Genomic DNA, 72,089 nt, shown 5'->3' on the forward strand with positions numbered 1-72,089 from the left:
ACGATTTTGACATCGGATTTCATTAATTTTGATCCTAAAATGGTGAAGTACTAACCCCGCTCAATTATGTTAAATTCACCAAATCCTACCCGATTCGCACCGGATCTCACCCGTACCGAACGAGAATCCTTGTACACTACAGGTAAGTGGGGAGAGGACGTTTGGCCTTGTTCCAAGGCATTTGTGTGGCATTCATTTAATTATATCTAGTCTAGTCATGCCATCATGAATATGCTATGTAGTTTAGTCATTTCTCACCTTGTTATGCATATGTGCTATGTTTACTTTCTAAATGCCAATTGAATAAGATGTTTATATGTTGAATGTGGACATCATAGTGCATGATGCATTGATAGACTAGATACCGTAGTCGGCTTGGAAACGAATGCATTGGTGGCCCGTGGAATGGGACACGGAGGCATTATGCAATCGTACTATTGTCATATAGGAGCATGCGGTATTAGGATTCTCACCATCCCGTGCTACGACCCTTCCCAACAGGGGTTAAGGTGTTGGGTTACCATTTGGGGGGAAGCAGTGGTCGCAGTCGTCGGGTCACTGTGGCAGTTAGACATAACGCCCGACGGGTCATGTAGGACAGTCGGCAACCCCGGTGGTACATTCAAGAGGGCCAATCGTACTGCTGCTTTAAATTGCTGGAGTCAACACCTTTATTTTCAGTCATTTACATTTCTGTTGAGAGCCGGTGGATGGCATTGTCTTTACTTTTCTGAGTACTCACAGTGGGCCTTCTCCGACAGCCCTATGGGCGTATCGCGTGAGGGAGTTCGCGGCTCGTACCCGGAGTATACGCGCACTGTGGTTGTAGTAGCACTAAAACCAAGGACTTAGTAATGTTGCTTAGGTGGATGTGATTTAAATGTATAGCATGGCATGTAGTGCATATGATGTGTTGTGATGTGTGGACTGTTGTGTGGTCCATCTTTCTACTTACTGAGCTAGTGAGCTCATCCCACGTGTACACCCCTTTTTAGATGATTTTGCAGGTCATACATCTGAGGAGCATGGGGTGGGTCCCACAGTCGAGTTTCCTCAAGAGGACTGGTGGACCCCTGAGGAGTTTGAGCACGGCGTAGACTGCTCGTGCGAGAGCTGTGCTGCGGGGCAGCACATCTGAGGCCGTGCTGAGCTCCACTTCTGAGGCCGAGCTGAGCTCTTCTATATGATGCCGAGCTGGGCACAACCCTGATGCCGAGTTGAGCTCCAGCCTTGAAACCGAGCCGAGCTGTGTACTCTGATGGTTTTTGATGATTTCCTGTATATACTTGGTATTTGAATCATATTCTTTTTGTGTATATATCATGCCTTCGGGCCCAAATGTATATAATTATTGTATCACAATTCGGGTATCAAGTATATGGGATTTATTCACAGGTAAAACTTAGTCTTCCGCTGATTTGATGAACTTATGTTAGTGTGTGTATGCTGTGGTGGAATACAGTATTTGATGATCCTGGCAGGTTTGGGTTAACCGGTGTTAACTCGGTCACCGCTCTGGTTCAGTGTGAACGGGGTGTGACATCCTACCTCTCACATTACATCATCTTCAGACCATCCTGCTTCATATCCCTCATCACCCTCATACCAATCACATTCTCAAGGTTTGGTATATAACCCAAAAGAAGGATGGACTAATGGGTACAATTAGAAGGATATGCTTGCACTACCAAACTCCCCAAAGATAACTTCATCAACAGGGTCAGTGAATGCATTAGGGGAAGACCAGGAGGGTGATCCCACTTTTCTAATTCAACCCACTATATCATCAGAGGACAATCCAAAGGTAATTAAAGAGATTACAGATGATCATTTCAGAGCAGTAACTGCATTGGCCATAGGAGAACAGATCAAAGAGCACACCTCCCTAATCCACATAGGGAGTGACACAGAAGATGATGAATCAGGTCTGATCCAACTTTGAGCCAGTGATGTCAGGTTTAACCCTGTGGAAATCTTTTGGTCCATATGCTCTAAATACTATGAGCATTTGGATGGAGGAGAATTTGATGGTCAAGAGGAATCTGATTGAGAACCAAGTAAGGGAGAAATCAGTGAAGAAGATGATGATGACGACAACGATGAGGATGAGAATGATGGAGATGACTCTGATTCTCAAGAGGATGATGAGTATCCAGACTAGGATGACTACCTGGTACAATGATAATGATGATGAGTCAGAATATTACTCACCACATCACCAGACATGTTTCTCAGTCTATGCTATCGGTGGTGACGATCTAATAGTTGATCTGACAACTGGCATTCACCCTTCCCTCTACATGGGAGGAGATGATTCTATATCAAATTCAGAAAATGATGAAGAATATAGAGAGCCGATACAAGTCTATATAGATAAACATAACTCTGTACTAGAAATGGAGGAAAAGTTGTGTGAAGTGTATTCCAACATACTAAGGATGCAAGAAAGGGTAGAAGAAATTGAGAACATGCTGTGTGAAGTAACTATCGATGATCATTACTACTATGGGCAGCCGAATGATCTGGAGGAAATAGGGCCAGATGACACGTTCACAGAGGCAGTAGATGTTGCATTCCAACATTTTTCTAATGCAGTTAAAAAGTTGAGAGCCATGGCTGTGGATATTTATGGAGGACCTCGACTTCTCATCCCAAGCAGGGAGGGAGAATCAAAAGAAGAGGTTGGTCCCATGGTAGGGATAATCATCATAATAAATAGCGATGATGAAGATTGTTATCCTATAGAGATTATTGTAAAGAAACCTGTCAACGTGATGGAAACTAGAAGTGGAAGAGACTATAAGGGAAAGGCTCGAGCAGTGGAACAGTCAAGGACTGGTGAGGCTGGAACCAGTAGCTTGAAGAAAGAACTAGAGAACCCAGTCTTAGCTCAACTCAAGAAGTCCCAATATTATATCTCAATTTGGGAACTATTGATGGCCTCCCCCACATACCGTGATGCAATTTTGAAGTCCCTCACTAATGTATAGGTGTTGATCGAGATAAATCTGGCACATCTCATGCATATAGTAGGTGCAACATATACAGTGCAATCCTTAACATTCTCAGATTCAGAGCTTTCCAAAAGGGTCCAGCACAATCGAGCTCTCCACATCACGGTAGAATGTCTTGACAAGGTGGTTCCCCAGGTTCTTGTTGACAACGGGTCTGCTTTGAATGTGCTACCCTTGAGGTCAGCAAAGAGTATTGGCATCAATCTGGAAGAAATGAGGCCGACTACCCAAACCATAGGGGCATATGACAATACTAAGAGGAAGAACCTTGGCATCCTTACCCTTGCTATAAAGATTGGCTCGGTGAAGTTTGATATTGACTTCCAAGTCATCGATATACTGGCAGCTTTTAACATGCTCTTGGGAAGGCCTTGGTTGCATCATGCGAAGGCAGTATCCTCTAGTCTCCACAAAAAAAATGAAGTTCATTTATGAAAGAAAGGTGATTATGGTATCCGGAGATCCCAAAGTGGCTAATGCCTTGGCCAATATTGAAAATGGAGAAGAACAAAATCAGGAAGTTCAACTAAGTGGTTTTGAATTAGATGCAACTTATGCAGCTATTGCTAAAGAAGTTCCAAAGGAGGAAATCCCGGTTAACTATGAAGCAATCTGGAGTCCGTCGGTGAATCAGATGATGAAGAATATATAATATTTTCCTGGCATGGTGCTAAGGAAATATCATCAAGGAGTTCCAAAGTAGCCTAGTTTGGTAGTGAACAAAGGAAATAATGGTCTTAGGTACACTCCTCCGACCACCAAGGGATAGAAAGTGCTGAGGATGACTAGGAAGATCTCCGTTTCTTACTACCCTACTCTCAATGGGCATTTTGTAAAAAAAGGAGAGGATTTTCCTTTCTACGGAAATGTGGAGCCATAGTATGATGAAACCATTGCAAAGAGGCAACCAGGATTTGAAGTATTTTTCCAAGACGAGTTCGACTGGGTGACTTATGAAGTGGAACAATAGAAAATGCTAGTCAAAGAAAATGATCAAGACACTTGCATCACCGGGATAGTAGAAATTGCACTGATTGAGATTGGATCTTCCTCTGGTGACCCTACAACATTGATCCGATCAAAGGAAGCACCTAGTCCTTGAGTCCTCTTGAAAAAAGAATGGGAAAAGAAGATAAGGCTCACCTAGATTCTATTGCTTCCCATTGATTTGAAAAGTTACATTTACTCCCTCCTACAAGAACCAAGAGACCAAGAGCTACATGAGCTCAAGCCTCATCCTTTCAGAGGAAGAAGTGCGTATGTGAAGCAAAAAAGAGTACAAAGAATGATGGTTTGCATGTACTGTGCCCAAATCAATTGCAATGGGAAGGTTCGTGAAGGTGGTCAAAGATGTGACTGAGGCACTGGGATGGCATCCCTCAACAGGCTGAAAAAGATGGACTTTATAGAAAAAGGATTAAGCAGTCTCCACTAATCTTCATCCCTCAAAAAGTTTGGCTTTTGAGAGCACAAGGTTGATCAGTTGGTATTTGTGAAGAAGCAGGCATCCATCCAGAAGAACCATTGTGCCACTGAAGAAATAGCAGCAACTTTCTTAGAAGGAGAAGAAGGCCCTTTGCCACACCTCCTCATCCATCAAGCCTCCGAACCACTCCTGAACTAGATAAGCATTAGGGAAAACTTTAAGTTTGCTCATGTTATTGAGTCAACCAGCCTGAATACCCCTGGTGAAAGCATCAAGCCAGTTATCAAGTCTATAGTCGAGTCCGTTGTTTATGATTTCATGTCAGCCTCCCCTCTTAAGGAGAGTCCAAAGTCCTTGTATGTCGAGTCTGTTACTCCTTCTTTCATGAATGATATTTTTTATTCTGAGTATGACTTGCCTCCTTTTTCTAATGATGATATTAATAAATATCAAGAATCAATAAATACAAACCAAAGAAAGCCCAACCCATCCGTGAGGATACTTGGGTTATTAATCTAGGAACCGGCCAATGCCTTCGAGAGGTAAAAATTGGCACTACCCTTGATGATGAAGAAGCAGAATAGATGATTAGTCTTTTGAAGGAATTCACTATGGTCTTTGCTTGGTCATATAAGGATATGCCTGGTATCAACCCCAACATTGTGCAGCATCGATTGCCGACTTACCTTGGGGTAAAATCGATAAAGCAGAAGCTCTAAAGAATGTGTCTGGAATGGAGTGAAAAGATTAGAGAAGAGGTTGTGAAGCAGTGGAATGCAAGGTTTCTATAAGTGGTAAAATACCCCCAATGGTTGGCTAACATTGTACCAGTACCAAATAAGCATGCACCCAGAGGATCATGAGAAGACAACCTTCACCACTCCATGAGGAGCCTATTGTTATAAGGTGATGGCATTTGGATTGAAGAACGCTGAGACAACTTATCAGAGAGCAGCTATAGCCACACTACATGACATGATGAACAAAGACATGGAAGTCTATGTGGATGACATGATAGTGAAGTCAAAAGACCGGCAGGGGCATATTCCCGCACTAAGGTGATTCTTTGAAAGAATAAAGAAGTATCAGCTAAATTTGAATCCTCAGAAGTGTGTGTATTTGGGGTAATAATAGAAAAGTTTCTAGGTTTCTTACTGAGTGAAAGAGCCATTGAAGTCAACCCTATCAAGATCAAGGAAATTCTGGAAATGCCCACACCCCGGATTGAGAAGCAAATAAGAGGATTTTTGTGTCAGATCCAGTATATTAGCAGATTCATAGCTCAGTTAACTACCAATGGAATGACTAATGCCAATAAGCTTTTGAAAAAATCAAAGGATACCTCATGAACCCACCAGTTGACACTATCGGTGGAAGGTGAACCACTTCTCTTGTACTTATCCATGGGAGAATATTCCATGAGCTCTTTGCTAGCATAGAGATGAAAGAAGGGGCAGAGCATGCCATATTCTACCTTTGTAAAAAGTTCTTGGAATATGAAACATGGTACACATCTTTGAAAGGAACTTGTGCTGCATTGATTTGGACAACAAAAAGATTGTGACACTACATGGCTTCCGATCTGGTGCATTTTATCTCAAGGATGGATCCCATCAAATACCTTTTCGAGAAACCAACCCTAACAAGAAGGATGGCATGTTGGTTGCTTTTTCTATCAGAGTTTGACATCACCTAAGTTACTTAAAAATCTATCAAGGGGTAGGCCATAGCTGATCATTTGGCTGGCCACCCACAGAAGATGGAAGATCCTTGGATGATCCCTTTCTTGATGAAGGAATCACAGTAATAGAGGAAGAAGACAATTAATGAATGGCAGTTATTCTTTGATGGAGCAACCAATCAAAAGGGATGTGGTGTGGGAATATTACTTATCACTCTTGACGGTCTTTATTTACCTTCATCATTCCACCTCGATTTCCCCTGTACCAACAATGTTACTTAATATAAAGCTTATGCTTTAGGGCTCGAAACTACTTTTACTATTGGAGTGAATAGGATCAAGGTTTACGGCGATTCATCCATCATCATCTATCAGACGCAAGGAAATTGGAAGACCAAAGATTAAAAGTTGAAGCCATATTAAGAACATCTAGAAAAAGTGGTTGAACACTTTTAGAAGATCTCGTTCAAATACTTCTAGAGAGATAATAATAGGTTTGCTGATGCCCTTGTAACCTTGGCTTCCATGGTAGAATGTAATTCTATGGCTAGGGTTTGACCATTCTTGGTGGAATAAAGAAGCAGGCCTATTTATCAGAATTCGGTGAACTCTCTCACTATGGCTGGTCGGTCTTGGTTCGCTCACAAAGTGGATTTCATCAGGGAAAGGAAGTACCTAGTTGAAGCAACTGACAGAGAGAAGAAATTTCTAAGGAGATATGCCACCCAATTTATCCTTCAGGAAGATTTTTTGTACAAAAGATCCTACAACGGAATACAGTTGTGGTGTGTGGATGAGGAGCAAGCGGCAATTATCATAGAAGAAATTCATCAAGGTCTTTGTGGACTCCATATGGATGCTAAGATGTTATCTAAGAAGATCCTTAGGCTGGGATATTACTGGAGCACAATGGAAGCAGATTGTGTGGTTTTTGTCAAGAAATGCCACAAGTGTCAGATATTTGTTAACATTATACATATCCCACCAATAGAGTTGCATTCACTCAGTTCACCTTGGCCCTTCTCCACTTGGGGCATTGATGTCATTGGAAAGATCAACCCTAAAGCATCTAATGGTCAGGAGTTCATCTTGGTAGCCATTGGGTAGAATCTTAGTCCTATGTGGTCCTCGCGTCTGCTAAGGTAGCCAAATTCATCCAAGAAAATGTCATTTTTTGATATGGAGTACCTCAAGAATTGATATCAGATCAGGGATCCCATTTCTAGGGCAAGATCAACAAAATTTGCAAAAAGTTTGGTATCAGAAGGCATCGCTCTACCACTTACAAGCCATAGACCAATGGGGTAGTACAAGCAACCAAAAAAAACATCAAAGTCATCCTATAAAAAATGGTGGAAACACATAAGGATTGGGCTGATAAGTTACCCCTTACCTTATGGGCATACCAAACTTTTGTATAATCCTCGACAGTGGCAACCCCTTTCCCTTTGGTATACAGGGTTGAGGTGGTTATTCCCGTGGAAATACTGGTACCATCCTTAAGGGTGCTTCTTGATAGTCAGCTACCTAAAGGAGAATGGGTGAAGGCTAGACATGACAAGCTCAATTTTCTCGATGAAAGGCATATAAAAGCCATGGATAATCTGAAGGAAAATGGCCAGGGTCTTCAACAAAAATGTGAAGCCCAGCCACATAGAGGAGGGTGAACTTGTTCTTCGAAAACAAAGAGCCCCAATTCATGACCCAAGATGGAAATTCAGGATCAATTAGAGTGGTCCATTCACTGTCAAGGAGATTCTACTAGGCAAAGCTGTGAAACTCATAGACCACAACAGTGAAGAAATATCTGGACTGGTCAACATGGATCAACTCAAGAAATATTATGTCTGAAAGGGTGAATGGCCTGAACTACGTCAGACTTGATTCCTTTTGAGGGATACGTAGGCAACTTGACATGTGCAAGTGTGGTCTCAACCATCTAAAGGCGATAAATTGGTTCCTCGATTAATAATCAAAGTATCTTAAAAGATCATCATAGTTTGTGTCCCCCAAGAATCGTCATTTGGCATGCAAGGCCATTAGGTATCTGTCATTCCCCTACTGGTTCGTCAACTCGTATCCAGGATTCTATAAGAATCACCATTTGGCATGAAAGGCCATTAGGTATCTGTCATTCACCTATGGTCCGTCATTATCCAGATTCCATTCCCTAAAAGAAAATCGCCACCCGGCACCAATTTATTAAGGCTAGTTTATTCCCTATCCTTGATCAGTAAAACAAAAAAAGAGCTTGATGCAACAGTGGTAAAGGCTTGTTTGAGTCATTAGCTAATGAGTAATGCTTTGATAAATCATCATATCTCTTTTGTTATGGTTTCAGGAAAATTCATGAGCTCATTGGATGAGATGTTGAGGAAATGGACCTTAGATATGAACATGAGGGCACCAGGATTGCTGGAATTCATGAATGTGTCATTTCTTGATCAGATCGCATGTGTGAAATTACATCACCAATTACTCCGACAAGTGCCCCAACACTGGGATGCCAACTTGCATGTATTTCGATTTGGATTAGTAGAAATCTGCCCAACTCTCGAAGAATTTCGGGTTTGTATGCTATCTCCACCCAAAGGCAGGTTGTTCCAACCATCTTTGAAGAAAGATTATTCAAAGAAAATTCAGGACTTCTTCGGATGGAAAGGAGAGAAGTGAAGCAATTCGTCAGGTATGGGAAGATTGACATTCTTAAGGTGGCCTAGATCTTTGTCCAATATCTACCAATAGGAGGAATCCATCAACAGAGATCACCAGATGCTTATTTACTTTGCATGATAGCTCACTACGTTCTCTGAACTCCCAGACGTGGTGCACAGCCCGTTCTGATTGAGGTGGTAAAACAGTTGAAGAAAGGAGGTGACATCATCCCTACTATTCTTGTAGAAACATTCAAGGGATTCGATGACATGAGCCATGGCCATAGATTCAGATTAGATCATTATTAGGGGAGTCCTACTATTTTTTATATTTGGCTCCTTGAGAAACTGAAGTTAACCAAATTAGTAAAAGGAGGCCCACTCAGAGCCCTTTGCTACCAGGATAAGAGGAAAGTTTCAAAATTTAACCTTATCACTGACTGGGAGAAGTACCTGCAAGAAAGGACTGTGTGAGATATTACATGGGGATGCCCAGGGAGGCCACAAGAAGATTTTCTAATGGAGACCCCTGGCTACAATTACGTTAGGTTGATGGGATTGACTCACACATCTTTTTATTTGTCCACGTAAATCGGCCAACAATATGGGCTCCAGGTGATGGACCCAGAAGAGTTAGTGAGCTTTCACCCATCTGAAGAGTTGTCTCCCCACCTTGTTACTTACCTATCTTATCTATGGTAGGAAAATTGTTCTCCTTTCCATGTAATTCACTTGGTAATGGAATGAAGAAGTATTTGGGTTTTCGTGTTATCCCAATTATTCTAATTATGACTGGAGTTGTGGAATTGAATATGCCTAAAACATTGCAAACAACAATAAAAGTTTCTCTTTGTGTCAAAGATAGACTTTCATTCATAAGATGCCACAGTAAAAAAGGGAGAGAAAAAGAAAAAGAAAAAATATTTATGTGTTTACAATTGCAGGAACTACAGGAACAGGTCTCTAAGAACTAAAGTCATCATTTGAACCATACTTTGAATCACCCCCATGGAGTACCGGGGAACTCGTGGATGCTAGTCTAGTCTACTCCAACCTCTGTGTCATATCCTGAATCAGTGCATCCTACTGGGCAATCTCCTACTGGTAAGAGTTGACTTGGCTCTCCAAGGTGACAATCCTTCAATCCTAAGGAATATGGGAGAGTATCAAGAAGAAGAATAATGAAAGAAGATGGGTAAAAAAAAAGAAAGGGTAGAAAATACTTTGGCGACTATCACCTCACATAAGCCATAATGGATCCTCTTGATCTCAGAATAGACCTCCGGAGACACCTGAGAAAGAGCATATCAGCCAAAGGGAGTCAAATTCAATTGAATGATGATCAGATACTCACATAGTCATAAGGAATGGGCAGCCCAAGGGAAGCATCTACATCTGTGCTCTGCTCCAAAAGATGAGGGTGGCTAGGGTTGGCCGCATTGGGATTGCACCAAGAAGGAAAGCCACGGAAGGGGATGTTGACTACTCTGAGAGACCCACTAGCACTAGTAGAGGGTCCAGCTTGTGAAGGATCAACAACATTGACGTGCGACTGAATAGTAGATGGGTCTACACGTCGTGTTCTCCCCTGAAAGAACATCAGTCAAGACCGAAACGAAAAGAAGTTGAAGCATGAAGGTAATACTCAAGAAAGGGCAACATACCACTAGATCGTTAGGACCAAGAGGGGTGCATACTATCTCCACCTCCAGGAAGTCTCTATAGTCTCTATCCCAATCAAGAAATGATTCATCCCATACTCTATCCACCAAACTCTCAATCTCATCCGTAAGGATGATCTCTGGGTAATGTATGGTAGGTGGAGGAAGACAGGGAGAGAGACGTGACTCGATATCAGACCACTAGGGTATGACTCTCTCTCCTACGTACTAGACATGGCCCCATATGCCTCGAAACAGGACCCGATTCTCAGATAAGTATCTAGCCAAGACAACTTAGTCAGAGTCTAGAAATATGAGAGACTAGAATGGCCTCCAAGTGACCTGTAAATCCAAGGAAAATTAAGTACAACATAGGACAAAAGGAATTTTAGTGTCAAATGTGGCATACCTTAGTAAGTCCGTTCAGAAGAGAATGAGCGGTAGTCCCTTGTAAGTGAAAATACCCTTTTTCTCACCTTTCCGCTTATCTCCTCCTTCTCCTCGTCTGCCTCGCCTTGTGGTGAACCGGGTCTCCAAATATGGTCTGGCGACTATAAGGGAATGGGGAAAGCATGATGTTTGGAGTCGCCATCTAGGATTCAAGGCCTAGAACCCTATGGTGGAGCCCAATTTCGATCAAGGGATCGAGCTCGAATAGGGGGTGGATTCCTGTGAAAGGAAGGAACCCCTGAATTTGATTTCATGTTTTGGTCTGTTCCAGAGATAGGGGTCCATGTCAAGTTACGAGTGTGGGAAGGTGTTAGGCACCTAACTCGCCCGGAATTTCCAGTCTTTCTACCAGAAGATTGGTTTTCAAATATTCTCCCCCAAGAATTTTAATAGCCTAAACTAGCATGGAAGTCCTATTATATGAAAGAATGCAAACATATATATATATATAAACTTGCATGAAATAATTGTAGAAAATTATTGAAATATCATATGAAATATAGATCTATATTAAAACCACATGAAAAAATAAAATCTACATAAAATAGTAGAAATACAATTATCCTATCTACATACACATACAATGCTCCATGACATGAAAATTATGATCGTTATTTTATGTGAGAAACATATGCGATAACACATAAAATGATGAAACAGGTTACGTTTAATGGACAGATGCTAAAATTAATACATGAAATAAAAACAATCAATCATTATTTTATGCAATAAACACATAAAACAATATATACAGAGATGAGGTATGTATTATACATGCAAATTAAATTATAATATAATATTTACATTATAATGACCGATGAAAACGATGATTTTTTTGATAATTTTCCTTGACTCAGGGGCAACGATTTAATTTTCTTCTCTCTTTCTTGGAGAAATTAAAAACTTCTGGCACCTGGGAAAGAAAGTTGGCAAGGCTTCTATGCTAGGGTGTGACTATGAGTTTTGGTTTCTGCGAATTTGAGAAGAGCTTCTATACTATATTTCTAGAATCAAAATCAGCTCTAGAAATTTGGGGAAGGCTTCCACGCCGTATTCTTAGGGTTAGAATCAACTCTGAAAATTTGGACAGGGCTTCTGTGCCATATTCCTAAGGTTAGAATCAATTCTGAAAATTTAGGCAGGACTTCTGCGCCATATTCCTAGGGTCGAAATCAGCTTTGTAATTTTGGGCAGGGCTTCCGTGCTATAATGAAAGTATTGAAATAAAAAAAAGAAAACTTACACAAAATTTCCGTACTAACTTGATATGGGAGACGTGGACTTCCTGAAATGGGTCGTAAGCTCGGCTCAGAGTTCCTCCAGACTTTCTTTTTGTTTCTTCTCTCTCTCTCTCTCTCTCTCTCTCTCTCTCTTTTTAAGGCCTCTAGAACAATATTTTTTCTTTAGGGATTCCCCTTTATTTTTGCGAGGGTTTTTATAGTGATTCGGGTCACTATTTATAGAAGGGGAGGAGGGGTAGTGGTGTAAAAACACCTAAGAGCGTGTAAGGGGGGCCAAATCTGTGTAAGCCCCCCACAAATCCGTGTAAGGGCTTACACGGATTTGTAAGTCCTTACACAATCCGTGTAAGGCCTTATATGAATGTGTAGGTCCTTACACAATCCGTGTAAGGTCTTATATGGATGTGTAGGTATCCCTCCCCTCGTGTCACTCCGTGGTGCATTGAAACAGTACATGGCACCCCGTTAGGATTTGAAATACCCTGTGGCACCCTCTTACACCTCCAAATATCCCCATAGACTAGCCTGCTACTCCCTAGCCTGGGTGGCAGTAGCCTTTGGTGGAAATCTTATCATATAGGTTGGTCGGCAAGATAGGGTTTGGTTTAAGGTGGTTTGGTTTTGCTTAAGTTTTGGGTTTAGGTTGGGTTTAGGATTTGATTTAGGGTTTGATTTAGGGTTTAATTTAGGTTAGGAGTTTTGGTTCGGGTTTAGGGTTTGGTTTAGGTTAGGGTTTTGGTTCGGGTTTAGGGTTTGGTTTAGGTTAAGGTTTTGGTTCGGGGTTAGGGTTTGGTTTATGTTAGGTTTAGGATTTTATTTAGCATTTGATTTAGGGTTTAATTCACGTTAGGGGTTTTAGTTTGGGTTTAGGGTTTGGTTTAGGTTACGATTTTGGTTCGGGTTCAGGGTTTGGTTTTGATTAGAGTTTTGGTTCGGGGTTTTGGTTCGGGGTTAAGGTTTGGTTTAGGTTAGGTTTAGGATTTGATTTAAGGTTTAATTTAGGTTAGGGGTTTTGGTTGGGGTTTAGGGTTTGGTTTAGGTTAGGGTTTTGGCTCGGGTTTAGGGTTTGGTTTAGGTTAAGGTTTGGTTTAGGTTAGGTTTAGGATTTGATTTAGGGTTTGATTTAGGGTTTAATTTAGTTAAGGGTTTTGGTTCGGGTTTAGGGTTTGGTTTAGGTTAGGGTTTTGGTTTGGGGTTAGGGTTTAGTTTAGGTTAGGTTTAGGACTTGATTTATGGTTTGATTTAGGGTTTAATTTAGGTTAGGGTTTTGGTTCAGGTTTAGGGTTTGATTTAGGTTAGGGTTTTGGTTTGGGTTTAGGGTTTTGGTTCGGGTTTAGGGTTTGGTTTAGGTTAAGGTTTTGGTTCTGGTTTGGGTTTATGTTGGGTTGGTTTGGTTTAGGTTGGTTTGGTTTGTGTTGGGTTGGTTTGGTTTGGGTTGGTTTGGTTTAGGGTTGGTCTGGTTTGGTTGGTTTGGTTTAGGGTTTGGTTTGGGTTGGGTTGGGTTGGTTTAGCATTTGGTTTTGTTCGGGTTGGTCTAGTTTGGTGGTTGGTTTAGGGTTTGGTTTGGTTTAGGGTTTGGTTTGGTTCAGGGTTTGGTCTAGTTTAGTTTAGGGTTTGATTTGGTTTAGGGTTTGGTTTATTCTGGTTTAACTGGTTCAAAGCTCAGGTAGGCATTATGGCACACCTGAGTATCCATTTTTTTATACAAGATATCAATGAGACCGTATTTCCGAATACTTTCCAATGATACGGGAATCGAGCTCCTGCTAGGCTTGATTGTCGTATTCTAGCAAAAGGCATTAATGACCACTTTCAATCACCCTCTCTGCAACATTAAAATATTGGGTTTGACCGATCACAAGTTCTGAGATAATCTAGACTTGTGCCAAAATTCAACTTCTTTCCGAAAGAGAAAATATATGTCTCCTCATTACTTGTAATTCATCATTGCCGAAGGAGGACATAATTTGGTGTCTACATTCTCGGAGGATGGCACCGGCCCCTGAGCACTTAACTGTCTCCCCACCTTGCAGCTATGGGGAAGGAAAATGCTTGAGGATCCCTCAATCTGGGAGCTGTAATCTCTAGGTGCTCAAAGCACCAAGGTTGTTTTAAAAGATCAAAGTAAGGAAGTGCAATCTAAATGAATAAAAGGAAATAGGTACAAGGATGAAAATTACCTGGAGGATGTAACCTGCTCCCTTGAGACCTCGGTCTCCATATGACAATAGGTCTAAGGTCCACAAGAGGTCTGCATAGGTGACCCCACCCCAGTCCCAAGAATCTACCTCCTGAAGATCCCAGAAGAAGAACACTAGCGAATGTCTACTCCCCCTCGAAGGCCACTAAAAAGACATTGACCCACAACAAACAACAAGAAAGAATGGGTCACCTATGCCATGTTGCCGGGGTTTATCCACAAGCTAGTTCTCCACGATCATGCACTGATATCCCCAAGATGGATATGTGTCTGATCAGCCGCAATGGTAAGACTTGTCAGGTTCGCAAATTCCCTGGTCATGGGTTTACCCCCAAATGGAACACCCATCAAGGCGTAGAGGCACAGAGGCATGATGGCAATCTTACCAGTAGGAAGATGAAATGAGTGAGTACATGGCCACCATTGCTCCATCAGAGCCCCTACCAGTGCCAAATTGAATTTTTGGCTCTCTATAAGGGCTAACCGACACAGGCATGATGAATCAACTATCTCCTTCACTTTATGAGGAAGTATCCTGTACCATGACCGTACCATGTTCGGATGGCCATACAGGGCCAAGATAGGTGGTTCTCTCCCCTCATGCTAATAAAAATAAAGAATATATATATATATATAAATATAAAACAAAACAAAAACAAAAATGACAAAAAGAAAAGATAGTAAAAAAAAAAAAAAAGAACAAAACAATAAAAGATGAGCAAAAATAAAAGAGCAAATGTAAAGACTTACCCAAGAACCCCATTTGGAGTTGCAGATGGTTCCCACTGTTGTGAAGAGTCTGCCTAGAGTACCAATCGGCCAGGCCCTTATCCCTTTGGGAGGAACTACTACAACCCTCTAGCTGGATTTCTCCACAAGTCTTTCTCTTTCTTCTTTCAGTCATATTTTTTAAAATCACAAAAGAGCCCCAAGAAGTTTCCCAATTTGCACAAAAGCCCACAAGAATGTCAAATTCTCCAAATGACTCCTTCCTCAAGAACTATGAAGATCTTTAAGAGAAAGATGAAGAACTTCAAGAAAAACTTGAAGATCTTTGGAAAAATTTGTAGAAACCCAAGAAAATGCAATATGGTTCGGATCTTTGAGAAGATTCTCAAAACCTGAACTCACTCACTCACGAATCATTCCCCACTCAGAAAATTCAGAATGAGGAATAAACAAAGGAGGTTGGACCATTTTATTGGTAGAAAATTCATTTTCCCAAAAAAAAAATATTTTTGATTCCAATCTTAAGGTGCAAATCAAAGATTCTTACCACCAAATACCAAGTTCAAAATTATTTTTTTAATAAATTCCAGAAATTAAAATATCAAAGGGAAGGTAAAAAATTCATGTGGTAGTTGAAAATTCAAATTCACATAAGAATGGAAAGTAAAAATCAAAAAGAAGGAAAAACTCACATCCATGTGGTAGGTGGAAATTATATGGAAATGGAAGGTAAAAAATCAAAAGAAGTGTAAAATTCAAATTCATCTCTAGGTGAAAATTATGTCACGTGGAAAAAGGAAATTCAAAGCCAAAAGTAAAAAAACAAGATCAATGGTAAAAGCAAGGTTCAAAACAAGGTCCCAAATCAAAAGCAAAAAGAAAGATTCTAAATCAAATAACCAAGAATCAAGAAATCAAGGGAAAATCAAGAGAAGAAACAATTTCATTGACCCGGCCCCAAGTGGCCCAATTGCATTCACCTGGCCCTAGGCGACCCAATCTCTTTGTATCGGCTCCGAGTGACCCGATCTCATAGACCAAATTCCCTGACCTGGCACATGTGAAGCCTAGTTAAGGACAATCCAAGAATCAAATGTTTTTGCCTGTTACAAGATTGGAAGAGCACATGTAAAGCCCAACTAAGGAAAAGTCAAAGATCAAAGTACTAACATTTTTTGCAGGATTGGGAATAGCAAATTTCTTTCCTACAATCAACAGCCTAGGTAAGTCCTAAAACTTTAAAGTAGTTGAGAGATATTATCTGTTGCATTTTTCAACTCCATCATTAATGAGCAAAATGATGGTAGTACATGCTCTGGGTGACAAAATGTGGTCGTTCTTTTCTTTGCCCTTTGGCTGTTGGCATAGGCCTCGGTCAAAGAGAGGCATTCTGTAGACACCCAATTTTGTCACTCTCCTCCGTCTATGATGAAATGCGGATCTTGGACACGACTTCCGACTTTCAATCAACAGAGATGACGATTGACAAAGAAAACCCAGAAACATTCCCTACCTATTTAAAAACCTTGGAAACCCCCACATGAGAGAGAAGTTCAAATTTGACTTTTTATATATGAAGGAATCTGGTCAAGATGACCATACAAATGGATAGTGCTTAGAAATACAATTTCGATGATATATGGCATGTCAAAATCGGGTTGTCGAACCTCCCATAATCATCCCCGAAAAATTACATTTTCCCATCCCTATGCCTTGTACACTGGCAAGCCTACTGGAAACCTGGAAAAATTCCCTACCTACTCAAATGCCCCAAATTCATCCCCTACCTGAAAACCCTAGAAACCCCCCGCACTGGAGAAAAAAGGGTCCAAATTTGACTTTTTACATATAAAGAAATCTGGTCAAGATGATCGTATATATGGATAGTGCTCAAAAAAATGATTTCAATAATATATGGCACGTCAAAATCAGATAGTTGAATTTTCCATAATCATCACCAGAAAATTCCATGATCGCGCTTGCCAGCAAACCAGCCCGCACTCATGCTGCGTGCACTGACTATTTCCTAGCTTGTATGCACGCACCCCCGCTGGCTGCTGCCTAGCCAGTATGTATGAGTCCCCGTTGGCTACCGCTCACACCCTCATTTGCTCCTACCAGCACCCCCGTGGGCCCGTTGGTTCCTATAAGTGCCCCTGCTAGCTACTGCCAGTGCCCCTTGGCTGCTACCCGCGTGCCCGCTGGCTGTTGCCCGTGCACCCCTGCTGGCTGTTGCCCGTGCACCCACTGGCTACTGTTGGCACCCCTATTGGCTACTGCCGGTGCCCCCACTGGCTTCTGCCGGCACCTATGCCACTGCCCCACACTCCCATATCATTGCCCGCACACCCTTGTGTCTAGCCTGTACCCAGCTATGCACCACTGCCCGCACACCCTGTGCCCATTGCCCATACACCTTGTGCACATTGCTTGCCATCCCATGCGGCCACGTGGGCCATGCCCTGTGTATTTCAACCCAACCTTATGTGCCACCATCAATGGCAGGGACTGGTGTTCCACTAGCCTGTCTCTTCACCCACTTTAGTCCAAAAATCCACTTTTTGCTAAAAACTCTCTCTCCTACCATTAGTCCACAAAACCTTTTTTTCCCATTAGTTAAAACCCCTTTTTATCAACTTTAGTCCAAAAACCCTCTTTTTCCCATTGGTTAAAAATTCTCTCTTCTCTCCATTGGGCCAAAAATCCTATAAATACCCCCTCCTTTAGATTTTACACAACACAACAACCCCATAACTCCCCCTTTAGGAAGTGAAGCTCTGCCCTCTCTCCTCATCCCCTCCCCCTTTAAGTTTCTTCGGGTATTCGGAGCGATCTTCGTCAAGATCCAAAGTCTTGTTTGGATCTTCGAAGTGTTCTTCGGGACTTTGAAGATCTTCAATCCAAGTTCTTAGTCTAATCCAATTTTTACCAGAAATAGTATGTTCTTAGCATCCTCCCTTTGAGTGTTCTTGATCTTTACAAGAAGTAGAAATCCCTCCCCCCTTGAGGTTCTTTGGGTCTACGAAGAGATCTTTGTTAAGATCTGAAGTTTTGTTTGGATCTTCAAAGTGTTCTTCGGGGTTTTGGGGATCTTCAATTTATTTATTTTCAAAAATAGCAGTTCTTAGCGGAAGCTCTATCTGAGTACCCTTGGAATCATTCCAGAAATAGCCATTCTCAATGGAAGCTCTACCAAAAGGCCATGTCGGCCTAGCCCTCCCCTAGCCATTCCCTATGGAAGCTCTATCGGAGTGCCACCTCAGCCTATCTCTCCCATAGCCTATTCCCAGCAGAAGCTCTGCCAGAGTACCACCTCATCCTAAGCTTTTAAATAGCCTTCCCTAGTTGAAGCCTTGTCTAAATCCAATTCCAGAAATAGCCTTCCCTAGCCGAAGCTCTGTCCGAACCAGAATCCGAAAGTAACCGTTCCTAGCTAGAACTCTGACTGAATATCATCACAGTTAACATCTTTAGAGAAAATAAGTTGGAGGTCAAGACTATCTTCCCCTGAGCCAGGAAAATTTGAAAGATAGTCTGAGTCAGTACTAATCAAGGGCCCACCCCTCTTGACCCGAAACAGGGGTTAAGTTCAGATACAGTTTCTCAACCAAATTTTCATCATGTAGACTTTATATAGACCTTGTTTTAGTGTATATAGTCATTTAAATTCAGTCAATGTGTATATGTGTGATCATTTAGCCATGCATGCAGAATAGTAATAATTGTGAAAAATGTTCATTCTTAAGCATCTAGTAGGAAGACTGGTTGAACTAGGTAGATTGGGTGCCTAACACCTTCCCAATTCTATAACCTAACACTTATCCTAAATCTCTTGACTAGACCAACTTTCGGGCCCTTTTCTTCGGAATTGGGCCCACCTCCAGGTCCTAGGTCCATAATCCCAGGTGGTAACTCCAAACCCTTTTATATGATCTCGATCCCCGTATTGGACCATCATCAAACGCCCGTCTAGAATTCCAAACTTTAGACTCTTACGAAATAGGCCTCCACATATCTTTGAGCGGCAATACGATGATGTAGGGCCCACAAGCAAAAAACACATGACACACCCCTCCCTCATGAAAGAGAAAGAGAGGAAAGAGGACGGAATCAATGTAATTCTTTTTCCCCAGGGGAAAGTGAGACATCTCATCATCTCCGGCCACTGCCCTCACAATAGCATAGGAGACCGATGGGTTTTCCAAGAATGTGGCTATAGGGGGTTATTCATTATGGGTTTATGAGGTGACCGATGGGTTTTTTGAGACCTGTAGGATCCTAACTCGTAACTAGCATATATCGATGGGTAACCAATGGGGATATCCCTTATTTTGCAATAGCACTAAGACCCCATTTAGACTTAGTTTTGATTTTAGGTTTTTGTGATAATAATCCGAATCATGATTGCATTCATTTAATTATGTTGGATTCATATTTGATTGTGTTTGTTTGTACGTCTATTCCTCATTGGGCTTCATGGAAGTTCACCCCATTTTATATGTTTTTAGATGGTGATTCAGGTAATCCTTCAGATGCTATTGTGGAGTTACCAATTCTGTATGGTGATGAGCTATGAGCTGAAGAGTTAGTGAAACACAAACTGGGTTGTGTTTGTGAGGGTTGTGCCTACAGGGCACCTTGCAGATAATAGGATTCATCCTTACCTTTTGATCATGCTGTGTACATTGATGAGCACATTTATGCGTGAAATCTTAGGATGTAACCATGAATTTTTACACAGAATGGAGCTACCTTGGGTTTTACTCTCTTTTTGCAGGTTTTATATTTTAAAGGCCTTAGGGACTATCGAGTGTCATATCTTTAATTTTACTCGTAAGGAGATCCTGTTTCTTTTTCATGGCTATGAAGAGGACAAAATTTTGAGCAAGATGGAGGTGTTGCATTAAAAGTAGACGTTCGTTTTGGCACTGATACAAGTGATTATTCTTTTCGGGTCAAAAAAAGAATAATGGACCAAAACAGAACCAAAATGCAGGCCTAGCCCTTCTGCAGTTGTCCCAGGGGTACAAGAGATTATTCCAGATGCCAACAAAGGAGGGACCCACTTGGGTGATACGCTCTCTCCTCCCCTTGCATTGCATATTTTCTCTTTTTGGAGATTTTGTGAAGATTTTCTCTCCTATTTTTCCACTTAAAGATTAGGGGGCATAGATAAAATTTCCAGCTCAAATAGAAGATAGCCCAAATCGTTTAAAGCAAAGAGAGGAAAATCGTCTAAGATGGTTTTTAAGCAAGATAGAAGAGAGAGAAAAGAAAATAAGGAGAAAAAATAGGAAAAAAAGGAAGAAAATCATGGGAGACTCTCCTCTCTCGTACGATTCTCTCCCTTTCTCTCTTCTCTCCCCTCCACTTCATCTCTATTGATCTCAAAAGATCCCATTAACCGATTTGAGTTCCCCCCCCCCCCAATTAGGAAACCCAATTCGTTGGACTCTCTCTCCCCTATCTCCTTTCTATCCTTATATCTTCTCTTCTCTCCCCTCCATCTTATCACAACCCAAATCATTGGACTCTCTCTCCCCTATTCCCTATAAATAAAAATCATCCAAGAGGAGGGAGGGCACACTTCTCTTCTAGGGTTTTCTCTAGTTCTTCTTCTTACTTTTTGGTTTAAGAACTTATATAATGGATGTTTATTTAATGAATGCAAGTTTTTTTTTCATGGTATCCAGCTGTACTTTTACTTTCTAGTTCTAAGCTTAGTTCTAAGTGACAAGAATCAAGTGTGAAGCATAAGTTTTCAAGGTCCGATTTGTCTTCTCCAGGCCTAGCAATTTAAAATTTAGTTTATTCCATGGTTTTTAGGGCTGGTAGTATTTCAAATCAAACAAGAATCAACAATTTTTAATTCAAAAATGGAAGTTTAGATAGGTAGTGATGCGATAAAAATTGGCAAGCCAATCTTCCTTGCATCTCCTGAGGCTCCAGCAAACCTGCACAGAAAAGAAGGCAGGGGAGAGCGGGGATGACTCGACGAGGGACTCTCCAATACCTAAGTCAGATCTTTCCACAATATATATTCAAGAGAGTATTCAGTCAAAAGAGAAGTGATCGATCCCCCATAATGGAGGCTTACCTTGGTATTTATAGGTTACTGATGGAGAGAGAAGGAGGGGCATTTGTGGAGAGTCTTGTTTATGCCTAGAGTCCTTGAGGGGAGTGGCTCTATGATTCTGGGAATATTTCGTGTTTCGGGAAATGTTCTGGGAATATTCTCCTTTGATCTCGGAGGTGCAAGTCGTGAGAGGGATGGATGCCTCTGATGATGTATAGTGGATAGAGTAATGCCCCCGTGATCAGGGATCACATCCCTTGAATGTAGGAGTGGATGTGTGCACATTTCTAGGTGCCTTATTTGATTGTGCCGAGTTGAGGTGACTGGTTGGCATGAGGAGAGGCCGAGGTCGCTGCTCAGCACGAGGAGAGGTTGAGGTGGCTGGTCAGTCTTCTATTCAGGTTTGCATACACACTTCAGTCGTGCTGAGGAAGACAACATATTTTACCTCATCATCAAGCCCCCGCTCTAGTAGTTTGGATCGATCTGCTAGAGCATTTAATTCAATCTTGACTTTTGTAAGACGTGCGCTATCTATTCGGTGCGAAACGTGCTACTTCACTTTCTCAGTCGAGGCTACTCAATGATTTAAGGACGTGGTTGTCGCTTGTTTAAAAGCGAAGGAGGAGGCAAAACGCCTTCATGGGAAGCTACACAAGATCATAGGCCAATTGGAGGTTGAGAAGAAAATGGCCCGATCTGAGGAAATCTATGCCAATGATGCCGAGCTAATAACTAGAGAGTTGGAACAGGAGGTTGCTAAATAGCTTAATGCCAATAGCAACTTGATGAAGTAGAATGATGCTCTCTAGGATGAGTTGTCCGAGACTTAAGGCACTGGCAAGAAGAAGGAGGAGGAGCTCGCAGCTAGGGTTGGTGAGCTAGAAAGGCAACACCGGGCCAAGCTGGAGGCCAACGAGGTGGCTGAACACCTAGGCCTGTCAAAAGTGGTTGGTTGACGTTAACATTGCTTCGTTTCAGGTCAGCTCGGATGATGCCATCCTGTTAATCTTAAGTAAGATGCCAGGCTACGATCTGACGGATTATGAGTAACGCGTTCCCTCCCTTGCTACTTTGATGCAGCTCGACGACTCGATCAATGTGGGTGAAGAGGTGACCCAACTCGAAGGATAGTCAAATAAAGAGCTAGGCCTGTGGATTAGCCCCCTGAGATTTGCCTTGTATATATATATATATATTTTTTTTTTATGTAGATGTCTCCTTCTAGAGTGATGTACTTTGAGGGCTTTTTCCTCTTTTTTAATGAATGAAAAATTTGTTTTGATGTCTTCATCACTCAGCATTCTTGTGCTTCTTTCTTTATTTTCTTATAATTCGAGCGCGGATTGAAATGAGTAACTATTGGAAGAATAAGGACTAGTACAACTATCTATGTGGCTCCATTCCCTAGCTAAGCTCGGAATTGATCTTCCATGTCTAGCTTATGACCTCTTGAGGTGCCAAGCTTGGGCCTAGCCATAGGGGTGCTGAGCTGGGGCTCAATCTTAGAGAATGCCGAGCTTAGGCTTGGCCTTAGAGGCTGCCGAGCTTGGGCTCGGTCTTTTGAGGTGCCAAACCTGGGTTAGGTCTTGGCAGTGCCGAGCTGGGGCTCAGTCTTAGAGAATGCCGAGCTTGGGCTCGGTCTTAAAGGGGGCCTAGCTTAGGCTTGACCTTTTGAGGTGCCAAACCTGGGTTTGGTCTTGGCAGTGCCGAGCTGGGGCTCGATCTTAGAGAATGTCGAGCTTGGGCTCAATATTAAAGGGTGCCGAGCTTGGGCTCTGTCTTTTGAGGTGCCAAACCTAGGTTTGGTCTTGGCAGTGCCAAGCAGGGGCTCGATCTTAGAGGGTGCCAAGCTAGGGCTCTATCTTTTGAGGTGCCAAACCTAGGTTTGGTCTTGGTAGTGTTGAGCTGGGGCTCGATCTTAGAGAATTCCGAGCTTGGGCTCAATCTTAAAGGGTTCTGAGCTTAGGCTAGGTATTTTGAGGTGCCTTGTGTTAAGGTCTTTTGTAGTGTTGAGCTAGGGCTCGGGCTTGCATGCCTTAGTGCTTAAGGTCTTGAGGTGCTAAGCCATACTCGGGCTTGCGTGCCTTAATGCATAAGGTCATGAAGTACCCAGCTGTGCTCGGGTTTGCATGCCTTAATGCGTAAGGGCTTGAAGTGCCAAGCCATGCTTAGGCTTACATGCCTTAATGCGTAAGGTCTTGAAGTGCCAAGCCATGCTCAGGCTTACATGCCTTAGTGCATAAGGACTTAAGGGCCGAGCCGTGCTTGAGCTTGCATACCTTAATGCATAAGGTTTTGAGGTACCGAGCCGTGCTCGGGCTTGCATGCCATAATACGTAAGGTCTTGACGTGTTGAGATGTGCTCTGGCTTACATGCCTTAGTGCGTAAGGGCTTGAGGTGTCAAGCCGTGCTCGGGCTTACGTGCCTTAATGAGCAAGGTCTTTAGGTGTCGAGCCATGCTCGGGCTTGGGCTTGCATGCCTTAGTGCTTCAGGGCTTGATGTGTCGATCCGTGCTCGGGCTTACATGCCTTAGTACATAAGGGCATGAGGTGCCAAGCCGTGCTCGGGCTTGCGTGCCTTAATGCGTAAGTTCTTGAAGTGCCGAGCCAAGGGTCGGGCTTGCAACATGGATGTAATATTCTTTTACCAACTAGTTCGAGTTTGCCTTTCTTTCCTCACGAATGAGGTCTTCTTTTGTCGACATCGGGGTTGACTCATCCTTGCATAGTAGATGAGATCTTCTTTTACCGACCAGTTTGGGTCGACCTTTCTTCCCTCATGAATGAGGTGTTCTTTTCCCGACCATCGGGGTTGACTCATCCTTGCATAGTGGATGAGATCTTCTTTTATCGACCAGTTCGGGTTGGCCTTTCTTCTTCGGTGGAATGATTTTCCCATTCTGCTCGGCTCGGTCTCATTGTTACCGTTGGGGTGATCATCACGCCGATAACCTTGTTCAAATGTTCAGGAATAGGCCACAGTTGATTCTTTGACTATTTTCACGGATAGTTTGATGATTTGCTCATCCTAGCTCCATGAGATGTTGGTGTTGTAGCTTACTAATGTCGTTCCCACAGACGGCGCCAATCTGATGCAGTAAAAATTGATCATCCGATCTTCCTTGCATCTCCTGATGCTCTAGCAGACCTGTATAGAAGAGAAGGTAAGAGAGAGCAGGGATGACCCGACAGGGGCTCTCTAATGTCTAAGTCAGATCTTTCCACAATAGATACTCAAGAGAGTATTCAATCAAAAGAGAAGTGATAGATACCCCATAATGGAGGCTTACCTTGGTATTTATAGGCTACTAATGAAGAGAGAATGAGGGGTGTTTGCGGGAGAGTCCTGTTTAGGCGTAGAGTCCTTAAGGGGAGTGGCTCTATGATTCTGTGAATATTTCGTGTTCTGGACATGTTCTGGGAATATTCCCCTTCAATCTCGGAGGTGCAAGTTGTGAGAGGGGTGGATGCCTCTGATGACGTGTAGTGGATTGAGTGCTACCCCCGTGATCAGGGATCACGTCCCTTGAATGTAGGAGTGGATGTGTACATGTTTCTGGGTGCCTCATTTGATTGTGCCGAGCCGAGGTGACAGGTCAATCGAGCCGAGGTGACTGGTTGGCATGAGAAGAGTCCAAGGTGGTTGCTCGGCACGAGGAGAGGTCGAGGTGGCTGCTTGGCATGAGGAGAGGCTGAGGTGGTTGGTCAGTCTTCTGTTTAGGTTTGCATACACACTTCAACCGTGCTGAGGAAGGGGACATATTTTGCTTCATCAGGTAGAAATATGGAAGTTCAGATAGGTAGGTTTCTTCATAAGTCTTTTCATCTCCCATCTCATTCCTTCTTCTTGCTACCCATTCATTCTTAACTTAATTTTTTAATTTTAGTTTTATTTTATTATTTTCCCTTTCCCCCAAGGTTCTTGGCTAGACAATGCATTGGCTTTGCTCTCCTAGCCATAGAACCATCATTTTATTGCCTTTACTTTTAGTTATTTACTTTGCCTCTCTTTCCCTAAAGCTAAGTAGTGGTGAAGCCCTTGTAAGAGTACTCTCTAGTCAAGTAAGGAAGCTCGTACTAACTGTGGTGCATACCTCGAGCTATATAGAGAAATCTACTTGTGTGCCTCTCTCTGGCTCTAACCCCTTTATTTGCACTGTTACTTTATTTATTTTAGTTCAACACTTTTTCTTTTACCTTTACTTTATTGCTCTTTATTTCAGCACTTTCAGTTATTTACCTTTTTTTTTTGTATGGTTTGAAGTATTTAAATTCCTAGATGTGTTGGTTAGGACGCTTTTAGATGCATTTTTTTTAGGACGGTAATTAGAAGTAGATCACCATAATTAATCGATACACTTTTATGTGATTAAAAGAATCCAAAAATAAAGTAGCTGCTCTCCTTGTGTTCGACCCGTAGCTACATTGATCCGTATGCTTGTGGTTACTTTTGAATCTCAAACATACATACATGTTATGACATAATACTCTAATATGTAAGATATGTTGGATAGTTAAACATTCCTTTTGTGTAAATATGCTAAGTATCAGTAGAAGTTCATCAGTGGTATCATCTTAGTGTCTATTAAATACTTGTGGATTTTAGTTCATTTCATAATATGTGATCTTAAAGTACTGCATTGAAGATCCTAGTTGGACTTTGGACACGAGATCATGTCCAAGTCACCAGCTTTCAGTTAAGTGAAGGTGAGGCTTGACACGGAAGGACGCGGTTTGATCATTTTGACCCAGACCTGACCCAGGTCAATGTTAACCGTTGATTGACCCAACCCTAAGACCTAAAAAGTGAGCCGACCCATGGCCCAACTAGTCGAACCAGTCTAGTTCAACCTGGTTTAATTTGACCAGATTGAATTTGGTTCAATTTGGTTCAGTTCAAGTTCGGTTCAAGAAAATTTTAACTAAAATTAAAAGGCTTTTTCGGCAATGAACTTCAAATCTACCGTACAAGCTCGTACACAAAGAATTTTTGAATGTGATTTTTTGCTTTGGATTCATTTTTTCTGCGCTATTTAATTTGATATGCAATATGACTATGTTTGGTGATTGCATGTATGGACACTTTTGACGTGTTCAATTGAATTCTTTGTATGAAAGGAAATTATATGGGAACCTCAATGATGTTATGCTTGCACATTAGCAGTAAAATAGAGATGTGGACTGATATTGGACCCTAAATTTTATCTACAATTATTTAATTGATTGTGGTTTGTTGCTATGTTTATATACTTTGTAATAAATTTATCCCATAGTTTTTTGGCTGCCTAATGAGGTTTCAAGCTATTGTAGTGGGACTGGATGGAATCCACCAAAGTGTTAAAATCCAAAGTTACTGCAATGGATCTGCAACTTAAGGGTTTTGTCTTGTTTACAAAGACAAAGAAAATGGTTGGGCAGGAAATTGGTAATGCTCACTTGAAGGGGCCATTATCAAAGATAAGGATAAATAATGCAAGCAAACTAAAGGGAAGTCTTAACTTAGGAGTTCTAATTCACCCAAAGGAAATGGTGCATTTTAAATATTATATTGTTAAATTGTTCTTGCAATCATTGTAAGGTTTTGAGTGGACCAGTGTATTTCAAACCCAAGGGTTAGGGATGTAGTTGCGGTTGACATTCTTGTTAATTTTAACAGTTTGTTAGTATAATGTCAACTTTGTTCATTTAGAATAATAAATTTAAAACAAAGAGTTTTTGTCCTAAAAGGTTTTAGCCATTGATCAATGATAATAGTGTGGATAAACGTTCCATGGCTATGACCATGGGTTATGGGTTTATTTCATGTGTTATTTTTGCAATCCAATTGGATCAATTCAGATTGGTTGGGTTAGATTAGTTTTGATTTTGATCAATACAATACATAATATCAAACACCAACATTGATTTTGGAAACCTATTTTATGAACATTAATTGTTGAAAATTTTGGCCCCTTTTGGTTTGAGCCCAAGTGAACAAGTTTTAATTGGTCGAACCAATGTGAGGATGGAATAATTCTTTTAAACTGTTTTATATGATTTGACCAGTGGGAGGATGAAATTCTGTATTTTGGGATGTTTTTAATGCAAAAAGGGAGGAACAGAAACAAAGTTTGTTTCTAAACTATTTTGGAACCAATCTTTGTTTCAGAACTACTCTAGTAGTGTTCTATCTTATTTTCGCTATGGCTCTAGCATTGTAGTTATGTTTATGTAAATTTTTACATGTTTCTACATTGCTTGTCATTATCATGATACTGAAAAGTGATTTATGATTGAAATATGTAAGAATTTCATGTTATTTTATGCTTGCATGTTTTTCTTAAAACACCTTATGATGGATAAATATATTAGAATTAAACTGGGTGTGAACTTCCACACATGCTTGGCTACATAATACATTTCTAAGAAGCCATAAAATGGTGGGTGGAATCTACCAAAGTAGCACAAGTATTCTTCTATGGTTTTTCCAATACAACAAAGTTGGTGAAATTTTTTCAAATGTGATGTCGCACAAGTTAAAGAAAATACATATATAAAAATGATAGTAACCAAGAGGCTTCTAAGCCCAAAGATGATGAAATTTTGAAAATTATTAGTATTTTAATGGTAAAATTAGTTTTACAAGAGGGTTGTGCATTCTTAGCCCAAAAGCTAGGAATGTAGTTTCGATTATGACTCTTATATAGTTTATTTGCTAGATGAGAATGTTAGATTATATTTTTCCTAGCCCTATTATTTGATGTGAATGTTTGATACCTAAGATTTGCTTCTATAAGGATTTTGTTGAGTTATGAGTTTTATATTGCTCCTTCAAGATGTCTTTTCTAAAAAAATATTATTTCTATATTCTACCCTCTTAGTAAAAATAATTATAAGAATGAATGGAAGATCAGAAAATCTGCTTAAGGTTATTTGATCTGGTTTAAGCTCTTAGAGAACCCAAACCAATTGAAGGGAAACAAAAAAGGTTTTGGTCTAATTTCTTAAATTAGTTTCCATTCAATTCTATTTACATGAGAACAAAACTAGTTTTCGTTCCAGAATCATTATGGGGCCTTGTTTTCATGTTAGGATCATTTCGAAACAATTTTGTTACCCTAATATATTTTATAATAATTTCAGAGTTATTTTGGATGGTTTTTAATCTTAAATCTTATTCTCTTAATTTTTTATGTATAATTTTATGCTCCATTTGTTTGTATGTTCCTAATTGTGTAAGAAACACATTAAAGTGCATACTTCTACACACACACACACACACACACATATGTCCAATGGAAAAAACATGATGGGATTTAATGAAACCCATCAAAGTGGTACATTCTGTTTAATTGTGTATTTTCCAATGTAAATTTGATATTTTTCAAAGATGATGTCACCAACATTTATAGATAAATATGCAGTCAGTGAGAGAGCTCAAGTGACAATTTTTGACATGGGTGTTATTGAGGTTTGTGATATACTTGGTTAGTGGGAGCTTTATGATCTCATTAATCAAATATATCATGATGGTGATAGCCAAGTTTAAGGCAATTCCCATAGTTAATTGACGATAAGCCAATGTAATTAGTGGTTTTTAGCCAAAGTTCATGATAATAGGCAGTATATAGCCAAGGTTCATAATATATGGCGATATTCAATCAAGATTCATGATGTATGACAGTATTTAGTCAAAGTTTGTGGTTTATGGTGGTATTTAGCCGAAATCTAAGGAAGTGGTGGTTTTTCACAGGCTGTTTGCTAAAGTAAAAGTATTAACCTCAGGTTATGGTGGTTTTTCAAGGTATTAGTTCAAAGTTTCTACGTGTGAGGTAATTCAAGGTAGGTTGATCTTTGATCAGCTAAAGACTTACAAGGAAATACATTTATGTATAACACAGTTTCATTATCTTTATCCTAAGTGATTGGAAGAATGAGCTTCTTATGTTTATGATAATATGTAGATGCATGCCATATATTGAGGGTTATACTCTGCTATTGTTCAACACGAGAAGCTAATTCTTTAAATCAAAGTTTAAGCGTGATATTTAGCTATGGGTGTACATGACCAGACTCCAATGGAAATATATTATATTAGTTTTGCCCAAGTGGGAGAATGTTTGGTTTTGGACCACACTAATATGGGTGATCCATTAGGCCTATGGTGGTTCGACCCACTTAAAGAAATACACCCAGCCACCTATTGTGTGGTAATTAGGGTTGGGTGGATTATAAGTAGTCTCTATGGTCCAGTTACGTAAAGTGAGAACACAATTTGCTCAAATAGATGTGGGATAAATCAGTATGGGAGACTGGAGAAGACCATAGATGATCCATTTTGTACGTGGGACCAATCTTCAAGTTCGAGGGACAAAGGTTCGTGATCATTTATCACACGTTGCCCCAAATATAGCTAAGGTATGTGGCACTGAATTCTCAACCCAATCATCCTACATATAACCAGGATCACGGACACAGTGTAGTAACCAAACCGATCACTCAAGACACCTACCATAATCAGAGTATGCATATAAAATCTATAGGAAACATATATTTATGGTGATCGATTAAAATGATAAATAATAATACAGGCCCATAATAAATAATCCACATGTTACAATAGCAATATATAAATCTTACAACCATTGTTAATATAAATATAAGAACAAAAGGTAGAGATATCCATCTAGTTACAAAGTGTCTCGCAGACACAACTTTACAGCTGCACTGATCTTCAATCCATCTCAGCTCTGGTTCCACCATCTAAAATAAATATCAACGAGGAGTGAGCTATATAGTCTAGTGAGGGGTAAGCATGCGAGCACACACAACATCATGATGCAACACATACTCACAGTAATATCCACAGATGCATAACCACATGATTCATTTTATTTATAAATATCCATTCTAGTTACTAAGTCTCAATATGTGGGTATAAGTGCTATAAGCAACGTAGGTTGTATCCATCCAGCTTAAGATACAGTACATTGTATCTGACCATAATAGTCCTCCGTGACCTACCACCAGTGGGATTAGTCAATACCTTACCCCTATTGGTAAGGGATTATAGCACTGGGATGTGATCCTAACCATATGCATCTACATGCATCCATAACATCCATAACATCAATCATACATCTGTGACCATGGCTGTAAGACTGACCTCTGAGCCCACAGTATCAGAAAGAACCTCAGCCACACCATGCCTCAGACCATCAATGTTATATCCATTACCATATAGCTATCATACTACACCCATAGAACCTCGATCACATCAAAGTCGGTAAAATTATGTAACATGTGAAATATATAATTTTATATAAAATAATTCTATAACATGATATTAATCAAATTTCATATGGCACGCATAACTGAAAATATCAAAACACTCCGTAAAATAAATCAAACACTCACTCACCTGATTTCCCAAATCTAGTGTTCTTTTGTTGAATTTTCGATCACGCGTATACTCACCGGGTACATTCTAGGTTTCTAAGTATCCAATTCATACTAAGTTAAATTTTATATTTTTAGATCTCAATTGGATTCCTATACCAAAACCCATACTCAATTGATAAGAGGTATACTGACTTCAGGTCAGTATTCCTCCCAACTTATTAGACTAGTAGTCCAGTCCAGCTACTAATGTCTGTGTAGGTCATTTATTCAACCCACATAGCCATTGAGCTTATCCCTTGGTCTACTAGAATAAACCTACAGGTTCCTAACTCATGATTACCCTAATGGATATGTCTGTACTGCCCTTGGCTCATGAATGTACTTGGATAGGGTCCTAAACATAAGTAGGGGCAATGTTGACATTTCATAGCCCAATACCTTCTATAGCATTGCTCTCTCTTCTTAATTGGGTCTTGAATCATGCCCTTATATTATATAACCAACCTTAAAAGACCCTATACACAGTTTACAAGCTAACCAACCTTAAAAGACCCTAACAACACTATTCTGTCAGGGCCAAACCGGCTGGCCGGTTCCCTTGGCAGAATAGGCTATTTTTCAACCTAACAACCTACCTTCTTTGGCAGAGTTGTGCCAAGCAGTTCCAATACCTGAATTACACTGTACCCAATCCAATTTAATTTTCTACATCTTGCAAATTAATTTTTGCCATTCAATTTGAGTCTTTGGGGGTATTGTATTAGGCCAATTGGGTCTCAGTCCACCAAATTTGCTCCCTAGGTGTACCAACTAAATTTTTTGCTTGTCCCTGAGCAAAATTAGGATTGTGTGGAGGTTAATCCCACACCCGATTGTAGTCAATTTAGTCTAATTGGGAAAAGCCCCATGGTTTGGGGTTTTGGGAACAACCCTATAGTTAATTGGGTTCCAATTGGGGTCCATGAATTAGGGTTTTTGCTATAAGAGATAGTATTGGGGTCCCACAGGCAATTCCCCACTCCTAATTTCAATTTTAAAACATCCTGACCCCTAGCCGATTACTACCCTAGCTCAATCCACTAAGTTGGGTTAGGGTTTACCTTCCCAGTGTTCCTGGGGTGTGCAGGCATCTCTACCCGTAGCTATGCAGCTTCAAATTCCATTCCCAGTTGTAGCATCACCTTGGTAGCACTTAGAAGTGCATGGCAACAACACTAGTAGCACCACCAGCAGTTCTTTGGTAAGGCTGTAGCCTCTGAGTAGCTGCAGCAATAGCCCAGCTGCAGCTCTCCTCTCCCTTTTTCTTCCCTTCTTCTCTTTCTTCTTCTTCCCTCTCTGTTTCTTTTCTATTCATAGCAGCAAAAGGAGAGAAAGGATGGCCGACCTTCTCCCTTTAATAGACTTAAAATAGGCCTTAAGGTCTGTTTGGCAGAAACACTTTTATAAAAATCCATTTTTCCTAAGTATTTAAACTTAAATATCTCATCATAGGGTTTAGGGTTTGACATGTAGCTTAGTGCATTAGAACCCTTAGACATGCCCCTATTCATGGTATAAATGGGTAGATTTACCCTATAGATCAGTGGGACCTGCTGAGAAAAATGTAGTTTCTGGGCATTCTGCCATTGCAATCGGCTGGCCGGTTGGTCAGATGCCAACCCATTGGTTGTCCTCTATTGCTTTCCCAGCTGTCCTACCTTCTACCCAAGGTAGTCCACCCTATGTGGGATAGTTCCCCACACCTGTAGACTATTCACGCCTACTACCTAACCTTCTCCCTTGCTTGTTTCTTTATCTACATAGTTGTATGGTTGTTTACATAGAACCTTTAATTCTAATTTCATATCTTACCCTTCTCAACTGAATTCCACCTCTAGAACTGAGGGATTCCAAATTTATGGTGTTACATCATTACTTGTGGAGGCTTCTCAATCTACACACAGGTACTCCTCTACTCCCATTTATGGTTCATGTAATGGTTGTGTCCCATTAATTAGCATAGATATAGTTAATCTATATGTTTCTATGTTCTAATCACTGTGAGGGGGAGATACTCTAGTTTATTTCCCCAACAATCGAAGCCCCTCACCCCCACCCTCTCTCCCCCTCTTAAATCCTGAAGAAGAAGCTCACAAGTCCCGATTTTGTTTTTTCAATTTTATTGAGGAAGAAGGCTAATGTTTTAAGGGTTATTTTTTGCTCATTTAAGGCATAAAATTTGTTATGGGATTTTTCAATAAATGGATAGGAGTTGGTAAGAATTTCCATCCTGAAATTTTTACAAAGTATAAAACAAGCAACAAAAATTTGCTTTTACAGTAAAATTTGTTTCTTTTACGTCAAAACAAACAGAGCCTTAGTTCAGCCTTATATTTAGAACTAAGGATGTAAATTTGAAACCGAAGCCGTTTATCGAAACCGAACCAAGCCGTTTACACCGAAATTGCAAAATCGTTTAGTAAATGGCTCGGTTCTGGTTTTAAGTTTAAGACCGATTAGTTAAATGGGTCGGGTCGATTTTAAACGTTTAACCCGTTGGTCTCAAACCGAATTGATACCACGAAAATCGAACCATTAAAATCATCAAAACCAATCTGATTAACCCGTATAACGATTAAACATTTAGTTATTTTAACAACACTTAATGGTTTAATTTAGGGAAGAATCAAAGACCACAGAGACTGTCCAACAATTTATTCAATAATCTACTCCTATTATGTAGTCAAATCCTTATTTGTTCAATGCCTCATTTAATTTGATACAATATTGAAGCATTTATCAACAAAAACAAATTTTAGTAAGCATGCAAATAAACTAGAAAACCGATTGCTAAGCGTTTAGAAACCGTATGGAATAAACCACAATCAAAACTGTTTAAAACCGTGAAATCAACACCATTTAAAATCCGTGGAACCGAAACCATTTACTAAATGGTTGCGGTTTCAAAAAAGTGCAACCGTTTAGTAAATGGTGCGATTTTGGTTTCAGCCAAATAAATGTAAATTGAACTGAACCGCACCGTATACACCGAAACCGAACCAATTAAGACCCATTGTAAAACTCATTCGTGATCATCTTTTCTTGATCAAGGGGATTTGATTATTATAATCCTTGTACATAAACACACACATGATATCAATAATATGCATCGGTTTTCACAAGGTCTCAAGGATTTTTCATTCCTTGAGGAGTTTAGCAAGCACGTACATGCGCCCTCCCAATAGTGATAGCAAAAGCAACCCAGCCATAGGGCTAGACAAGTGATCTGGATCCAAATAGTTAACAATGGCTTTTTTAATTTGCTGAGAACATTGTTATTAATCGTGCAATTTTCCAACTTTAATTGTGGAATTAGGTAGAATAACTATTACTTACGGGAGAGGGATAGGAATGCTAGCAGGAAACCTAGGTATCAGGAATGCTAGCGTTTCTTGACCGTTAGATTCAAGAGATTAAATCTGGACCGTAGTTTAGATATATAGTCTACACTTTAATACCTAACATCTTTGAAATGCTAATTACACTTTCTCTCTCCTCTCTCTTCTCTTTTCTCTCTCTCTAATCTCAGCTATTGCCGGCCCTACTACCGAAAGGAGAAACTCACCGCACAAGCTCTACTACTGAAAGAAGCAATACACCCAATTCATCGGACCTCAGAAAACTTCAAGAATGGGGAGATCTAGAAAATGAAATTTGAAGCAACGGGTGTCATTCAAGGACCAACCCCAAGAACCTTTCTCACTACATTCAAATCCGTTCTTAAAGAGACATTCTTCCCCGACAATCCCTTCCGCCTCTTCAAAACCGAACCACATCCACTAGGTCAGGTTAAGAAAGCAATCCAATATTTCATCCCTGTCTTCCAATGGCTCCCCAACTACAACTTCCATTTCTTCCTCTACGACCTCCTTGCCGGTATTACCATAGCAAGCCTCGCCATCCCTCAAGGGATTAGCTACGCTAAGCTCGCTAATATCCTTCCTATCATTGGACTCTATAAGCAATTAATTAGTCTTCTTTGTTCTTCACTAACTCAACTTTAATTTTCTAGATCATTAATTTTGATTCTTTGTTTGTTACAGATTTGAGCTATGTTCCTCCTCTTGTTTACTCCATTTTTGGTAGCTCAAGAAATCTTGCAGTAGAGACCGTCGCCACTGCATCATTGCTACGCGCTTCAACTCTTGGAGATGAAGTATCTGCTATGGACGATCCCGCATTGTATCTTTGCTTGATTTATACTTCCACTTTCTTCATCGGAATTTTTCAGGGGCTTCTTGGAATCTTCAGTGTTGTTGGGTCCCATCAAATCCATGCAACCATTCCTCCGTCAAAGTTGTCGAGTACTCTGATTCTCTAGTCATGTAATCTTAAAAGGAGAAAAAAATAAAGCTAATAACCGTATAGAATCTCTCTTTAACCACTGGAGTTGGAGGATAACCCTCCTAAAGAAGCTTTGGCTTTCCAATCTTAGAAGATGACAAGCAGAGTTTAAGTTTCAGGATCTAACTAATAAGATAGGCTTATTATCATTGGTTCTTTCCATAATAAAATGAGGTTTTTGAACCTGCTCTGGATCCTTGTTCTTATTTGTCAGGAATTAAATCAAAATCTTTGCACCAATGCCCAAGTTAAATTTGATCAACTAAGGCTAGTCCACACTCAAACAAAACCCAAAATCCCAATTTTGGCATTAGATTCCAAGTTCTAACAATGGTTTTTTTGAATTATCCTTCACTTAATATCCATTCTAGGCCCTTAATTAATTCTTCAAGCAGAAAAACTGAAGAACATCTCAGAAAAAAAAAAAAAACCCAAGAAGATGGATAAGGAGATCATTCATTCTAGTCACTCACAACACAAGTTGAAGCTCCGGTACATTGAAATCCCCTTCAACTGCAAACAATGACTGGTACATTTCACTGTGATTTCTACAGAGCATAATTGAACCACAAACTCATTACAAGTAATTCAAATGATCTCTGTTCATAGCCTTTAAAATTTTGATAGAGTTGGCCTTACATAAGCCACTGGGGTCTGAAAGTGAGACAAGACATCAAAATGGATATGTTTATCAATTGCTTTTCCATTTCCCCAGCATTCACAAGACAAGTTAAAAAAGATGTAAAGCCAATTGACAAGAATCTTGATGGATTCGAACCATCATACCCTGGGTAATATCCAGTTGTTCTTCCAATTTGAGCTAAAGATTCACCTACAAATATAATTTGAGTACCATCTAATTGAATATTGCAAATAGATGTGTAGCCTGATAAGCCCATCCCAGAAGAACAACCGGCAACACTACTGCTATCCTTGTTAGCATCCTTGGGAATAGCCACACATTTGACATCACTTGCTTGGAATTAATGGAGTGAACCTGTGAAGGGTTGGAATGGGGGTTTTGGAAATTTCTATCCATAAGAACTCAATCTTCTTCTCCTTCTAATGGTTCTTTGAGTTACATCCAAGAGGTCAGAATTTAAGCTCCCCCTTTTGGGTGGGGGCTTGTTGGGTTTGGGTTTATTTGGCATTTTGACTGTAAGGTATAGACACTTGAGCGTGGGTCTTCTAGAGAATAGCTTTGAAATTGAATTTGTTAGATGTTTAAACGGGCCCAACAGATGTTACATAAAAAGCAACAAAGTTTTAGTGCTCACATGGTTTGGGGAATGCTGATTCAAACTCCCTTGAGGTGTTGTCTCTGGTTTTTCTCTAATAATAATGGTTGCTATCAACTTGGAAAGTGAAAGACTAGTTAAAGGATGAATTAACCACAAGTCATACTGACATTCACCATAACTATACAAAATTATGTAATGCTGAGAAATTTTCAGTTCTAAGTTCCCCACAACTTTTGAACCATCTGATTTCTTGCAAAAAAATTCCTTTTTGACAGAATCGAGTAGTGACAAGAAGATTAAATGAGTTTGGACAACGTATACAGCAAAAACCCATCAATTTGCAAAAAACTAGAAAATGCTGTGAGGAGGATTTTCCTATCTTACCTTGATGTAATCCTCTACAGCTTTCACTCTCACATCGATGGGCTCAATCAAGTCCGCCAACTGTAGAAAAACCAGAACGGCACAAATCCTCTATTCAAGCTACTCTATCATCCATGAAACCGTGCAAAAACATCCGAATAAATTGACATAATCACAAATATGAAATAAACAGAAAAACCTCTTTCTTCATCAGCATTGGTCCATCACAAATCCCCACAACCACCCGATCCCTAGCAAGCTCTTCTGCTGCCTAATAGAAATCACTCAACGTTTTTAACAACTGCAGTCACAAAGATATTATCTCAAAAGACACATTAAATTTCAGAATTGACAAAGGAGATGGATGATATATTAGGAATCAATCAAGGGTAGGAACTCAAACCTTGAGAAGAAGGGGATGCATGATCGATTATCTGTATTCTTTCATTTGAATGAGGAAGAAGAAGAAGGAGAAACCCTAGTTCTGTCTTCGTGATTTGGAGAAAGGTGAGGAGGGAGGTAGAAGAAGAAGAGGGGGATCCAAAATCGTCTTCGTCAGTTCTCCGCCAGATTCCCTCCCCGTAGAGGAGTTCGATCGGAGCCGGTGAGTTGAAAGAATCTTTCAGTGGAGAGCCGGCAGTAGCAAAGATGAGAGAAAGAGAGAGAAAAGTGTAATTCGCATTTCTTAACTCCGAGATGTCAGGTATTTTACAAAAAGATGTCAGGTATTTAATTGTAAAGTGTATATCTAAACTACGGTCCAGATTTAATCTTTTTAATTTAATGGAAAATAAACGCTAGCATACCTGATACCTAGGTATCCTGCTAGCATGCCTATCCTTTTCCCATTACTTAATCTAATATCATTACTTTTCAACTATTAGGCCGGAATCCCCACTAACATTTACGATTGTAATTAATACACCTTGTGCTCATTAATTTGAGATCCAAATTAAGCATCGTCTTCACTCTTCACTGACCTTTTTGATTAAGAGCTATGGGATTAATGCAATAAGACCATGGTTGAGTCTAAGGGTGTAAGTTTAGCTCTGATGGCCGAATCCGTCTTAGCCCGTCCTGAGCCCGAACCTTATCTAATCCAGTTATGAAGGTCAATTCGATCCAGCCCAGCCCAGCCCAGTTCAGCCCAACCCAGCCCAATTTTAATCATAATCTATTATTGTGCTTAGTAATAGTGTTCCCCTTCCCCTAGGCCCATCATGAATTACACAACCGTTACACAAGCTGTTTGTATGACTTCAACTCACATCATGTGTTTATATGACTTCAATTCACATCGTGTTATACAAGCCACATACCTCTTACCTATTTAGCTAAGATGACCAAATAACCAAACTCTTTCCCCCTTTTTCTTTACATAGGTTGTCTTTGTGTCTCCTATCATATATTGATATGAACTTTAGATACACTAGCAATCATAAAGAATTGAGTCAAAATTTATCCTGTCCAATTCTGGGAGATGTGGTGATGCCAAACGATTAAAAGGTCTATCTTATAATCAAATTGCCAACCTTACTTGTTGTAAATTTATGGATTTAGAGCGGACAGGGGTAGCCATAGTCTAACATCTCCCCACCCCTCACTTTGATAAATATATGCTTAACATTTGTGACCCTTTGTAGGGTAAAAAATAAAAACTACAGGACTAGGCAGGGTCAACCTGGCCTAATCCTGAGCCCGATAGGGTTAGGCCTGAGCATGACCCTGATAGGTTGGATTTTGGGGACCTAATGTTGGATTGAAGTTTTAAGAAACCCGGCCCAACCGACCCCTATTTCAACCCTAATTGAACCCATCAATCAAAGTCAAACCGGGTTAGACCAAGGCAAGACCCAGTTGATACTAACAAGAACAATTGGACACGAGTTCTGAGTCATGAGTCTGAGCCTCTGAGTGGGTGGCACTTGTTCTAAGCATCGCTGCCAGCTTTTAATTAAATGCCCATCCATTTTCTTGCACTAAAAGATTCTTGTTATATGTTGGAGATAGCTGCAACGGATCTTTCTATATACATGGCAAAACTTGGACCATTAGGGTCATGTGGTGATCTGTCCTTTTCCTCAAGTATGGCATCTCATCCGTTGGATTGGCATAACACAGATAGTGGGTCATAAGACAGGATTGCATTGTTCCCAAAATTAGTCCCCTAACTCGTGAATGGAGGGAGGGCCCCTTCAATTTCATAATAAGGGTCTCCTAAGAGGGGATCGATGGGACACCATTACCTGCAGGCCCTCCACGGCTCCACTGTTTTGTCCATTATGAACGAGTTGGAGTCAGTTCTGTAATTGTGAGTCAATCTGGACGATCCCGATTCGACTTTGGTTGGCATGGCACGTTACCGTGACAAGTACAATCAGCTATGAAACCTTTTTAATTTTTATAGAGTATCGAATTTTTTTTTTTTTTCTCAGTTGATATGAGGGAGTTAACCGTTTAGCTTTGTTAGTTCGTTCTCTTGTCATCATGAGAGAGAGAGACAGAGAGAGAGAGAGAGAGGAATCTAATGCTTTTTCGACTAAGTTTTCTGATATGTAGAAGAAAAGTCAGAGCTTTTTGTTTCTGAAATTTTGTCCCAAAGGCAAGAGAATCTTTCTATCCACAGTGGCACTGGTCCACGCCTTCAAAATTAAGTAACATGCCACTTACTGTATCTTCTGCACACTTCTTACAGCTCTCATGAACTTGGTCATGGTGAGTAGTTTCGGTAGATGCCCTTCACTCATTCACTGGGAAGGGAAGGAAAGGTAAGTTCACTCTCTCTCTCTCTCTCTCTCACACACACACACACACACACACACATAATTGATTGCTGAGTTTTGTTTTGTTTTGTTTGGTGGGTGGAGGGGGGGGGTTTCATTTCTGATTTTTGAACTGTGTGGGATATTGTGATGTGTGAACAGAGTAAAATATCTCAGTTTTAATGAGTTTTCTGGATTTTTATTTAGTTTGGAGGTTATTATCAAGGGTACGGATTTTTTATTTAACTTACCTTATTTTTCTTGTTCAATAAGTTGTTTGGTTACATCAAAGCTGAAAGTTCTATTTGGTTTTTCTGTTCTGCTTAAATTGTGATTGTTGGATGTAATACAACTTGGTTCTTATTTGTTTCTCTGTCATAGCTAATGGGAACTTTGAACTGTTAAGGAAACACAGAAGGGTTTTCTGTCTGTTTCTTAATTTCTGGTGGAAAAGAATTTTCATTGTTGTGTTTAAGGATTTACGCCTCTTCCAGAACATTTTGAATCTCTAGAAATCTGATAGGTTTTCTGGGCTACTTTTAAAACTATTATTCTAGAAAGAGTTCAACAAGATTTCTACTTGTTCCTGAAATTGTTGGGAAGTTCTTTCGTCATCTGGTTTACTTTCTGAAGAAAATTTTAACTATTATTTGACTCTTCTGATTTTATCTTGTTATTGAGGGTTTTTCCTGAGCTTAATTGTACATATTGACCAACAGGGAGAAAGGGGATCCACAGACTTCCTATGTTTGTTTATGCTGACTTTTAATCTCTCCTCATAATGGTTTCGAGGTCTTATTCAAACCTTCTGGATCTTTCCTCTGGTGATTCACCAAACTTTGGTAGAATAGGGAAGAGGCTTCCTAGAGTTATGACTGTGGCTGGTATCATCTCTGAGCTGGATGATGAGAGCAGTGACTGCTTTGGCTCCGATGCGCCTTCTTCTGTCACTCAGGAACGGATTATCATTGTAGGAAACCAGCTCCCAATTCGGGCACACCGGAGGTCTAATGGTGGTGGAGGATGGTACTTCAGTTGGGATGAGGATTCCCTTCTTTTGCAACTCAAGGATGGCATTGGAGAAAGTGTTGAAGTGATCTATGTAGGTTCCCTGAAAGAAGAGATTGACCCAAGTGAACAGGATGATGTATCACAGGCATTACTTGAGACCTTTAAGTGTGTCCCTGCATTCATTCCTCCAGAACTCTTCAGTAAATTCTACCACAGATTCTGTAAGCAGCAGCTATGGCCTCTCTTTCATTACATGCTCCCTCTCTCTCCTGATCTCGGTGGGCGGTTTGATCGGTCCCTCTGGCAAGCTTATGTCTCCGTCAACAAGATATTTGCAGATAAGGTGATGGAAGTCATAAGTCCTGATGATGATTTTGTGTGGGTTCATGACTACCATTTAATGGTGTTGCCAACATTTCTTAGGAAGAGGTCTAATAGGGTGAAGCTGGGGTTCTTCCTCCATAGCCCCTTCCCATCATCTGAGATATACCGGACACTTCCTGTTCGAGATGAGCTGCTCCGAGCACTCCTAAATGCTGATCTTATTGGTTTCCATACTTTTGATTATGCTAGACACTTCCTATCATGTTGTAGTAGAATGCTAGGGCTTTCTTATCAATCTAAAAGGGGTTACATAGGACTCGAGTACTATGGGCGCACTGTCAGTATTAAAATTCTTCCTGTTGGAATTCACATGGGTCAGCTTAGCTCTGTGATGAATCTTCCTGAGACTGAAGCTCGGGTTGCAGAGCTACAAGATCAGTTTAGGGGTCAGATGGTTTTACTTGGGGTGGATGACATGGACATCTTCAAAGGAATAAGCTTGAAACTGTTGGCCATGGAGCAGTTGCTTGTACAACACCCTGATTGTAGGGGGAAGGTTGTGTTGGTTCAAATTGCAAACCCTGCAAGAAGCAGAGGGAGAGATGTACAGGAGGTCCAATCTGAAACTTATTCCGCGGCAAAGAGGATTAACGAAAGATTCGGGAGGCCAGGCTACAACCCTATCATTCTGATTGATACCCCACTTCAGTTCTATGAGAGAATTTCGTATTATGTGATTGCTGAGTGTTGCCTCGTCACGGCAGTGAGAGATGGAATGAATCTTATACCCTATGAATACATTATAAGCCGTCAAGGAAATGAGAAACTAGATAACACCTTGCAGCTGGACCCATCAACTCCAAAGAAGAGCATGCTAGTGGTATCTGAGTTCATTGGGTGCTCGCCATCTCTCAGTGGGGCTATCCGTGTCAACCCATGGAACATTGATGCAGTGGCTGAAGCAATGGATTCTGCTTTAGTAGCTCCAGAATCTGAGAAACAATTACGGCATGAAAAGCACTACAGGTACATAAGTACACACGATGTTGGATACTGGGCACAGAGTTTTCTGCAAGATCTCCAAAGGGCATGTAAGGACCATGAAAGAAGGAGATGCTGGGGTATTGGTTTTGGTTTAGGTTTTAGGGTAATTGCACTTGATCCAAATTTCAGGAAGCTATCAGTTGAGCATATAGTTTCTGCTTACAAGAGAACCAAGAACCGGGCAATTCTCTTAGATTATGACGGTACCATGATGCCAAAGACATCCATCAATAAAACACCAAATCCAGAGGCTATATACATATTGAACAGTCTGTGCAGAGATCCAAAGAATGTTGTCTTCCTTGTTAGTGGAAGAGACAAGAAGACACTGACAGAATGGTTTTCTTCTTGCAAAAAACTTGGAATTGCAGGAGAGCATGGTTACTTCATGAGGTATGCATGTTTTTATTAAGCTCTTTGAAATCAGTTTGTTCCTCCTAGTTTTTCAATCGGTTAGAAGCCTAAATGGCACCTGGTTTGATGGAACCATAAGGGTTCTCCAACTAGATCTACCAAATTCTGCATTGATCTGTTATAATGGTTACAAAATGCTTCCGTTGGACTTTGGTTGTATATTTCTTACATCGTAAGGATTTTTATGGATAATATGATTATAATTAGTCAGTTGGGAGAGGGTGGACCTCTGTGCAACGGTAAGATTGCTCTGTTGGGTTGAACATTTGAACAATAGGGATCTTCTTATTTCACTAAGTAATAAAAATCTCCTAATTCATTGATTGGTGTACCAAATTGGTGTACATATATGCCACTTTTATTTAGGTATCTCATCAAACTTTTGGTTTACTTTTATCTGTTGTTTTGATCCAAGAATAAATAATCAAGAAATTCACGTGTTATGTGTTCATTTTTTCTTTTTAATTTCTGTGTGTTCTTTGAACCTTCACTTGTAAATCCACATTGCAAAAAATCCTCTTCAGGCCAAATCAGGATGAAGAGTGGGAAACTTGTGTGCCCATCGTAGATTTTGTTTGGAAACAGATTGCGGAGCCTGTGATGCAGCTGTACACTGAGGCAACTGATGGTTCAGGCATAGAGACCAAAGAGAGCGCACTTGTTTGGCATTACCAATATGCTGATCCAGATTTTGGTTTATGTCAAGCTAAAGAACTTCTTCATCACCTTGAAAGTGTTCTTGCCAATGAGCCGGTCTCTGTTAAGAGCGGACAACACATTGTTGAAGTTAAGCCTCAGGTTAGTACTAAAGATTTGATTTCCAACCTTTGTCATTATAATGATGAATATTTTGTTCGAGAGGCATATTCAATTGTAAATCTAGAGGTTAAACTTCAGTATTACTTCAATGTAATGATTAAAGGAAGGATAATACTTTTAAGCTGGCCTTATTGCAAATTGTTTTACTCTCTTCATGTGCCCATTTGTTTCTTGTCCTTTTTCCCTTGATGAGCTGTTTCTGATCCTTTATTATTTAACTATAATTGTACATTCATTTTTCCTTAGCAACCTACTTCTGTTGGAGTTGTGGATGAGGTTGTTTTGATTAGTCATGAACTTGCACTTATTCATTTGTCGATTGGTCAGTGGACCGAACATGTGACCTTATGGTTTGCTATTGGAATATGCCTGCCAATTGGCTATGGTTCAAGCCCAAAATTACAAGCTTCAATTTCTTTTGGATCTCATTTCTATTGTCCCCGTAGCTATAATGGGATGTGGGTCTTTTTCTGCTCATGTAATCTAGAAATATCTGAGAGGGATGACTGTAATGATGGATATGATTTGCTGCGGGTACTGACAACGAAGTTTGAGTTAATTTGGTCAATTCCACTTCCCATCATGAAAGTTTGATGGCTTACATTAAAATGTTAATATAACATTCCAAATTGTATGCAATCTAATTATGGTTGATTTCTGATTGAGGAGAGTTACTGGGTGTCACACATCAAATTGTATCTCTTGCTTTATTGACTATGTTCTCTGTCTATGGCTATGCATACACCTGTACCAGATTCTTTTGTCACATTACTTTTTGTCCGATTTTTCTTCTTGATATTCTGATTCATATAAAATAAAAAAGAAGTTGAGATACTCATGTCATATGTCCCCTTCATTTTCTTCTCCCAATACTTCATATTATTTCATATTTCCATTTTTTTTTCTCTTAAAAAAAAGTGCAGCCCAGTGCACAAGGCTCCTGCTACTGCTGATAGTAATGTCAACACCACCTTTCCAAAGTAAATACAAGATACAAAGAGAAAAATGTAAAAGGATCAAATATTGTGAATCTCAAGTTATTCATATTTTTTATCTTGCTGCACAGGGTGTCAGCAAGGGTATTGTGGCTGCACATCTCTTAGCAACAATGCAACTAAAGGGAATGCTTCCAGATTTTGTGTTGTGCATCGGTGATGATCGGTCAGATGAGGACATGTTTGAGGTCATCACAAGTGCCATGGCAGGCCCATCTCTCTCTCCAGTGGCTGAAGTGTTTGCTTGCACTGTTGGTCAGAAGCCCAGTAAGGCAAAGTATTTTTTGGAAGACACAACCGAAATAGTTAGAATGTTGCAAGGGCTTGCAACAGCTTCAGAACAGGCAGAAAGGAATGCTTATTAGGCTTCTTGTCGAGTCATTATTGATTGGAAGTAGATAAACAGGTTTATATTCATCCTTATAAAGGTATTATAGGTCATGCTTCCTAATTCAGCAATGCTTCTCCAGCAATATCTGATGTCCTTATGGGGCTGAATCCCATGGTTCGGTTAGATAGATGTTTGAGATATTACTGTAAGGTAATGGAATGACTTCTTACTATCCTATCAATGAAAGGATGTTTTACCTTCCATTTATTCACAATTTGTATAATCTAGACTAATTGCACTGCATTTCTTTAAATTGCGTTTGAATATTTGCCTTGTCCCCTTCCATAATGAATGCTGGAGTTCATTCATTGTATTGGGCAGTTCAAGAGCTCTTTGGTTTGATCTACAACTAAGAAGTCTCAACTGGAAGTCTAAGTTTGGATTGTGAGAATCCGAACAGAATTAACTCAATAGAGATCCATAGCCATGGCCAGGTTTGAATGACTGCATCCTTAAATGTCACATGGCCATTAGTAATCGAGACCTCCACCTGAAGTACAAGATTTAGTTTCAATTAAGAGGCAGTAATTGGTTTCTTAGATGGGAATCTTATTTCTGTTCTGGTGGATTAAACAAATATTAACAGAAATGTAGAGTTGAGTTTATGGGATAAATCTTTGGAATCAAAAGTTTTATGACAGGTCGATCCACGACTAAGGCTATCTACCTATTAAGGAGGCTCATGCAAAGTTATAGAGCCCACAAGAAGGATCTCCACATGGTCTTTACTAACTTAAAGAAAGCATATGACAGAGTTCCTAAAGATTTAATCCGACATGTCTTAGTAAAGAGAGAGGTGTATAGTACATATGTGGATATAATTAAGGGCATGCATGAGGGCGTGATGACTAGTGTGAGATTTGTAAGAGGTCAAGGCAAAGAATTCAGAATTACAATTGGGTTACATCAAGGATTGGCCTTAAGTCCCAATTTGTTTTCACTTATCATGGATGAGTTAACCAAGAGCATTCTAGATGGGGTCTCCAAGTGTATACTTTTCATGGATGAGATCATTTTAGTCGACGAGACTAAAGAATGGATTAACGCTAAGCTGGAGCTATAGAGATCTACATTTGAAACAAAAGGCTTTATGGTTAGTAGATCGAAGACAAAGTATATGATGTGTAACTTTAGCCACTTTATATTGGACAATGAAATTGTGAAAATTAATGAGAGAGATTCCACAAAGTGACTGTTTTAGTTATTTGGGGTCAATCATAAATAAAGAATGTGACATAGAGGTTGATGTTTTATGGAGAATTAAAGTGGGATGGATGATGTGGAAAGGTGTGTTCAGAGTGTTGTGTGATCAACATATCCCTTTAAAGCTTAAGGAAAAAATCTATAACATTGTTGTGCGACCAGCTATGATGTTTGGGGCAAAATGTTGAGCAATTAAGAAGTGTCATATAGATAAACTATGTGTAGCCAAGATGAGGATGTTAAGATGGATGTACGGCAAAACTAGGAAGGATAAAATAAGGAATAATCATATTAGAGTTGATTTGGGAGTAGCTCCGATCAACAACAAGCTTTGTAAATGTCGTTTGAGGTGCTGTGGCCATATTAAAGGAGGCTTGAAGATACCTCAATAAGGAGGAATGATTTGATTCAGATTGAAGGAGCTAAAAGAGTTAGGGGCAAGCCTAAAATGACCATAGATGAAGCGATGAAAAATGAAATGCATAGTTTTGGTCTTATCCTAAGTATGACCTTGGATAAAGCCTATTGGAGGCAAGGATCCATATAGCTGACCCAATTTATCTGAGATTCTCCTGGCTTGTTGGACTGTGCCTCTTTCCTTTTACACTCATCTTGTTGGGGACACCCACTCACCTCTGGAGCTTAACTTCGAGTTAGGTTTTGATGATAACAAACAAATGAGTTATTTAATGATCAACTATCAAGTGTTGTGTATAAAAATAATCAAACAAACACGTCAAGGTTAAAATATCAAGACATCAAGACTTCAAGCATTAAGGACTTGAAGACACTACGTATGTGAGGTCGTCAAGAAATACATTTGAAGACTCTCTACAAGACGACAGTGAAGACTTGAAGGCAATTGGCAAGAAGCCAAGATCAAAGACCTTAAGTCTAGTCATGTGTAATACGCATACATGACACACTCACTACACTGCATACTGCATCATACATGCATAGTCTCTATAACCTAAAAGGACCTTAGGTGATACCTAATAATCATTCATTTATACCTAAATCAAGATGGAACCCTACTATTGGCTAAGTAAATCAATTACTATTGTTGTCCTACAACGAAGCACATAAGTAAGGGCAATTTGGCCATTATCAATGACTAAATCATAAGATAGTTAATTCTACAAAAATGTATATCATTTAGTTTTGAAGACGAAAAACTTGAATCATGTCATTCTAAGCCCTAACGAAGAAGTTACAACAGTTTGAATAGAGACTACTCTTTAAGCAAAAATTCAGAGGCCTATCGGTAACTTTTGGTTCATACAAGTAGTTATCGGTTCTTGTCAGGCTTTAACAAACAAAAGCATACCGAAAGTAGTCGGACCCAAACGGTAACTATCGGAACTCATCCGATAAGTTATCCAACTAGCCAAAAGTCAATCGGATGGTTTGAATTAGCCTCCAACGGCTAGTTTGACTTCCCCAATGGCCATATTTTCCCTATGGTAACCTTTGCCAGTAATTACCAGTACATACTGATAACTATGATAGAGCCAAAATGTACCTATTGGACACATAATTGACTCGATCTTAATTGGCTTCTTACTTAATTTAAGACCCTTAATTACCTATATAAATACCCCACTTTAGGCTCATTAAAATACAATTAATTCTCTCTCAAGTATCATAATAAAAAAGATTAAAGTGAGAAAAAATAGTGATCATTGCTTGAGTTCAAGTTTTCTCTTTATGCTATCTTCGAAAAAGAGCTCAAGTACTTCAACGCAAGTCTTCCACACTTATTGGCAGTCTCACTTGGAAGACAGTAAAGGTGCTTTATTATTTATCATTGCATTCTTGCATACTCATATCATGCACCACATGAGGTAATATTCAATATTCTATCCCACTATAATTAGCGTTTGACTCTAGTATTGGATGGTTTTTATTTACACTTTATTCTAGATTGTACTCAGATAAAGGTATAGGATCCTCCTAGCCTTACAAGATTGTGTAATGTCTCACCTATAAAGAGACTAGAATATCACTCTATGCCTGTAAAAGAGATTTGTAAAAGAACCTCTCATTCTATAAAAAGAGTTGTAAATGTGTTTTCTCTCTGCCTATTGTACTGAAAGGAAAGAGCTAGTAGAATACCTTACAAGTGAAACTTGTAGAGAGTAGATTAGACTCAAGTTGAGTTAAACCACTATAAATCTATGTGTCTCTTGTGATTGTGTTGCTCTTTATTGTCACACCCCGCTCCCCGCACTAGAAATATGAGTAAGATGTTTACCCGTCTTACATCTCTACTAGGATCTCTGATTGCAGTACCTTAACATTCACAATCACACAACACCGAACCACAAGAATAATAGCAGCGGAATCAAAGTATAAGTAGCGGAATATGATTTAAGTGGGGTAACATCTAATGATAGTATATATCCATAACCAAGTTATTCATTTACAATTTGTTTCATGACTTACATATAAATAAGCCCAAAAGAATACCATTCCATAATTCGGTATCAAATATCAAAAAGATAACCAAACCTCTCAAGGTGCTGCATAGGCATAAGTGTCGCAAGCACAATCCGGGTCGTGCTCCTCAGCTTCTGAGATCCACCAATCACTTACTTCGTACTCAGGTCCGGAGGATGTAGAGTCACATCCTAATGGTACTATTGTACCTGCATCTTCATCTAAAAAACAATATATAAATGGGGTGAGCTCTAATTAGCTCAGTGAGGGGTGGGGTTCATGCACATACATTCACATATATTTCATAATGTCATGAGTATAGAAATAAACACATAGTCCATGATGTGAATGATGCAATCCATTTGATATTAAACCACCTAACATACAATTAAGTTGGGTTTATGCTATTACGACACATTAGGTTGTGTCTCTGGTCCTGGAACTTGCACATCGGTCGCCCAGCAATACAAACCCTATCGGTCCTGGAATTCGACTATCGGTCACCCAAAAAACCCCAAATAACCCCCTCTTGGCAGTCATGACACCGGAATCACCATCGGCCATGCCAAACTATTTTCTGCCTCCAGCAACAATCACATCGTACTACAGCAGTGGCATTCCAGAATGTTTCATCGAATATACCACAGTTGGGTTATCCAACACCTTACCCCATATTGGCAAGGGAACGTAGCATAGAGAATGTCACCTAACCACAATATACTACATGTCTTACATAATGATACAGTTAATATGGCATACGATACCAGAATCAACCATCAGCCACATTGCATCCATTTCCAAATCTATCTAGCATACAAGCAGTTTGAGTATGGGCTAAGCGATACCGAAATTATCATCGACCACAAAGAATACCAATTTTCAAGTATAGTCCCAGAGTGCACGATACAGGAATCACCATCGGCCACGAAGTGTAACCATGACTATATCTAAATCTAATGCACATACTCAATGCATGAATGCAACATCCACACGGAAATCACGGTACTGGAACCACCTCAGCCACACTGGATCCCGCCACACATCCTAACATACATCACATATCACAATTTCAATTTCATAAACATAATGATTCAACATATATGCATGTCATAAGATCAATATAATCAATTTAACAATTAAATAATCAATTGAAATTTCTAGCACATGTGAGAAATTTTTAAATATCAAACACTCCAAAAATAAAAGTCAACCATACCTCACCTTGGTTGTAACTCGGTTGGTTGGAGTCCCAAGTGTATCAACTGGTGTTTAATTCAGTTTCGATCTCGTTGTACATGCTTGTCTCTGTCTTATGTACAAAGGTAATCGGACATCAATGCGTGTCAGGAACACCGAAAGAGGACCCACAAGTGCTGCCCCAAAGGGTACAAATATTTTCAGTTTTGACAGTATTGGGAAGGTCACCAAAAATATAAAAATTCCACTAGAAACATCACTGATATTTCCGGTGGACCAAATAGAGGCTTCCCAAGGGTTGGGACTTCATCGAAAATATGCCACTGTATCCAACCCAGGTGTTTCCAGTGGTTGTTTCTGGTGGAAATACAACAAGTGTCCACTCATTTGGGGTTTTTTGGATCAGGCCCAATTGGTGGGATTTTTTCCATAGAGTTTGTAGGGGATCTCCCCGCCTCTATTTTAAGCCGAAGAAGTCCTGATTCTGCTGAGTCATTTGGGAGATACGGAAACCAAACGGTTGAAACCTTGACTACTTATTTGGTCACAAGTGTTACCGAAACTCACCCGACTTGGTTTGCGCTTGACAATCACATGGGAGAGTGAGATGTACACTCACCCGAGCTCCGGGAGGTACCAGGGTGAAGGCTCACCCCTCCAACCTGGTGGTTCACTTCCTTTCTCAATTACACATGTTCAAAATGAAGAAGGAGAGTGGTAGGGGAAGTAGCACTTACCTCTGGCAAGGATTCTGGCAATGAGGTGTGAAGCCAGGAGCTAAGGTGAGCCTCTTCCCTCTTCTTCTTCTCCTTCCCTCTTTTCCTTTCGCTCCTCTTTTCTTTGCCTCTCATGTTATGGACAAGGTGGAAAGTGAGAAGTGAACTCACTTCCCCTTTTATAGTAAGTTATGGACCTACGGTTCATTTGGTTGGGCACTTGTCCGGTCCAAGTGGGTTATTCCATCATTCGGAAGACGTGAGCCCACCTCCTTAGATTCATAGGGTGTACAAGTTATAAGGAAGGGTGTGGAAGAGTGTGTGAGGTCATTCGGGATTGGCCAAACTACACGTGGTGGGGTCCATGGGCATCGGAACCCATTTGACAGCACAATGGGCCACTGGATTTAGGGTCACTAGATTCAGCCAAGTGTTTTCAGTGGCCTTGTTTTCGGTGGTCAAGGTAGTGTCCAACCTTGAATGTTTGTTGTCCCCACTTGATCATCCCATAAGGTGTTTGTAGAGCACTGCTCCCTAAACCAAGTTGATTGACCTATTGGTTTGGTTTGGTCGTGTAGGGTCCGAACCGAAAAGGGTTGATGCGGGTGCCTATGGTGTATGACAACAAGGGTGACATCAAATGTGGGGTGGTCAGACAAGATTGAGTCGGCACCCGATGTGGTTCGCACACCTAAGCCATGCCCTTACACGTATCATAAGGCTATATATGAGTAGGGAAGGTATGTCATCGTATTTGATGATGAGAACTTGGTTCATGACAAGTGGAGAATACACGTTGAGAACCCATTTCCCACCAAAATCTATCAAGGTTGGTCATGTTCTGGCCAACAGGTGGGTGGTCACTGGTGGGTGGGACCCACCTGTGGAAAAATATGGGCCCCAAAGCCCAAATTAGGTGAGCATGCGTGATTCGGGTTCCCCATCATAGTGAAGTCATGTGTGTTTGATATTACTAGCTACTTCGCCTGGTATCGCAGTTTAATGCGATTCGGGCCAAAGAATGATAAAACCAAACACACCTTAATAGATATTTATAACCCAATGTATAAATAACATTACTCCTCTCCCATTAATTATTTCAGCAATGGTTGGTGGAGAGGAGTAAAGAAGAGGGAGACAAGAGGGAAGAAAAGGGAAGGAAGAGTTAGGGAAGTGTTCCCCCTTGTCGTCGAAGTTGTACCTCACTATTTCGATGCCGAAAAAGTGATCAATGCCTTGAGATCTACAATTTAAGGTAGGTAAGTGCCATAAACCCTTGAATATGATGAAACCCTCTTGTATGGTCAAATCGAAGAGTTAATAGGGACTCTATGTGATTTCTTTGAAGGTTTTAAAAAAGGGGAAACCAAGATCTAAAAGCTTTTTGGTGACATTTTGAGTTAGGGAAATGATCCTAAGTTTTTGTGGTTTCTTGAGCTAAAGGTATGATTTGTTCCCAAGATCTTAAATTGATCTTAGATCTATGATGTGTTCATGTGGATGATGTCCTAAATGTGTGGGAAATGTGATGGAAACAACCCCTTGGATTCCCAAGAGGTGGGAAGAAAAAGAGAAGTCAGACAGCAGAACCCGCTGGCCACTAACACCGGAGGGTAACCAGACCCACCAATGTGACCCCTAGTCTTACCTGGGCTTCAGAACCTACCTGGGTACCCATCGGTATAACCCACCGATCTTGGATGGGCTCCGGGGTCCTACCGACGGGTAGGACTTAGGGGTACCCTGACCCATCAATAGCACCCACCGGTGTGTGTCTGAATGCTGTCTGCCTGGGTAGTTTGCATAGGTGGGTCATCCTACCCACCTGTATGGCCCACCTGTGGACCAATGAGCTCCATTCGGGCTCGAACTTATCGGTAGCCTCCTTTGTGCTATTAAACGCATCGTGACTATGTCTTTCATCGTTTTTATGGTCCCATAATAGATGTATTCTAAGTTTCCTTCTGTGTTAGGTTTCGAAACTCTCATCTTCGCATGCTAGATCTTACTCGTACCGTGTGCGCGTATTCTCCTACGAAAATAGGTAAGTGGGGAGAGGGCATTGATTTTATTTTGGAGTGTTTATGGCATCATCTTCATTTTATACATTATCTTTCCATTTATGAATGCCATTTTCATACACATGCTTGTCTACTGCTGAATGCATTTAGAAATGGTGATGTTGTATCTTTAAGTTTCAAACACTTGTTACTTGCTTTGAATTATAAGCATGGATTATTCGATTGTTGGATGATGATAATTAGTCAGACATGTGATGAATTGCTAGATTAGATGTTGTAGTCAGCTTGGAAACGAATGCATTAGTGCACCATGGAATGGGACACGGAAGTACTATGTATTCGTACTATCTCATATAGGAGCATGTGGTTTAGGATGGACATTTTCCTCGTGCTACGACCCTTCCCAACAAGGGTTTAGATGTTGGGTTATCACTGGGAGGAAAGCGTTGATCGTAAACCGCCGTGGTGGTTAGAAGTACGCCTAGCTGATCATTATGATAGTTGAAAACTTAGTGATTATTCACAGGGCCAAGCATACTGTATTTTTTTCTGTTGTGGTTCGGCCACGTTTTACTTTTTTGAGTACTCACGGCTGACCCTCTCCGACAACCCTATGGGTGTATCACGGGATGGAGAACGTGTCTCTAATCCGAGGCATACACACACTATGGTTGTGAGTAGCAAATAACCTATGACTTAGTAATGTTGCTTAGGTTGATAGGACTAAAATGAATCTCATGCATGTAGGATCATTGAAATGCGATTGTTTGTATGCGTCTTTCTTTCCATTTACTGAGCTAGTGAGATCGCTCCTCGTGTACACACCTTTTTAGATGATTTTACAGGTTTCTCATTAGAAGAACAAGAGCCGAGGCCCACTAATGAAATTTCAGTGGGAGATTGGTGGGTCCCGGAGGGATTTGGGCACGGCGCCAGATGCCCATGTGATGGCTGCGTTACGGGGCAACGATAGCTAACTCCAAACACAATACTCATTTTGATTCTTTTGATGTATACCCCTTTTTGTGCTCTAGATATTTAAAATTTTATTTCTTATGTAAATATCATGCCTATGGGCCCATATGTAAATATACTATATATAACAATTTGGGTATCAAGAGTAAGTAGGGAATTTACAGGTTTATATATATATGACAAATCTTCCGCTGAATTAATTAATTATATTTCCAAATTGTTGTGGTATGTTATGTTGTTGTTACTGTATCAGATGATCCTGGTGAGTCTTGGGTTACCCAAAAGGAACCCCGTCACCGGTCCGGTTCTATTTAAATGGGTCATGATAGTGTTGCCCTATGTTATGAGTATGGTATTCCAGTAATTTTGGTATGTGTCGAAACTCGTATAGAGGAATGAGAATTCCCGTACCGTTCGATATTGAAAGGTTTGAATCCTCTCCAGTTGGACTCACATGAGATGTACAAACAAGTGGGATCATCATTTCCCCTTTTACAATGAGATGATGCGAGTAAAAATCCATTGGTACTCTTTATCTCTGGTTCGAGATCTATCACAAAAGTTCAAATTAAACTGGGTTATGGTATAGATGTAACATTCCCCCCACCTTACAATAATTTCATCCTTGAAATTGAACGTACCTATTAAGTCCCCCAAGATACTACTTCTTCATTTTGTTTTCTCATTTCCAGGAGGCTTCCTGTTCTGGATGGCTCATCCATTTCACTTTGAAGAATGAAACTGTGCGATTGCGAAAGGTGAGGTCCTTCTGATCAACAATCTTCTCCGAGAACTCTATGTAGGCATAATCCTCATTCTACTCATGGGGTACATATGTTAGAACATGAGTTAGGTCAGGTATGTACTTCCTCAACATGGATACATGGAATACATTATGGGTGCCCTCCAATTTTGGTGGTAAGGCTATCTTGTATGCCACCAGTCCTATCCACTCTAATATGTCATATGGTCCCATATACCTCGGACTCAACTTTCCCTTCTTGCCAAAACCGTATCACCCCTTTGACAAGGGAGATTTGCAAGAATACCTTGTCTCCCACATCAAAATCTAGATGGTTTCTTCTAACATCCGCATAACTCTTATGTCTAGATTGAGTGGCCTTGATTCTCTCTCTGATCACACCCACTTTCTCACTAGTGGCCTGTATCATGTCTGGACCTAGGATGTGTCATTCACTAACTTTGTCCCAATAAAGAGGAGTCTGGCATTTTCTACCATATTGTGCTTCGAATGGAGACATACCAATGGTGGCCTAGTAGTTGTTGTCGTAGGAGAACTCAATAAAAGAGATATACTCATCCCAGCTGGAACTCATGTCCAGGTTACATGCTCGAAGTAGGTCCTCCAAGGTCTGGATAGTCCTTTCCAACTATCCTTCGGTCTGTGGGTCAAATGTCATGCTGAAATTCAGTTCTATGCCTATAGCCTTTTGCACACATGTCTAGAATTTAGAAGTAAATCTGGGATGTCGATTGGAAATGATGCTAACTGGTACACCATACAGTTGGATGATGATGTCAATATACAACTTGACCAACTTGTCTATAGAGAAGGTGACTTTAATTGAGATGAAGTGAGCTGCTTTGGTCAAGCGGGTCAACAACTACACAAATGGCATCTATACCCTTGCTGGTGTGGGGAAAACCTATGACGAAGTCCATGGTAATATTCTTCAATTTTCACTCTAAAATAGATAGTGACTGTAGCAAACCATGGGGTCTTTGTCTCTCTACTTTCACTTATTGGCAAGTGAGGCACCTTAACACATATGTGGCCACGACGTTCTTCATTCCCTTCCACCGGTAGCAACCCTTCAAGTCCTTGTACAATTTAGTGCTGCCAGGGTGAATGGAGTACGAAAAGTTGTGTGCTTCTCTTAAAATAGTATCTCTCAAGTCACTATCACTGGCCATGCACAATCTTCCCTTGAACTTAAGAATTCCCCCTTCGGTCAAGGAGAAATTTGAGTCCCTTTGTTTCCCTTTCTTGTAGTCTGTTATCAATTTCTGCAACTCCGCATCAGTAACCTGAGTTGTAGTAATTCTATCCACTAGGCTAAGCTGCACCACCAATTCCGATAGTGATAAGATGACACACTCCACTAGTAGCTCTAAATCAAATCTCCTAATAAGATGCTCATTGGTAGTCAGTGATGCAAGAGTCAATGCCTGAGATTTTCGACTAAGTGCATCAGCAACTACATTAGCCTTCCCTGGATGATAGTGGATAGTACAATCATAATCCTTCATCAATTCCAACCAACGTCTCTGTCTCATGTTGAGCTCCTTCTAGTTGAAGAAGTACTTAAGGCTCTTGTGGTCATTGTATATCTCACTCTTCTCACCATACAAGTAGTGCTGCCAAATTTTCAAGGTAAATATCATCATTGCCAACTCTAAATCATAGGTATGGTAGTTCTTTTCATACTCCTTCAGTTGGCAGGACGCATAGGCAATGACTTTCCTATGGTGCATCAACACAAAACCCAATCCCAGTTTGGAAGCATCACTGCACACAACCATACCACCTATACCGATTAGAATAGTCAAGACTGGGGCTGATACCAACTTTTACCTTAGTTCTCTGAAACTTTTCTCACAAGCATCAGACCACTCAAATTTCATACCCTTATGTGTGAGTCAGGTCATTGGCGTCGAAATGCGAGAGAAATTCTCAATAAACCTCTTGTAGTATCCGGCCAATCCTAGAAAACTATGAATGTCTACCTCATTTTTGGGAGTATCCCACTCTAAAACTGCCTTTACTTTTCCTGGGCCAACTTCTATATCCTTATCTGAGGCAATGTGGCCTAGGAATGCTATTTGCGAAAGTTAGAACTCACACTTGCTGAATTTAGCGTAGAGTTGCTTCTTTCTTAGACTTTGCAATATTAGTCTTAGCTGGACAACATGTTCCTCTACACTCTTGGAGTATACCAAGAAGTCATCAATGAATAGAATCACGAACTTTTCCAAAACTTCCTAGAATACCCAGTTCATTAAATCCATAAATGCAGCCGGTGCATTGGAACCCAAATGACATCACCAAGAACTTGCACTGTCCATACCGAGATCTGAAGGTTGTCTTGCTGACATCACTATCATTGATCTTGAGCTGGTGGTAGCCCGATCTAAGGTCAATCTTGGAAAATAATTTAGCACCATATAGCTAATCAAACAGATTATCAATCCTTGGCAAAGGATATCGGTTCTTGATTGTTATCTTGTTGAGCTCTCGATAATCAATGCATAATCTCATACTTCCGTCCTATTTCTTGACGAACAGTACTGGTGCTCCCCATGGATACATGCTAGGTCTAATGAATCCATTTTCTAAAAGGTCCTGAAGTTGTACTTGTAATTCTTTCAATTCTATGGGGGCCATGAGGTAAAGGGCTTTTGACAAAAGTGCCGACCCTGGGAGTAGGTCTATCACAAACTCTGTCTCTCGGTCCAGGGGCAATCTCGTCAAATCATCTGGGAACTCATAAGGAAATTCACTTACCACATCCAACTTGGTAATGGCATGACCACTATCTCAATATCCGTCATAAATGCTAAGTAGCCCTGACACCCTTGATCCAATAGCTCCCTCATCTAAAGAGCTGACACAATGACCTTCTTGTGTTTCTTGGGACAAAGGTAAATTCTCTCTCATCACATGGTCTGAAGATTATCATCTTCTCTGCACATAGCACACTAACTCTATAAGTGGGCAACCAGTCCATTCCTAAAATCACATGAAGTCGGTCATGTCCAATTCGATCAAGTGCACATTAAGTCATGTCTATTAACAATTACTGGACACGGTTCATATACATAATTCAAACCTACCACACTTCCTATGGGTGTACTAACTTCAAGCACTGAGTCAAGCTCTTGGGTGGAATTCCCATCTTCCTCGCAAATGTCAGTGACAAATGAATGAGAGGCTCCTGAGTCAAATAACACATGTGCAAGTAATAATGAAATCAATAAAGTACCTATCACCACACTTGGTGTTGCTTCCGCATCCTCTGCTGTCATGGCGATACCCTTCTCTGAGGTTTGTTGTCCTGTGGTGGTTGTATTGGCCTATTTGCTGCATATATCTACTAGGGCCTAGGTGGTAGAGTATAAGGTGCATCAACTGGCCGATGGTGAGGGCATGCCCTGGTTAAGTGACCGGGTTGGTCACAATGGAAGCATCGGGGGTTAGAACCCACAGATTGAGATATACCACTAGAGTGAAAAGACTAAGACTGGCTTCCTTCTAGCTTTCTAATTGAACTGGAGCCGGGTTGAGATATGGGCCCCTGGAAAGCTTGCTTGCTCCTTTAGAATTAGTTGACCCCATAGGTCTCTTTCCCATCCCTTGTTGTGCTGTGAAGTTGTCTCTGTGCTGTTCCTCGATGGACTTAGCCACTTGGACCTCCTCAATGTAAGTTTGCAACCTTAGCCTAACCATTGTAGAACTAATACTCAGCCTTGACCCTTTCTTGAACTTCTTAGCTTTGGCCTGATCACTTCGGATATGTTCAGGAGTGAAGCAAAATCGTTCCTCAAAGCGTTACTGATATTCCAGTACTGAATGAGACCCTTGCACCAAGTGCAAAAACTCACTCTCCCTTCTGTCTTTGAAGCTCTCGGGAAAGTAGTTCCCGAATAACGTCTCTTTAAAGTATTCCCAAGTGGTGTTTGGGTTGGTTGCCCTCAGAATGGGCTCGGTGGACCTCCACCAAGTATTCGCCTCATTTTGAAGTTGATAGCTTGCACATAGTATCTTTTGTTCGTCAATGCAACCCATCAACATAAAAACTTTCTCCATACCTCTGATCCATCAACCTAAAAACTTTGTCCATACCTCCGATCCATCTTGATGGCAACAATTGATCTTGACCCACATTTGAGAATTATGGGGGCTGAAGCCTCTGAAACTTCTCCATCATTTTAGTTAGATCGGTCCACCCTTCCACTTGCACTTGCACTTGAACTTGCCCCTGTGCTTGCCCTTGTACCCCATCGGGGCCAGCGGGTACCTAAGGTGGTGCCATTGGGGTAGGGGTGCAGGAGGTGGATTTTGGGCCTCAATGGTAGCCTGGATCTGGGTGTCAATCCCAGCCATGAACTGGGCTTGCCATTGATCTACTTCATGCATCATGTTGCCCTTTATGACAACAACATCTTGGGTCGTGAGAATGGTTGGGGCCAACGGCACATTGGGTGGTCTACCTCGGTTTCAGGTAGGGGATGCAGGAGACGAGAGGCGACATATGGGAATGGGATCGAGAATTCTTATTAGCCACACATGTTGGGAAACATGTCCACACTCCTTGCCATGTTTTGGTGTTAACAAACAAACATACATCTTTAACTTGGTTTGATAAAATGTGATTAGTTTGAAGAGAGTGTAATTAGCTTGAAGAAACACTTAGAAGGTCAAATCAAGACATGAAGCTTAAAGACATGGAATTGCAAACAAGAAGAAAAGAAGATGAAGTGCCAAAGAGCGGAAAATTCAAGTGAAGAAGAAGACCACTAGGACAGATTAGTCACTTTAATGTAATTTGTAATTTCTACATATATATAGATGCACTCACCACATGCATGTGCATTGCATCATACTAGAATGACCATAGAGCATGCCTTGACCAAGTATGGAAAGTCTCTAAGTGGTGTGGAACACACATTAACCTGACTCAATGGTATTTTAGGGAATCTTAAAATTAGTATCAGGAGATGAAACCTTCATAAAAGTTGTAGGAAATTGAGTTGTGATTCCAACGCAACTGATTTTAGATCAACTTGAAGTTGGACTGAAAAGTTATAGTCAAAACACTGACAACTGGTCCATATGACAGCATTCTGTCAAAACAGAGCATGTCATGTTGGCGGTCGACCGGCTGGAAGCCCCGATCGATTGAAACTTTTTGAGACCATAGGCGGTCGACCGACTGGAAGCCTCGATCGACCAGAACTGTCCAAGACCATAGGCGGTCAATCGGCTGAAAGTCCCGATCGACCGGTGACTGCCTGGAAGTGCCCCAACGGCTATATTTTGCCTTCAACGGCTCTTGGCGGTCGAATGGCTACCGATGGCAGTCGACCGGTGGTCCCAGAATATGTCCGTTAGAGCCTGATTTTCTGCCTGAAATGCTTCACTAAGTTCACTTATAAATAACCAAACCACTCTTAATTAAATATTCATTAAGAAGAGCTTTAAGAGCATTATTGCAAGCATTCAAGAATTTTATTTCTACTTGAGTTGTTCTATTACACAAATCCCAACAAAAGGCTCAAGTCTCAATCAAAGTCCTCTACTCTCTCCTGTGCAAGTCAAAGCCATAAGAGAGGACTTTACAAAAGGTGCATCATTTATCATTTATTATTCATTCTCATCATTTGCACCACACTTGAGGTATTCCTCTTATTCCACTATTTCTTATTTATTTCTGTTTTTACAATTCTAGACTGTACTTAGGATTGTAAGGATTCTCTTATCCTAAAAAGAGAAAGATCTCTCTCTACCTCCAAAGGAGATTGTAAAGGTGTCTCTCTGCCTGTAAAGGGGATTTGTAAGGATACTCTTATCCGTGAAAAAGATTGTAAAGGTTTTCTTCCCTACCTACCGTACTGAAAGGGAGAACTAGTGGAATACCTTACAAGAGGATTCTTGTAGGGAGTGGACTAGACTCGGATTGAGTCGAACCACTATAAATCTTGTGTTTTGTGGTTGTACTTGTTTTATTCTCTCCGCATTATTTTGACTTGCAGTCACACTTGTGACTTATTTATCGAAAAGAGTTAAATTCCACTAGTATAACCTATTCACCCTCCCTCTAGGTTATTTCAATTGGTATCAGAGCAGGAGCTCAATTTGTTTAAGACTATATCGTCTTAAAAGTGAGTCAAAGACCATGGCCACATTCCAAGGACCATCAGAAGGCATGAACGCCTCGAGACCCCCTTACTTTAATGGAGAGAACTTTTATTTCTGGAAGTGCAGATTCAAGAATTTTGTGTGTGGTCACAACATTCTTGTATGGAGAGCTATAGAGAATGGACCATACACCATCACCAAAATAGTTGATGGAAAGATAGTACCGAAGGATGAAGGAGAATGGATGGCTGAAGACATCACTCTCATCCAGTACAACTTCCGTGCTATCACATTCCTTCAATGTGCCCTCAATGAACAAGAGTTCAACCGAGTCATAGCATGTGACACAGCCAAAGAGATTTGGGATATGCTTCTTGTCACACATGAATGTACAACAGAGGTAAAAGAAAGAAAGGTAGACTAACTTGTTTCTGATTACGAATCCTTCTCTATGAAAGAAAATGAGTCGATAACTTTTATGTTTACTAGATTTACTGATATTGTGAACAATCTCAAAGGTTTAGGCAAGACTTATACTAATGCTGAAAAAGTCAGGAAAATCTTAAGAGCCTTACCTGTAGCTTGGAGACCCAAGAAAACAGCAATAGAAGAAGCCAAAGATTTGACGACAATCTCCTTGGACTACTTGCTTGGATCTCTACAAACTCGTGAAGTAGAGCTGAACGCCGAAAAACCAAATCCTGAGAAAAGGAGAAGCATAGCTCTAAAATCAAATCAAACTATCGAAGAAGTAAGTGATGATGAAGAAGATAAAGAATTCGACATGGAAAAAGAAATTTCACTCATCACGAGGAAATTCAACAAGTTCCTCAAAAAGAAAGGAAGATTTCAACACAAGAACAAATCCTACGGTGACAAATCCTATGGGGAAAAAAGTAAAACAAAAATTAAACCCAAGGAAATCCCTTCTAAAGACATAGTTTGTTTTGAGTGCAGAAAGCCTGGACACTTCAGAACCGAATGCCCAAATAAGTCAAAAAGAAAAGCTTATGCAGCCACATGGGACTCAAGTGATGAAGAGAAGAAAAGTGAATTTGGAGAAGAAGTCACCAACCTCGCGTTGATGGCCATCGGAAATGAAGAACAAGAGGTATGTCAAATTCAACCTGAACTTTTAGTAAGGGACTCTAATGAGGAACTTCAAGAAGCCTTCGAGGCCTTATATGAAGAAAGTATAAAATTAGAGTCTGATAAAAATAAACTTGAAAAAGAGGTTGACACACTAAATAAGAGAGTGGAGGCACTAACCTCAAAGGTAAGTGAACTGGAAGAAGAAAACTTCAAGTTGAACTCCACCCTCTGCACCTTTACCCAGGGGTAAAAGAACCTTGATAATCTTCTTGGTTCTCAAAGGAAGGGTCCAAATGAAAGAGAAGGACTGGGTTATGATGGACAAAATCCATCTAGAAATGAGAATCCAAGAAGGGGTGACCAAAGAAACCAACCATCCACCTCTTATATTAAATGTAGTTTTTATAAAAAGACAGGACACTCTATAAACCAGTGTCACTCCAAGAAAAAGAAGAAACCCAATTCTCAAACTGAGAGATCAAGAGTTAGCCATGCCTACTACTACACACCTCTAAGAAGGCAATATAGGCCTCAAGAAAACTCTAGACCTATGCCTAGGTATAGAAAATCCCAACCTCAAAGAGAATACTCTATTGAGAGGCCCCAAAGACAATTCTAAGGGTACAAGAACTATCCTAGGGAGACTTATAGACCAAAAGGGAAATACCAAAACCAAGTACTCTATAGATTTCAAAGATACTATACTCCTCAAAGATCAAATGGATCTTATGAAAAACAGAGGACTCAAAGAAACCTAAAGCCATTCCAAAGACAGAACCAAAGACCCAAAAAGTACAATACCATTTGGGTTCCAGTCGGAAAGTTTGACACTAACAACGATGGACCCATGAGATTATGGGGACTAATGTACGATTAAATTTTTGTTATAGGTTTGCTTGAAGAATAAGGTGGAAGCTGAATGGGTCATCGACAGTGGATGCTCCAAACACATGACATCCAACAAGAACCTATTCTCAAGCTTACGTGACTACGATGGAGGATGGGTCTCCTTTGGAGATGACAGCAAGGGAAAAATTATTGGTATTGGAAAAATAAAACTTGGAGGTATTTCAATCTCAAACGTTTACTTTGTGAAAAATTTGAACTATAATCTCCTAAGTGTAAGTCAATTATGTAGCATTGGATACAAAGTAGAATTCAATGTCTCCCATTGTTGCATCAAAGATGCAAATGATAATCTAATACTAAAAGGGTCTACGAAAAACAATATTTATGTTTGTATACTAGACGAAGCAAGTTCCTTAAATGCATGCTTAGTTTCTAACCATAGTGAGTCTTCATTATGGCATAGAAGACTTGGACATATAAATGTCAAGTTGATTCAAACCATAGCATCCAAGGATCTCGTGAGAAACCTCCCTAAAATCAAGTATGAAATAGATAGTTTTTGTGATGCCTGTCAAAAAGGCAAATAAACCAAGGTCTCCCACAAGTGGAAGAATATTGTCTCTTCCTCTAGACCATTGGAACTACTTCACATAGGCTTATTTGGACCTATCAATATATCTAGTATGAGTGGTAAAAATTACACCTTTGTAATCGTTGATGACTACTCTAGATATACTTGGACTGTTTTTCTGAAAAATAAAAATGATGCCTTCGATGAATTTGCAACTCTATGTAACAGATTGCAAAATCAGAAAGGGTATACTATAACCTCTATGAGGAGTGACCATGGAGGAGAATTTGACAATATAAGTCAATTTGACTTATACTGCAACAAGCATGGTATTGACCATAACTTCTCCGCTCCTAGAACGCCTCAATCTAATGGGGTAGTTGAAAGGAAAAATAGGTCATTACAAGAAACAGCAAGGACTATGCTTAATGAGTTTTCTTTGCCTAAGTATTTTTGGGCTGAAGCTGTAAATACAACATGTTATGTACTAAATAGGATAATTCTTAGACCTTTACTTTTTAGAACACCTTATGAACTATACTTTGGTAAAATACCAAAAGTAGACTACTTTAGAGTCTTTGGATGTAAATGTTTCATCTTAAACACCAAAAATTATCTTGAAAAATTTGATGTAAAATCTGATGAAGGAATATTCTTAGGATACTCACTCAACAGTAGGGCATATAGAGTTTTTAATAAAAAATCATTAATGATTGAAGAATCTATGAATGTAAGATTTGATGAATCTTTACCTAATGACTTAAACAAATCTCTTGATGATGATGATATCATAATTGATGAACTTAAGAACAAAGCTAATGATATTTCTCTTGATGATACAAATGATGTTACCATAGAAAAATTAGAAACACTACCTAAGGAAGTCATTCCGCATAGGAATCATCCCTTAGAAAATATCATAGGGGATCTAGATGGAAAAATCCAGACTAGATCTAAAACCCGAGAGGTATGCAATCACACTGCATTTATCTCAAGGATCAAACCCAAGAACATAGAAGAAGCACTAAAAGACAGTGATTGGATTATAGCTATGTAAGAGGAGCTTCATCAGTTTGAAAGAAGCAAGGTATGGGAACTTGTCCCAAAACCTGACCACCACACCATCATTGGTGCTAAGTGGGTCTTTCGTAATAAACTAGATGAAGATGGGAACATAGTGAGAAACAAAGCAAGACTAGTTGCCAAAGGATATAACCAGCAAGAGGGAATAGACTATGATGAAACCTATGCACCAGTAGCAAGGTTAGAGTCCATTACAATGCTACTAGCTTTTGCATGCCATAAGAACTTTAAACTATATCAAATGGATGTCAAAAGTGCCTTCTTGAATAGATACATTCAAGAAGAGATATATGTAGCTCAACCTCCTGGCTTTAAAGACCCTAAGTTTCCAAACCATGTCTATAAACTTGAGAAAGCTCTGTATGGCCTCAAACAAGCCCCTAGAGCTTGGTATGAGAGATTAAGTACTTTCTTGATAGAAAGTGGCTTCTCAAGGGGGAGGATTGACACAACCCTGTTTGTGAAGAACTTGAAGAATGACATACTCATTGTTCAAATCTATGTAGATGATATCATTTTTGGCTCAACCAACGAGAAAATGTGTACTAATTTCAGTAACAAAATGAGGAGTGAATTTGAAATGAGTATGATGGGAGAGTTAAATTTCTTCCTTGGACTTCAAATAAAACAAACTGATAATGAAATTTTCATAAATCAAAGCAAGTACACCAAGGAGCTGCTAAAGAAATTTGACATTAACAGTAAAAAATCTTCAGACACTCCGATGAGCTCATCCTTGAAACTGACCAAGGATGAGGATGGAACTTCTGAGGATGTAACTAGATATAGAGGCATGATTGGAAGCCTTCTATATCTAATAACAAGTAGACCTGACATCATGTACAGTGTATGTGCATGTGCTCGGTTTCAAGCTGATCCTAAGAAATCTCACCTCACTGTTGTAAAAAGAATTTTTAAATATCTGAAAACACACATGTGATGTTGGGTTATAGTACCCCAAAAACCAACCCCTTGACTTGGTCAGCTTTTCAGATACTAACTTCGCAGATTGCCATATTGACAGAAAAAGTACCAGTGGTACTTGTCACTTTCTCGGCTCTTGCCTTGTCTCTTGGTTTAGCAAGAAATAAAACTCCGTTGCTCTATCTACCACAGAAGTTGAATATGTTGCAGCTGGTAGATGTTGTGCTCAAATCCTTTGGATGAAGCAAACTCTCCAGGACTTTGGAGTGAGTTTCGAATCTTATCCAATCATGTGCGATAACACCAGTGCCATAAACTTGAGTAAAAATCCCATTTTACACTCAAGGGCAAAGCACATTGATATTCGACACCACTTTTTATGAGACACCATTCAAAATGGCGATGTCTCTCTAGAATTCATTGAGACTGATAAACAACTCGCAGATATATTTACTAAACCTCTTGGTGAAGAGCGTTTTAGTTTCCTAAGGAAGGAGCTTGGCATTTGCAACCCGTTTGGCTGAATGAATAAACATTTCTTCTTAAATATTCTTTTCCAAAAGCCCAGACTTGAAAAATCCTTTCCACATTCATAATTTTCTAGGTTCTCAAGCTTCTAGGACTCTACCGGTCGATCGCCCCAATATACCGGTCGACCAGGACTGACCGAATAGATTACCAGTCAACCACCAAAAACTTTTGATCGACCGCCCCTAACCGAAAGGGTTACCGGTCGACCGCCACCATATAATCGGTCGACCGGCGCCGTTGAAAATTTGATTCTGGACTTTTTTAAATCGAGTTTTCATAACCCATTTTTTCAACTTTAAAACCCTATTTGGTCTAAAACCCCATTTCAACTCTTCATCTCTCAAAACCCTAGCTTAGAACTTCTTTCTAACCTAGATCTCTCAAGATCCCTTCATATTCTTCTCCCAAAAGCTTTGCCTCTCTTTCTCTCTTACACCTCCAATCATCATGGACTCTCACCGCCCACATAGAGGCAAGAAAACGGTAGCTCAAAAGGGAAAAAGGAAGGCCTTTGACAAAGATACATGGTTCTCCTCCTCCATTGCTCAAGAATCATGGGATCTCTACATCTCTCGCAACATAGAGCAAGGTAGGACCATCAATTCTGACTCTTTGTCCAGGTATGACATAAAAGACCTGTTTGATGCTTTGGGATGGGGCAACATTCTCAAACTTGACTCTCATTGTTATCCTCATCTTGTCAAAATGTTCTTTTGTAACCTTACTTTCTCTGGTGAAGGTGACAATCTTCTGGTCCATTCCTATGTCAAGGGAGTTCCTATAAATATAGACATCATAATTTTAGGAGAAATCCTAGACATTTCTATGACAGGGGAACTAAAATACTACCAACCCAAGATCTACATAGAACAATTCATGGATGTTGACTGTGTGTATTCTAGCATCATGAAGGAATATGCTAATACTCACAAAATTAAAGCTAAGGAACTCACTAATATAGGGAGGATTGTAAATCTCATCATCTCCTACAACATCCTCCCAAAGAGTGGTCATAGAGATGAAGTCTCCCCATTTCATGCTTATCTCACCTACTGTATTTGCAAGACTGTAACCGTCAACCTTCCCTATATTCTGCTCAAAACCATGATTACCCATAGTGATAGACTTCAAAAGGGAAATCTTCCCTATGGAATGATGATTTGCCAAATCATGGACTACTTTCATGTAGATTTTTCTGGGGAATCATTTGACCCGTTCCCTCAAGAGATCAATCTTTCCACTATTCGCAAGATGCATATTCTTCCCCAGCAGCCCACAAAATCCAAAAAGACTGCTGCTGGATCCAGCCAACCACAACAACCAGGAAGTGATGAGACATCAGCCTATGCGATCGTTGCCGATCTTCAGAAAGTGGGAAACATCATCCTTGCCCAATTGGCAAAAATGGAAAGAAAGCAGAATGAGATTCTCAAGCTCCTACGCAACGATGAGGAAGATGAAGATGACGAAGAAGACGATGAAGAGGCGGACATGGAGGATGAGGATGCAGCGGAATGGGAATTATTTTAACTTCGTGCTTGTTCAGTTATTTATTTTTATACTTTTGATACTTATGAAAAGTTAAACTTATGATTTTTTTTTTTTTGGCACATACTCAGGGGGAGTATTTTAATTTCTTGTGTCGTTTTGATTCCCTTTTTGCTGTTGACAAAAGGGGGAGAATATTTATTCCTAAAAATGACAGCATGATAGCATCTATCTTTAATTGTTTATGGAAATGACGATATCTATCCTTGTCTTGTTTATTTTCTGGCACTGAATTAAATTATCTTATTGACCTTTACACAGTGTTACTATCATTTCTTGTATTTGGTTTTATTGTCTGTGTTTGTTTGTCATCACCAAAAAGGGGGAGATTGTTAAGAAACATGTCCACACTCCTTGCTATGTTTTGGTGTTAACAAACAAACATACATCTTTAACTTGGTTTGATAAAATGTGATTAGCTTGAAAAGAGTGTAATTAGCTTGAAGAAACACTTAGAAGGTCGAATCAAGACATGAAGCTTAAAGACATGGAATAGCAAACAAGAAGAAAAGAAGATGAAGTGCCAAAGAGTGGAAAGTTCAAGTGAAGAAGAAGACCACTAGGATAGATTGGTCACTTTTAATGTAATTTGTAATTTTCACATATATATATATATATATATGCACTCACCACATGCATGTGCATTGCATCATACTAGAATGACCATAGAGCATACCTTGACCAAGTATGGAAAGTCTCTAAGTGATGTGGAACACATATTAACCTGACTCAAGGGTATTTTAGGGAATCTTAAAATTAGTATCAGGAGATGAAACCTTCATAGAAGTTGTAGGAAATTGAGTTGTGATTCCAACGCAACTAATCTCAGATCAATCTGAGGTTGGATCGAAAATTTATGATCAAAAAACTGATGACTGGTCAGTATGACAGCATTCTGTCAAAACAGAGTATGTCATGTTGGCGGTCGACCGGCTGGAAGCTTCGGTCGATCGGAACTGTCCGAGACCATAGGCGGTCGACCGGTAGAAAGTCTCGATCGACCGGTAACTGCCTGGAGGTGCCCCAACAGCTATATTTTACCTCAACGGCTCTTGGCGATCGACCGGCTACCAATGGCGGTCGACCAGTGGTCCCAGAATACGTTCGTTAGAGCCTGATTTCCTGCCTAAAATGCTTCACTAAGTTCACCTATAAATACCCAAACCACTCTTAATTAAATATTCATTAAGAAAGAGCTTTAAGAACAGTATTACAAGCATTCAAGAATTATATTCTACTTGAGTTGTTCTATTACACCAATCCCAACAAAAGGCTCAAGTCTCAATCAAAGTCCTCTACTCTCTCCTGTGCAAGTCAAAGCCATAAGAGAGGACTTTACAAAAGGTGCATCATTCATATCTCACTCTCATCATTTGCACCACACTTGAGGTATTCCTCCTATTCCACTATTTCCTATTTATTTCTATTTTTACAATTCTAGACTGTACTTAGGATTGTAAGGATTCTCTTATCCATAAAAGAGAAAGGTGTCTCTCTACCTCTAAAAGAGGTTGTAAAGGCGTCTCTCTGCCTGGAAAAAGGATTTGTAAGGATGCTCTTATCCGTGAAAAAGATTGTAAAGATTTTCTTCCCTACCTACCGTACTGAAAGGGAGAACTAGTGGAATACCTTACAAGAGGATTCTTGTAGGGAGTGGACTAGACTCGGATTGAGTCGAACCACCATAAATCTTGTGTTTTGTGGTTGTACTTGTTTTATTTACTCCGCATTATTTTAACTTGCAATCACACTTGTGACCTATTCATCAGAAAAAGTTAAATTCTACTACTATAACCTATTCACCCCCCTCTAGGTTATTTCATGAACTCTGACTCCTTCCTATCTCTCACTGATAGGGAAATAGTTCCCATAGAATACCTCTACAAACTGATCCCTGGTGGGATGTGGATACGTGGCTAACAGTATGTGTCTAGTAGCCTTCCACCAAGCATGGACTTCATTCTGCAGTTGATAGGTAGCACACATAATCGTCTGCTCATCACTGCAACCTAACACTGCCAAAGCCTTTTCAACTCCTTCCACCCAATTTAAAGGTGGTAATGGGTCAGAACTCACACCACTAAAGTATGAAAGCCTATATTTCTGGAATTTCTCCATCAATTTACTCATGTCAGTCCACACTGCACTGTTGGTGGGTTTTCTAAACCTTGTTGTCCTGCTTGTCTACCAATAATTGGTATAGCCTGGGTTACTTGGCTGCCTGTAGTCTGCGGGTGCAACTAGAATCCTTGTGTTAACTTGAGGTACAAAAGTTGTAGGTACTAGAGGAGGTGATGCCATTGGTGTAGGTGGAACTAGTATCCCCTAAGCATGCACTGCTTTGGCCAATTCCTCAATAACCTTATTTTTTTTTTGTTGTTGTTGTTGCATACTTTGTTGTATTGTTTGTTGTAGCCCTTACTGTATACCTTGGACCATATAAGTTATCAGAGTGGTCACATCCTGGGCTGTAAACACTGAGGGCACAGGAGGTGACACAAATGCTCCCTCTATAGGAACTGATTATTGTGTTCCCGATACTGACTCACTTTCCCTCTCATCACTCACAGATACCACAGGGTGAGCTCTAATAGTGGGCCGACCTCTTTTTTGGTGTTGTGTTCCTTGCTAAGGTTGAGCCCGTTTTGGTGGTATATTGTAAATTTCCTAAAAACCATAGCGTAATAATTCCCAATGCTCAACACATATATTTTCAATAAGGATGAGTAATGCAGCAACTAATCACACATAAAATTTCCTAATGAAAATAGAAGAAATCAGTCATATCCTAATTATGTCTCTATCACACACATCAAATTCACAACAATCAAGCTTTTATCTAAAAGTTTTTATTTCTTTCTTCCTAATGCACTGGATGATCCTAAGTCTTGTGGGTTGTCATACTTCAGTCCTGGAGTTTGCTTTGATACTAACCCTGTCACACCTCACCCTGTCGTCCATATGGCACAGTTATGCCGGCAATGGATACCTTATTGCACACAGTCAGCCTGTTTATCCAGGATCCTACTCTAGGAAAGTCCACAACACCACAACCATATATACTAAAAATAATCAGAGTTTGCAATGGATATTATAATGTCAAGTAATGTTTATACTCACCTAGTGCATATATATGGTACCTGATATTATATGTGCAATAATTCATAATTTACTTACAGTAATCCATTATATTACAGTAATCCAAGTATAAAAAAATATATCCAAAAGTTCTCCCACCTATTAATTACATAACAATTCTTCCACCTGTAGTCCAAACCATCAAAAAATTGGGTTCTACAATCATCCATATGTATACAAAAGAATGATCATAAATATTATCCACCATAAACATAATCGTCACACTCGCAATCAGGTCCATGACTGAAATCATCAAAATCCTGTATACAAGCCAACTGATCCATAGCAATAGCATCATGCTCAGAACTTGTAATCTATAGGTGATTGCTCTCCTCATCTATAAATCAAAGAAGAGGGGGGTGAGCACTGGTAATGCTTAATAAGGTGTAGGATAGACAAACACATACAACCATTTGCAATGCATGCTCCACACATAGAGATGATGCTCATGATTCCATTTATTTAACTATTCAGATCCTTAGTCCATTACTAAGTCTCATCACCTATGAGTATAGACCAGGCATACAGTATGTCGTATCATGTCCACATCTACCTCCACATCTACCTCAGATACAACACATCTCATCACAAAGTGTACTACTGATCAGGTAGCCACATATGTCGGGATTAGTCCGTGCCTAACCCCCTATGGACAAGGGGTGTAGCACTTAGGGTTTTGATACCTAGCCTACCATACTATATGATGCACAACCAATCATCCATTTCACATATGCAAACATGGGCACCTGCTTGTGTCCCATCTTACTTGTCTTACCTTTCACATCTCCATTCTATAAATTCCATTATACAAATCATCAAAAAGTAGGATATGCACATACACAAACAATATATGCATCATCAAAAATTAAGAAACACACCAAAGAAAGGACGTCGGAGGGGCACCCACTCACCCTGACAATCTGACACAACTATCTCTCTTCCTGGTGTTGAATAGGTTCCCTCACAGTTATTTGAAACTCCTAAAACTCAGAAATTATACACTCATTTATTAAAATAAACTTGAGTTCAGTTATACCCTAATAGAGTCATTTTCTATCCCCCTATAAGCCCTACAGATCCTCTTTCAAACCCATAATTCACTGTTATATCTGAGGGCAAAATGGTCTCTGGAAGCCTAATCAGCTGGAGACTGTGGCCCAACCGGCCAGCCTGATGTCTCCCATCGATTGTGCCTTTTCTGCAAAAAATCGATTCTGCCATTCTCCTTACTGATTTACACATCTATTCTAGTCATTTTTGCTCTGTTCTTGTACTATATTTTCACAACCGTGAACCATAACCTCAATTTCACCATTTCCTTTGCTCATCATTCATTTATTTTTAATTAATTATTTGTAATTACTCATTTCAGTAAAAATTCTAGGTTCTACCTAATATTCACATGATTTCATCCATAAGTATGAAACAATATCAGATTTTCATGATTAATCCCCAATCTAAGGTTGCATGCAGGCATTTTATCATAATTTTTACATTGCATGTGAGAGATCAGTCCTCAATCAACTTCCATGCACCAGTTAAGTCCTCTAAGAACAGAATTGAGAGAGATTTCACCTCGTTCTCTAAGTAATTTACTGTTTTGAGACTTTAGGTGAAAATTTACACACAACTGCCCATTCGGCTATGGTATGTGCATCTTTTGTACAATTAATTCATACATTCCATCAATCCATCAAGAATTAGAGAAATAGAACTCCATATAGCAAGGTTACTTGCTAAAATTTTCAGAATTTCCTTCCATACAATAGAATCGGTTCATACCCTATCCATTTCTGAAATTCCTTCTTGTTATAGGTTAATCTAGGTGAGAATTGCTTACTCTTTGCTGAATCTAACAGTAATCTCCCAAGTAAATCAATCTCCACTCCAGTTTCCCTCTCTTATCTTCTTCTTCTTTTTCTTTCTTCTCTCTTCTTCTTGCTGTCCAAGTAAGGGTTATATGAGAAATGGGCGTACGTGGTCGGTGGTGGCTGTTATATAGCCCCACAACCCTTAGTGGAAAGTTCCACTAACTTCTATTATCTTTTATATATATATATATATATATATATATAAATCTATGATTATATATTATAATTATATATATATATATAATAATTATCTACCCATCTTTAAATTATAATTTTTATTTTATAATCATATTATTTAACCCAATTAATCATAACAGACCCATGGAAATAGATCCACATGTATAATTTCAAGAGTGAGACCCATTTCAGTCAAATCTGACCATTCTGTCCAATCGAGAGGCCTACCTATCATGTCAAGAACTCTCTAGCCGGTTAAGCCAGACATGTTCCCCTTTGAGTCTGTTCAATAATGTATCATTACCAACCCTTAGTAAAGTTAAATGTCTATCTATTGGCCCACTCTTCTTGCTGATTTCTCCAACACTATTGGCAAGATGCATAGGTGTATGTTGGGTCATTCTTCCCTTCTTGGCATTCCATTGCTACCAGCCAAGCTAGTGTTGGCCTCTCCAGCCTATTACTCTTGTCTGTACACAGTTAGTGTAAAGAGGTGAGATTTAGGGTGTTACACTCCCATCCAAGCTCAATGACTTCAAATAATCCCTTGCCATTCAGGTATCACTGTGCCTGAATTGCCTGATTTGACCTGGAATGCGAATTAACAGAC

General features: G+C 40.0%; 2 protein-coding genes across 11 annotated transcripts; one reads left to right on the forward strand and one right to left on the reverse strand.

Annotated features, from left to right (window-relative positions):
• Positions 1-29,624: 29,624 nt before the first annotated feature.
• Positions 29,625-37,257, reverse strand: LOC122069013 (phosphopantetheine adenylyltransferase 1-like). Of its 8 annotated transcripts, none has more exons than XM_042632938.1 (4): positions 36,908-37,218; positions 36,704-36,775; positions 36,526-36,585; positions 29,625-29,878 (listed from the first exon to the last, which is right to left on the reverse strand). In XM_042632938.1, exons 1-4 carry the CDS (start codon positions 36,926-36,928, stop codon positions 29,633-29,635), a joined length of 399 nt encoding a protein of 132 aa, XP_042488872.1. In that variant the 5' UTR covers positions 36,929-37,218; the 3' UTR covers positions 29,625-29,632. The 8 variants fall into 8 exon arrangements, 2 of the variants coding, with proteins under 2 accessions (XP_042488872.1, XP_042488873.1); XR_006137321.1 differs by lacking the exon at positions 29,625-29,878 and adding an exon at positions 35,187-35,413 and having other exon boundaries at positions 36,704-36,805; positions 36,908-37,215; XR_006137323.1 differs by lacking the exon at positions 29,625-29,878 and adding an exon at positions 35,187-35,448 and having other exon boundaries at positions 36,704-36,805; positions 36,908-37,215.
• A 1,744-nt stretch (positions 37,258-39,001) lies between these two features.
• LOC122069016 (alpha,alpha-trehalose-phosphate synthase [UDP-forming] 5-like) lies at positions 39,002-44,471 on the forward strand. 3 transcript variants are annotated; one of them, XM_042632942.1, is made up of 4 exons: positions 39,002-39,272; positions 39,986-42,038; positions 42,584-42,857; positions 43,945-44,471. In XM_042632942.1, the coding sequence occupies exons 2-4, from the start codon at positions 40,048-40,050 to the stop codon at positions 44,236-44,238; spliced, it is 2,559 nt and encodes an 852-aa protein (XP_042488876.1). In that variant the 5' UTR covers positions 39,002-39,272; positions 39,986-40,047; the 3' UTR covers positions 44,239-44,471. The 3 variants fall into 3 exon arrangements, with proteins under 3 accessions (XP_042488876.1, XP_042488878.1, XP_042488877.1); XM_042632944.1 differs by lacking the exon at positions 39,002-39,272 and adding an exon at positions 39,358-39,493; XM_042632943.1 differs by lacking the exon at positions 39,002-39,272 and having other exon boundaries at positions 39,520-42,038.
• The last annotated feature ends 27,618 nt before the right edge of the window (positions 44,472-72,089 follow it).

This window comes from Macadamia integrifolia, unplaced genomic scaffold (assembly GCF_013358625.1).
Source record: "Macadamia integrifolia cultivar HAES 741 unplaced genomic scaffold, SCU_Mint_v3 scaffold520, whole genome shotgun sequence".
NCBI lineage: Eukaryota > Viridiplantae > Streptophyta > Magnoliopsida > Proteales > Proteaceae > Macadamia > Macadamia integrifolia.

What these genes read in the sequence shown, in the direction of transcription:
- LOC122069013 (XM_042632938.1), bottom strand. Translation starts at nt 36,928, where the DNA reads ATGCATCCCCTTCTTCTCAAG. An exon ending in CAATGCTGATGAAGAAAGAG is followed by an intron (nt 36,586 to 36,703) that starts GTTTTTCTGTTT and finishes GTTTTTCTACAG; the next exon opens with TTGGCGGACTTGATTGAGCC. An exon ending in CTGTAGAGGATTACATCAAG is followed by an intron (nt 29,879 to 36,525) that starts GTAAGATAGGAA and finishes TATTTATTTTAG; the next exon opens with ATGGTGGAACCAGAGCTGAG.
- LOC122069016 (XM_042632942.1), top strand. Translation starts at nt 40,048, where the DNA reads ATGGTTTCGAGGTCTTATTCAAACCTTCTGGATCTTTCCTCTGGTGAT. An exon ending in GAGCATGGTTACTTCATGAG is followed by an intron (nt 42,039 to 42,583) that starts GTATGCATGTTT and finishes AATCCTCTTCAG; the next exon opens with GCCAAATCAGGATGAAGAGT. An exon ending in TTGTTGAAGTTAAGCCTCAG is followed by an intron (nt 42,858 to 43,944) that starts GTTAGTACTAAA and finishes CTTGCTGCACAG; the next exon opens with GGTGTCAGCAAGGGTATTGT.